This window comes from Talpa europaea (assembly GCF_964194135.1).
Source record: "Talpa europaea genome assembly, chromosome: 4".
NCBI lineage: Eukaryota > Metazoa > Chordata > Mammalia > Eulipotyphla > Talpidae > Talpa > Talpa europaea.
In genome coordinates, this window is record NC_140070.1 from 111,213,279 (window position 1) to 111,285,367 (window position 72,089).

The following is a 72,089-nucleotide window of genomic DNA, read 5'->3' on the forward strand; positions in this document are numbered from 1 at the left end:
TGAACTGAATGAAAGGAATAATGGCTGGATGAACTAAGGAACCAAGACATTTCTCCTTAGAACAACCCTCTAGTTTCCAAAGAGGAAATGACTATCATCATGTCACAAGTTGGACCCACTCTGAATTCATTGAAATATGCCAGGTTCAGTGAGAGTATATAGTGGTAGAGGGTTGCTAAGGAATCCAGATTGCTACTAGTCAATCTTGCTGAGTTCTTTTGAGTTCTTTCTCCCTTCCCGGGACGTGAGCAGAACTCTTTTTTTTTTTTTTTCTACATATTTTTTTTTAAATTTTTTATTTGTTTATACAAGCACTGGGTACAGTCAGAAGCGCGGGAGGGTGAGAATTCACCAGAGCCAGAGAGGAGAGAAGAGCAGGCAGAGTGAGGAAGTACACTGCAGAGGGGAGCAGCAGGTGAGATAGGAGAGGTCTGTGCCCCATGTGGGACCCTCCCCAGTATCCAGGGATCGAACCAGCGCTGCAGAGGCTGTGGGCAGCTTCACAACCCAGCGCTCAACCGCCGCGCCACTGGGGAGGCCCGAGAAGAACTCTTAACATGACTGCATGCCCCTTAACACCTCCTCTGCTTCTTCTGGTGTCAGGTTCTTGCTACTAATTTGCATGGTGGCTCTCCTTTTTGGACTATTTCTCTTCTGCCTTCAGTGCTGGCTGAGACCCCAAATTGATTCCCCAAGACACACTATGGCTGTTTTTGCAGTTGGAGACTTGGACCCTGTTTATGGTAAGCTGTCTGCACACTTCTGGATTTCTCCTTTGAAACCTTATGTTTTTGTGGTGAATTGAAAAATGAACCTCTGAGAAGAATATTTCCGGCTGCAGATTAACGCATAATTTATTGGAGACTCAAAGGCATGTATTGAGTATCTGAGAAAAATTCAGAAGACTCCAAAAGAAGAAAAAAATGTGTCTTGGGAAAGTGACTCAGATGGCTGTGGGAATGAAACTAAACGTATCATTCAGTAAACAAGCAGAAGAGAAGAGATGCACAGGGCAGGTCCTTCCATGTAGGTGGTAAGGTTTAAGGTGCAGAAAAGCCTCTCAGCTTTTAGTGTCTACCCTTTGTTTAGTGTTTCACGTATCTGCAGTAACATTAAACCACACTTCCCAGATTACTGCCAATGCAGAGTCCTAAATAATTGAGCTGGTTACTGGAGTGTCAGTACTCATATCCTTTCTCCCCAACCACACAAGTAGCATCTTGCTCCTGCCTGATCCCAAACCCCAGCCCCCCCACCTCCACCCCAATCATACTCTTCCCGTTATTTTCCATTCTGCATTGGGAGGTAGGGAATGGCGGAAATTGAGGTCTTCGTTACTTGTAATTTTGAGCCTTAACTATAAGTGGAAAAGCAATCACATTGATTTCTGGGACTTCACTATTGATAGTTCACTTCTTGGTAAGCACTGTCCCCATGCAGACCATCTGTTAGGAAACACTCCTTTTAAGGTACTGTGCAGCGTACCGCATTTTCCTCAAGGGAACATGGCAGAGATTGTCAACTGCACTTCAGAAACTTAGACCAGGAAAATATTTCAATCTATGAACTGAGCTTGTTCTGCAGAAACTCACGGTTAGAGAAAATGAAGGGCAAAAATAAACTAAAATGTTTGAAACTCAAAACTCAGTACTCAAAGACTTAGTGATAATTTTCACTATTGGCTTTTTGTAAGTCACTATTTAACAAGGGAAAGACATTGTTTATTTGAGAAATGTTTTATGGGGGACAGATAACTAAAAACTCCAGTGAAGATTGTTATTTGTCCTAAAATTCAAGAACACTTTCCATTTAGCACAGAGGGAAATAGGTTATTGACCCTCTAAAATATTTATAAACCCAAGGGGCTAACATGGTTGCAAGTGGTCTACTTTTTCTTTATTTAACTAGAGGTATTAATAAATAAATGCAATTATGTTTCTTCAGGCATCATTTGAGTTTCTAAAGGCAAGAACGCAATCTGATCTTAGCCCTTCACTCACTCTTAGGAAGATTCTTTTACTAGCCTACTTTGCATTTTAAAAAAAAATCTGTTTTTAATTTTGAGTAAGAAAGCTACCCGGTTATACTGTTAAAATTTTAAGTTAGTTTATGTGCCACAGTTATATTACTATGTGCCACAGTTATATTTATCTAATGTTTTTACATTTCCTTGACGGTAGTTTACATATTTGCTTTGGAATTTTCCTGAACTTACCAAAACAGGTATGACCATGAGTGAAAGGCATCAAGGCTGACCTATTATTTCAATAAACTGCATGTAATAATGAGTACAGAGCATAAGAATCACATTTTCAGGCCTCCCTGGTAGCACAGGGATGAAGTCTTAGTCCTATCACCACCGTACCCTAAGTTCTATCCCTGGCCAGGTTGCTAACCCACATATAGTGGAGCAAACCTCTCTTATCTCCCCACTGCTCCTCTTAGCAGTGTATTTCAGTAGATCCATCTGCTCTGCTTCCCACTCTGACTCTGGTGAATCCTCTCAACACCAGCACCTCTGGCCTACACCCCAGTTCTCCTATGCATAAATAAATAAAAACAAATCACATTCTCTATACCCTGAAGTCAGTATGACAAGAAAAGAAAATACTTGGGAAGAAATAGATTTTTAACAAAATAATATAGTCACTATTTTATTTCATGTATGCCAAGTGTTAATTTTAATTTTTAAACAAAATAATAACAATTTATCTCATATCTACTATGTACAGTAGGTCAGGGGCTTCTAAAATACTATCTCTACTTCTTAAATACCAGTTCAGAAAAGTGACTATTATTTCTCATAGACGATGTTGTCCACTTTTTTCATTCTACTGGATTTATATAGTATATGTCAACAACATCCAGAATTGAGTTTAGGGAGTCAATAAAAATTTGGGTTGGACACTTATGGTTAAGTCACCTCATCTCTAGACATAGGTACAGCCTCTATACTGAACTTTCAGACATTCCCATAAAGTGATTCATCAAAGGTAGGATTTGCTCTCCAGAATCCTCATTTCCTTTCTCATTCTATCTTTTCCTCCATAATCCCACTGGTATTATTCTGGATCTTATTTTGCTTAAGAAGCATTTAAACTTTCCTTCACTGAAGTTGTATTACAAAATTTTCTTCTACTGATTTCTGTCTCGGAGATCATAGGCTCAGTTACCCCTTCCTAATTTTTTTCTTTCTCTCCTACACTGAGTTTAATATTAGTTTATTCCACCTACTGCACATCTCCTATCTCGTCCCAGGGCAGTTCAGGATGGTTGGACAGGAAATGAATATAGTCTTTGATGTGGAGGTGGTCCCCAGAGTTGTATTTCTTGTTTTTCCTGCTACTTCTTTCTGAAAAAATTCAGAGTCAGTAGGAAGTGGTATTCTCTGTGATCTCTGGTAACCTTTTCTTAACTAGTCATTTCTGGATGCAAATTCCAGAGAGTAATATTTTAAGACAGTCTGAAATCAGACCCATAGTAGATTCCCTTTCCCCATTGGATCTCCATTATATTTTTACTTCTCCTAACAAATGTTTTTTATTCTCCCTAATATTTGCATAAAATGAGCTGTTTTCCAAAAGGGAAGTGAAAAATTCATAGGATATTTTTCTGTTGAGTGGGAGGTAAGGATGAAAAACACAGATTCTACTTTCACAACCCCACAAAGCATGTGCTCACAGCAGAGAGTCGAGTCCAGCTACTTGCAGGTCTAATGTGTCTACATACAAGATTATGGGTTTGCATTTCTGAGTCTTCCTTCTAGGCACTATTCAGAGGGGGAGAGGAAAATGAGCCCTCACTTGAAAGACTTTGGTGATATATGTGGAGATACTGTAAAATGTTCTGGGAGTGAACCCTCCCTTCTCTAACGGATAAGAGAGCAATGTCATCTGCATAGAGGTGGAAGTCTGAGAAGTATTTATACAAAATCTACTGTCTGTGGGTAAAGCGTCTTTTCAACTTCCACTAATGACCATGGAGCCAGTTAAAGAAGATTTAATCAATGAGACCTCAGCCTCTGCATCCCCACAGTGCATTCTTCAAAAAGGAAAAGTTTAAATTCTAGCATTGCCTTTCTCTGCACGTAGATAGCATGCACATATCTTTAGGTCAAAATAACTTGGAACCAGAGGCTCCCTTGTCAAGAATAATTATAATTTATATGTCAATGATTTACTGTTCCTACTTATATAAAATAAATTCAAATTCATATTTGTTGGAAGAATTCTCACAAAGTATAGTCTGTCACACAGCTTTCTGGGTTCAATTCCTTATTTTGATTCTGACAAATTAGTCTAGCTATACTTGAGAATTTTATTCCATATTAGAATATGAAATAGGTTTTCTAGACTCCTGGCCACCTTATGTGTACAAAGGGGAAGATATGATTTCTCATCCTGAATTCAGAATGTAAGAAATGGGTCATTAAAACACTTAAAAGGAGAGATGAGATTGGATATATTAACCTTTACTTCTTCCTCATGCTTCATTTTATTTCTTCAGAAATTACTTCACATTATTACCACTATTTGGAGAATAACTTAGTTGAAATTGTTCTGCTCTTCTGGTCTGTGGGTCTGAGATTTTACTCTGTGGACCTCATAGAAACTGCCTTCAGCTGAAAAGAACTAAGAGAGGAATTGTGACTGAATATCAGATGCTAGAATGGATTGAACTTTATTAATGTTATAATATATGAAAACAGGAAATTTCTCTAACAGTTCCTGACAAGATTACTTAACTCAGATTGCTGATTATCTTGATTAGAAATATTAAAGATAGAAAGAACACTTGCCTTGAGGTCATCATAAAAGGAATTTAAGGAAGGTCTTTCCAGCCCAATGCATTGCAGTGTCTGATGTGATTTTTATTTGGGAAAGGCTGTTGAGAATCACAGACAAAAGCCCAGGGCCCAGTTGCATCTTTTGAGTCATTCATTTTACAGTTTTTACAGTTTTTACAGTTCTTGGCTCACCCAGTGTTTGTATTTCTCAATTTTTCTCCCCTCTCATAAAATATATGTTTTCCTGTCCATAATACATTAGGGTGACACACTTTACTTACCAAAACTGGAGAAATAATCCCTACAAGCCCTTTTGGAAGAAAAAGAGGAAGGAGAGGTATTATAGAGAAAGAGAAAAGAAAACAAGGAAAAAGGCAAGAAGGTGGACGAGCAGGGAAAGGAAGAAGAACAAGAAGAGAATGAACTTACAGTTTGAAGTTGGAGATATTCTAAGGACTGAAATTAAAACATACTTACTTTACAGAAGCCGTAAAATCAATTTTTTTCCTGGATCCAGCCCCAGGGGTGTCCTGTATAATCCTTTTTTACTTAATTATTCTGACCCAATTCTGATTCATTTCTGGATCCAGTTTTCTTTTACCATCTCTGCTATATGGATGCCAGAAAATGTTACCAAACTAAGTGGGTGGTATCACTTGAGTTCAGAAAGCCAGATTCTGAACCACAAGGTTGTTTCCATTAAGGAAATCCTTTATTAATGTGTGATGCCACCACAGGAGAATGACAGTATTTTAAAGAAAACTTTAAGTGGTGAGTGAAGGAAGATTGTATAGGAAAGAAATAAACTTGAGGATGTGCCAGCACGGGGAAGATTTCTTCATTCTTGCGTCTGGGAGGTAGGCAGTTTAGATGCATTTAGTCACAGTATTATCAATGACTTTCCTGAAATAGTTTGTCTTCTCTGTTACCAGTTTAAAATGATTTGAGGGTGTTCATCAGGCACTGATGTTATCTGCATTCTCAGAATGAACAACATATCTCTTTAAGCATTAAGCAACCTCTAACCATAACCCAACAAGGAATGTGGCACATTCTAAGCATAATACAAGGAGGTGTTTTCAGCACCTATGCTAGAGGTAAAAAAATATTTTGTGTCAACATTTTCTTACCAAATTTTCTATTTTAATGGACTATTTTCTCTCTAATCATCCAACTCTAAATGACGGAAATTTGCAACCAGATTTGTTTTTTTTTTTTTTCCTTCCTCAAGTGTATAAACAGTGAGAACATTCATTGGACCACATGAAGTGATTTTGAAAAAGATTATATGCAAATTTTCAGTAAGGGTGGAAAAAGAAGAAGGAAACAAAATCATTAAAACTCTCCAAATCCATCTATATTTCAAATAGAAATCAGTTCTCTCTCTCTCTTTACAAGTCCAAGGACTTAAAAGATAGTGTGAATAAGTAGAAGTGTAAGTGATTTAAAAAAGAAGAAAACGTTTTATATTTGTTTGGTTAATTGTTTTATTTCTTAATTTGTATTTGAAAAATAAGTGATGTCACTGGAGTTTTGAATTTTATTATTAAAAATATTTTTAAAAACTAAATGAAAATAAATTTTCATTGAAAAGAAAGTTGTGAAGCTAAGTAAAATTCCTTATTCATGAGTAAGACAGACATTTAGAGGTAATAAAGAGAAAGACATTTGGAAATTAGGAGGTGAGAGGGGGGTCAAGTGCTTAAGGTAGAAAAAGAATGTCTTGCTTATTAGGAAAGAGAATTTGAGATCATAGGAAAGGGACTGCCATTTTATCTGTCCATATTATTAACAAAATAGTACATTACAATAAAATCTATGTTGAATCTTTTTCTTTCCAACTCATGTGAATCCAAGCTGGGTCCCCTCAGCACTGATAAGACAGAAAGCAAGTCAGTGCTTTTCCAGGGATGACAGGGAGGTGAGAGTCCATAGGGACACCCCTGCTGGGGACATTCCTTCATCTTGGCTTAACTTCTCCTCAGATCTCATCTCCCCTATATTGTTGCCTTTCAACCATCCCATCACTCGAACCTTGTTTCTTCCACAATTTCAGAGATAATCTTTCCTTTTTCTTATTTCAAGGCAAGTAGAAAAGCTAGTCTTCCAGCAGTGATTAAATGTGAGTGATTTGATTTGAGGCGAGGAAAGAACTGGACGGAGAATAACAAGGAGCTGCCCTTGCAAGCTCTCCTTCTAGCTCTCCCAGGATCCTGCTCATTTTAGGATACTTTTGAAATGCTATTTCCCAAAACTTTGGGTTCTGCATGTAAATGTCCTGTGACTTATTTTAGATTAGGAAAGTGAATGCATTTCACTTACATAATTTTTTGGAAGGGCATGATAATAATGATGGCTTGTACCTACTGAGCATTTGACATGTGCCATGCTCCGTGCTAACACTTGACATCTCTACTCTCATTAATCCGTCCATGAAACTCTAAGAGGGGTTCACTATCTTTTTTTTAAAGATTTATTTATTTATTTATACAAGCACTGGGTACAGTCAGAAGCGCGGGAGGGTGAGAGAATTCACCAGAGCCAGAGCAGGGAGCAGAGCAGGCAGAAGGACCGAAGTACACTGCTGAGGGGAGCAGCGGGCTGCAGGAGAGGTCTGTGCGCCATGCGGGACCCTCCTCCTGTGGCTGGGGAGCAGCCGGGGATCGAACCGTGCCGCAGAGGCCGCGTGCAGCTTTGCAACCCAGCGCTCAACAGCTGAGCCACTGGGGAGGCCCGGTTCACTATCATTCTTAACACTAAAGATAAGGAAATAAAGGCACCTATAGGTTAAGAAACACGAGTAATAGATACTAGCTCTGTGACTCAAATTCAGGCTTTCTTAACCACTCCCATATAAGAGAAAGGGATGAGATAGAGAAGGGAGAAAAGCAGAAAGAAGTATAATGTTAAAATAAACCAAGCCACTGATTGGAGTGATTCTTAATGTGGGAAATAATATGGCTATAAAATCTCAGTAGTAATTATATTGGCTTTACAAAATTAAATAAAAACCTTGATGTTTTCACTGAGAAGTCCGTCAAAATTATAAATTTTTGCCAGGCATTTTTAATTATGTTCTTTTGGAGCTCTTAATGTATCAGAAAACAAAATAATTCCTGCTCATCTTGCCATCACATGATATTGTATATAAATATGCTTTGAAAAAATTGATAACTGATATTATGTATCTTCAATTTAAAAAAGCTCCTGAAACCACTGACTTCATTATGCTTATTAAATAAATACTTTGTGAATTTCATAACAAGTTTAAGAGCAATGGCTAAATTTGTAGTAAGGCAATAGTAAAATGTTCCTACCACAGAGAGCAGTTGTCAATATCCTATTGCCTGAAGCACAACATTGATAATGGTCGTGGCAGAACTAAATTTGAGTTAATAATTGTGTCAAGTCAATTTGGTGCAGCACCCCATGAAGAATAATAGCTAAGTTACCATTGACTGTGTATTCTACACACCAGGAGCAGCTCACCTAGAAAATGGACAGTGCTTAGTAGAAGTGTCTATTATGGAGGAAAAGGTACAGGTTATAGGTATGTATGAGGCAGGTACAAATTGCCAGTGTTAACTCTCACTAATTAAGCCTCCTACAGGCTTAACTTATGTCATCTTAAACTTCCTAACTGCAAAAGACCTTAATGCTTGTAATATTAATAATGATAATTAAGTTATTGCTTGACCATTGAAATAAAGTAGATTGGGAAATGCTACTAGAAATAAAAGAAGGGGAAAGAAAAAAAAAGTAAAATAAAATGAATGCATATTCCTAGAGTAATACAATTCTTGTTATGTATTAATGTTAACAATGATAAAATGATAATAAACCTTTAATGAGTAATTTTTGTGTGTCTGGCCTTGTTTTAAGCACTTTATAATAATTTTGCTGCTTTCATAGATGTTTACACTATCATTATCCTTTTATTGTAAAAGAGAAAAGTAACAAAGAGAAACCTTAATAAATTAGAAGATTATTTAATTAATTAACCACTTAAGAAAAATGTTGAAATATGTGAGACATAATTTAAACACAATTCTATCCTTCAATTATTATATCAGCATTTGAATTACTATGTTTTGCAAACCAGTGAGGTAAAAAAAAGAAAAATACAAATGTACAAATATCTATGATTCTAAAAACATGGTAATTACTCCAAAGTTATACATTAGAATGATATATATAGGTGGATTCCAGTGATACATTTATTGCTTAATATGTAAGTATTTTTTGTCTTGATAATTGTGGCAAGTTCTTTGGAATCCATGATGGTATCAAATCTTAATCTTTAAAGAAGAGGGCAGCAAACATTTTATACTAAGGCCATGTAGGACATATATTTGGCTTTGCAGACCAGCAGGTCTGCAAATGGGGTTACTCATTGTGTGATTGTAACACAAAACAGAGAGACACTATGTAAATGAATGGGTATGACTAATTTCCAATTAAATTTAACACACAAAAAGAGTTAAAGGGCCTGGTTACTTCAAGAGTCTAGTTTCTTCTTTAAAGATGATTTTATCATTGTTACTATTGTTTTGGGTGAAAGCAATCAAATCATTCCAAAACAGCTAAAGAACTAGGTTAAATAAAGAAAAAATGAAACGATATTGCTATAAAAAATTACTGCTTATTTCCTCTATGACTCAAAAAATAGTATTTCAAAATACTAAAAGAAGATTTTCAAAAAAGCTATTGGAATAAGTTCAAGGTCTTTCAAAGTGTTCAATTTGAAGAAGTGCTTTTAAAAAATATTTAATGGGTAGTGAAGTGCATAGTCTAAAAGCTAAGAACTTTGATTTCAAAGCATTATTTTAAATTTGAGAAAGGTTTTTCTTATTATGTATGTGTAATTTAAATGCAAACGTCACAACTTAGCATTTTTGCTACTCATCTTAAAGAAAGGTTTAAAATAATTCATTGTGTTAGGTATGGTTTGCAAGCATAAATATAAAATAATGAAGTTAAGAAGTAGTATTTCAATGATTCTAGTGAGACTTGCATTTCCCATGATGGAAACATTATTTAAAATGTCTTCAGTATTTACAGGAATCTTGTCTTCTGATCTACCAAAAAGTGTATTTCTTCTCATTTCAGCTACTAAATTGTAAATGTTTCTTGATGGATTCATCAGTGATATAATCAGTTCCTAAGAGCAAATTTTTTCTCAGTAGAGACTAAACTATCACTGCAGACAGCAAGTTGGTTGTAAATTTTTTTCAAGGGTACAAATAATGTTTTTGCTGCTCCAGTGATTCAATAAATGACTGATTTTATTAGGCAGTTCATGTATTTCTGTTTTATGCTGACTAGAAAGATTACAAGTCTCCATCTTTCTCTTTCCAGGGATGGAAGCAGCTATGAGTTCAACTGTTGGAATGCACCTTCAAACTCAAAACCCTGAACACTTTCATGCCCCAAGTCATGGAACTTTAGGTCCCCCACCTCCATATGAGGAAACTATAAAATCAAATCAATTTTAGATCTTGAATTATCAATTGGAAAATATTAGAAATACTCTAAATAAAACAACATTAAATTTAAAAACAAGTATTTCATTCAGTAGAAAATTCCAGAGATCAACTAATATAGTCAAAAAATGAGAAATTGACACAATAATGTGTGTAGAAAATAATTTTGGTCATAAAAAGCAGGCATAGTAAGTAGTGAACTCATTATTTTGGCTGTGTTATATTTTTATGCAAAATAAATAAATTTTTCTCCACGAGAGGTAGTTCCTATTAAATTTAGGATTCTACCCCACTACACATCACACATCTCTCTGCCTCAATATCTCTGCTTTAATCTCCTCCATTATAGAGTCAATAAAAAGTATCATAATTTTATAGTGGCTGAAACACTTTCAAACATGTCTAGAACCTGACCAGGGAGAGAATATTTGAATTTTGGTGACAGGAAAGAGTAGGAAGAAAGAGCATTTGGAGTTAAAGCATAATGAAAGAACTAAAGGGGCCTCCCTGGTGGAGCAAGGGGTTAAGATGAAACCTATGAAGCTGTCCACAGCCACTGCAGCATGAATTCCGTCCCTGGCCAGGGAGCTACCCACATAGTGCAGCAGACCTCTCCTGACTTCCCTTGTCCTCCCCTCAGCAGTATTTCAGTTAATCTTCCTGTTTTGTTCCCCACTCTGTCTCCAGTGAATCTTTTCACCTTCCCCGCACCCCCCATTCCTCTGGCCTACACCTTAGTTCCTGTATGCATAAATAAATAAATCTTTTAAAAAAATAAATAAATAAAAGAACAAAGAAGAAGATAAGAAATCTCAGTCCTCACACTGATATGTCTCAATCTGAGGAGAGAGAAGTATAAACAGAAGCTAAAGGAGATTACTCAAAATGTAGGACACAGATGGTGCCACAATGTGGAGAACAAGGTGAAGGCTCTCATTTGATGTGGGTGAATGTGGACTCCAGAGTCTACAGACCTTCTCTGGTGCCTCAGACTTGGTATTTCTTGGAGAACCATGATAAGAATGCTTGGCTTAGATATAATTGATCTCATTGATAACTCTGATTATAGCAGTAGTCGTGAAACATTAACTATCAAATGCCATTTTTTAGTGACCATGAAAAAACAGAGCAGGAAAAGGGACCTAGGACTGTGTGTTAATGTGCTCTACCAATCCCTGATATGTGCAGAGGGCTTCCAGGTACATAAGCTGCTGTTGGGTTTTGTTCTCATAGCAATTTTGTAACCTGCTTATTCCTATATTCGAGATATACACATTACATAATCAAACATATCCACCCTTTTCTGAAACCCTTTAATATTAAAGAAAAGGAATAAAAGTGTTTTTAGGTCACAAGAACCAAAAGAATGACAGGAATCTGACATGATGATGAGAATCAAGGTTGTAATACATGGAAAGATGGTATAGATGGATAATAGTAAATTTTTTTTGAGTAAGGTTTCAAGTTTCTCCACTTTGTTAAAGTGTCATTAAAAGAAACTTAGATGAAGCAAATTCATGTGTTAGCAATTCAGAAATGTCCCAAGAATTATGGCAGGAGAGGTGAGAAATGGTGGATATGTCCATGAACTTGTTCTATAGGAAAATAGTGTTAAAATAACCCAGAGAAAAGCCAGTTCTAATCAGAACATGACAAAACTAGACACTAGGTATGGTGACCTTTTAATTCCTATTCCAGGTATTTTTCCATTGTGATGTTCTATCTTCAAAAGTGGCTATGAAAATAAACATCTGTGAATGTAGGTTATAATTACATTGATCTCAAGTGTGTAACTGCAAGAAAAGAGTTTTTTTCATAACTTATAAACAATGCGTGCTAAAATCCACTCCAATTGCAGAACAGGCAGTACTTATAATTAACACCTAAAAAAGTGTAAGCACATCTGGAGACAGGGTAATGTTTCAGCAGCTGGAGTTTGCCAAAGACATTAATGCAATTCAGTATAGAAGAGATTGGAATTTATTTTTAAGTGACTTGTATTTAGTGACAGTGCAAACCTAACCACAGTACGCTTGTGTGTGGTTGGTTGATTTATTTTGGAGGCTAGAGAAGGAAGTGTGAGAATAAGATGTAGGCAGGTGGGTAGATATGGTAGAAAAAGTTTATTTTCATAGAAACTTTTCTAATAAAATCTCTTAAATTGTCATTTGATGTCTAAAATATATTGAATTATTTGAATTAATTAAATTGAATGTTAATATAACTATTGTACAAGTTCCTGGATATATTTCTCCAACACATGCTATTAGTATTATTATTAATGATATGATATTAGAGTTTCACCAGATTTTCATTTGAATGATAAATGCTTAATGGAAAATTGTTCTGACCTTCAGACATTTGAAAGTTTTGTGGCAGTGCTTTTTAATGTCCATTGAAAACTACTGCAAAAAAAAACCAAAATAATAAAACTAGATTGGATTATATTATTATGACATTTTGAAAATTAAAAAGAGAAACCAATATTTCTTTTCTGTCTTCTCGTCTTTGAGTACTTGCATCTTAGTTCACTAAGTCATTATGACTCTATTTAATCCGGTATCTCAGATTTTATTTTATTTTTTTGGTTGCATCTAATAGACTTTCTAATTGTCTTAATCCAACGACAGGAAAAAGGGACTTGCAAGCTCTAACTTTTGTCACCACAGCCTAAAGCAAGATGCAGATTTTAACTTTGACATGAATGGATTTGTTCTGTTCTCACATTAAAGAACATTCACTTAAAAAAAGAAAAAAATTGAGGTAACAAAATTTGCATCATAGTTTGTGTATTAGAAACATAGGATCTCCCTCCTCAGGTATTACCATACTACTCACATCACTGACACACTTTAATACATCGCCAAAGTCCATTGTACTCCCACCCAACCTTGCCCTCATTTTTAAATGAGGTTTTTCTTACTGCTAAAAGGTGTAGATTGTTCTTTGAACATCCAGCAGAGGGCATGAAAGCCTATCTATGACTCCAACCCATTAGATTTGACTTAATGGCAAAATAAAACCATGAGCTTGGTTGCTATTGATACCAGGTTTTTGAGACCTTAGCAGAATGGAATAATAATGAGGCTCAAATTTGCAAAGAGAAGCCTGATACTTCAGTTCATATTTCTCACAAAGAAGCTGAGCATCGGATAAGATGCCTGTCATGGGGAGAGTACATTTGTAATGTACTCCCATTTCTGAGGATGAGACCTGTGAGTTTGAGTTGCCTGCAAAGGCAGGCAAATTTGTGTGTATGCTGCTCACGTGGTAGGTAACATCTAAAGTGCTGACCCTGTAGGTCTAGCCTATTTCTTTTTTAGCTAACCACAAGTTCCCCTTTAATTTTCAGTATTGTAGCTTCAAATTTGTTTCATATGTGTTAGAAGTACAACTTTTATAAAAGACAACTTTAAAATTCAATATCTTTCACAGAAATGAAATAGAACTGAGATAGAACTGAACAGCATCATGTGGACAATGAAATGAAACCAATGAGAATATTATATTTAAGGCAAAATGTGAAATACTTCAGAACTGTATAAGAGAAAATGAGACAATGAAAATGTGTTGGCTATAAGACCCCACATTTGATAGAAAATGGTTATTTTAAAATCACAACAAAGAAGTGAAATAGAATGTTCTTTCCAAAGGAATCTTTTAAACTCATTTTGCTTTGTGATTTTATACAAAATAACTACATACAGACCTCTTTTTCTTAGTTAATACTATACCCTAAAAAAGTGGGTTTTTTATTATTTCACCAACTGTAGTTCTAGGAAAATGAAATAAAAGTAATGTCCCTTTATATAATGGAATAGTTTGATGATTAAAAAAGTAATATATATTTGTACATTTGGAAAATAGTTACTTTTTTCCTTTTAAAATTTTATGACTGCACCTACTGTCTGACTGATGAAGCAAATAATATTTATCAATCAAGATATATTTTTACATTAAGAAGATAAAAAAGTTTTGCTTAGAAGCACTGAAATTTTTGATAAATGAACATTGTTTGATTTTTATTATTTGTTGGGGGAAAGTTTCCTCTTGGAAAATTCTGTTTGGGGGATGCAATGAGCAGAACTAATATAATTTCCTTTTCTAGTAACTAATATGTTTTTGTCTTTCTTTACATTAATTTTAGTTCCTAAATCAGATATGAAAACTGAAGTCATGTATCAATTCAGATTATATTCTCTTTATTGTATGCAAATTTGTGTAAATGAATAATGTTAAAAAGTCTTTGATATTACTGATTAATTGCCGTCTAGATTTAGAAGGACTGGAGTCATTATTTTTAGCTGGAAGAATACCGAGAGACACAAACTAAGAAAGCCTATAGATTTATTAGAAGCAATCAATGGACAATTGCATGTTTACCTGACATCTGGTGGAATGCATTCAAAGAGAGGGCCAGCAAAATACATCAATGCTCTCTGAGGAGATTTGGATGAAGGACTGAGATGTCAGTCTCCAAAAGTTGTCAAGACATTACTAGGGGCTAAGGGATTTCTGCTAATGTAAGACTTCTGTTTAAAGGGGAGTTAGATAGATGAAAGGAATGCTTGCATTAATTACTAAAGAAAGAGGCAGCCATCTAAAGAATAGACTCAAGTAACAACAGATACTGACTGAAATGAGTGAGTCTGTGTAGCTGTTAGGGTTTCTGTTTTGCTGTTTGAGGTACACAGATCAGAATTAAGTTGTGTAAAACTGGAGAAAAAGTTTATTTACTTTGTATATATAGATTTTTTAACTATAATTTTATTTGTAGAGGAGAGGATTCCATTAAGAAGGTGACAAAAAGGCCTCCCCTGGTGGCGCAACAGTTGAGCGCTGGGCTGCAAAGCTGCCCGTAGCCTCTGCAGCGCTGGTTCGATCCCTGGCCACCGGCAAGGGTCCCACATGGCATGCAGAACTCTCCTGCCGCGCCCACTGCACCCCTCAGCAGTGTATTTCGTCACTCTGCCTGTTCTGTTCCCCGTTCTGGCTCTGGTGAATTATCTAACCCTCCCCCACTTCTGACTGTACCCAGTGCTTGTATAAATAAACAAATAAATATATCTTAAAAAAAAAAAAGGTGACTAGAATGGCTACACACTCAACATAACAGCCATTTCTGGAAGATTACCCTCCCCCATCAAGCCTCCACTGTATATTTAGCTCCCCATTTTTATTCTTCAATAATACATTAATTGATGTTTTTTTTCTCATCTTTATTTTGTTGATTTTGACAAGGTCTTCCTACTATTTGTCCTTAACTAAGGGAAAATATTTTTTTTTGGTTTGTTTCTATTTACTGAACTTGAAGCCTTCCCCTTCTTTAAATTGGAGCCCCCTGTCTGATTTCCTGCTACAAGCAATACTTCCCATTCAATAGCATTAATGACAAAGGTATTGCATGATGTTTCTTTTAATTTATGTTTTATTAATATATTAATATAGTAAAAGGAAAATGGACACTTTAAACTAGAGCATCCTTTCCATGATCCCATAAGCATGGCTTTCTATACAAAATCTTAAATAACAAAAAAGTGTGATTTCAACAACCCTCCCCATATTTCCTTTTATAACCAGCCCTTCATTTATGGGGCCAGGTCTGCTTGGTTTCATCTTCCCAAAGATTTCATCAAAAAGGCATCCCCTTTCCCTATTTAAAAACTTCCATTTTCCTTTTCAAATCCAGTTTTGCTTCTTTCCAGACAATTATTATGAACAAACATTTAATCTGTCAGTTTTATGGGAGCACTCAAACTTTTGTAAGGGAAATTTTATATACTTTGAGTTTTTCAAAAGTCTCCTAAAAGGTATTGAAATAGAGATTATAGAAATTAAAATTACAGTATTTTACTTAAAATTCATTTCAATGTATTATTGTAGACCATTTTAGATCTTGAATTTTGGATCCAAATTTAGACAATTAGAGCAAAGAAAACATTAGGAAAATTGGCATTGAAGAATTGTTAACTGCTGATGTTATTGACTTTGATAGTGATGACATAGTAATATTATTAAAATGTCCTCTGCTTTACATTTATAATGAAATATTTATGATTAAAATTTATATTCTGAGGTTCATTTTAAATAACCAAGTAAAAAAATGAATGGGGAAATATTATATATGTTATATGCATTTTTTTTCTTACTATATTAACAGATTATCTGCATGTGGGAATAATTGTTTTCTTTTTTCCTTTTTCTGTTTGACACAAATACATGTTATTTCAAAAAAAATTACTAAATCAGTAGCATTTATGTATGAATGGAAAAGTAGAGGACTAGTATTGGATTGTGCATTTTATTGATTTCCACATAATTTCAGCATATCAAGGTCCAACATTAGTCACCTGAGAACAATTATTTCTGAGCTCAAAAACTGCAGAAATTGCTGTAAAAATGATTTTTCTACCTAATTCCCACCTTATCCCTTAAAGTGAGATAGGGTCTATTCTCTCCAGTTTGACAATGTTGAGATAGAACCAAAAAGGTAAAAGAATTGATTTGAAAGAAGATTAAATTGTAAAGGAAAGGAGAACATATTGGGGAAAGATTAAATTGGGACTCAGAATTATCTCCATGATGGCAAAGACTGGCTTAACAAGATTTTTTCTAGGAAGATGATACCTCTAAGAAACTGACTGTAGGAGGGAAACCAAGATGGTTACCTGGCATAAAAAACAAACAAACAAACTTGCAATTGAAATTTTGAAATTGGATTTTATTTCTAATGATGATGTCGAGGGCTTTTTAACAAATCTCCTTATCTCAATTTTCCTATCTTGAAAAGGCACGAGTTCTATCCTCTCCTGGTTTTCACCGTCATTTGTGTATGCCAAACCTCCTCTGACTGCTTATGCTCTGTGTACACAGAACTGCTTGTGATTTTTAAGCACCTAGTTGCCCTCCCTTGATTCTATTTCTTCGTGCATGCTGTTCTCTTTACGCAGAATTCTTTCCCCAAATTGCTCTCTTTGAACACGTTTATAATTTTTCTTTACTCACCTGAAAATCTCCCTCCTCTGTGAAGTCTTCCTGACTCCACAGACAGATGCAGGGAGAGCTTTTCCTATGGCATTTTGTACACACATGTGTTAAGATATTATTTTATTGTTCTCTAGCTTGTGTGTTTTATGCCTCTGAACCCTCTATGCCTTAGGTTGCTTGAAAACACAGAGGTGACTTTTTCAATAAAACTGTACAAAAGTAAAGATGAATAAAGGAAGGAATAATCCAATGAAAAAATCAGTTGCATGCAGTGGATGCTTGTTTAGTTTTTCCAGGCAAGGGATTTATTATCATGTATGTATAATCTATCTATCTATCTATGTTTATATAATCTAACTATTAATATATTAATTAAATCAATATCTATTAATTATATTAATATCATATAGAGATGCATGAGGCACCATTCCTTATACTGAGACTAAAACTATATACAAAGTAGAAAATGTTTTTCCCTCTTAGAGTTTGCACTTTTATAGGTAACTGAGATATGGAACAAGAAAGCACATTCAAAAGTGAAGTGAAATGGGTACTCTCATACATTGTCATTGAGTTTTAACACCAGTATATCTGAAAATTTTTTAATTTGCAGTACTATGAACAAGAAAATAAGATGACGGTTATAGTTTGGAGAGCATAATAGTGTGTTATGCAGTCCTGTATGGAAATCATCTTTACCCAGATGTTTTTCTAAAAGGGATTTTTAAACTTGGATCAGGTAAGTGAGGCTATGCAATCTGCCAGAGAATCATCTAGGAAGTGTGCTGAAAATAGCTCTGGACTGCCATTGTAGCAATGTTTTCTAATCTGGGTGATGTTCACAAAGTGTAGTCAGTTTGTAAAAAATTATCAAATTATACATGTATGAGTTGTGTATAGATGTTATACTTTATAAAGTTTGCATAAAATTTTATTAAAATACTTTAGAGGAAAACAGAGATGAATATCATCATATTTCTGGGTGAAGAAAAATTTCTTAATCAGTACACATAAAATAATAAAGGGAAAAAATGGAAAAATTGGACTACATAAAAAATAATATCTCTTCATCAGAAAATATCTTTAAAATAGTGAAACTGCAACACACAAGTTAGGAGAAGATATTTATAATACATATATCAAGAATATATAGAAGATGCTGACAAATCAATGACGAAAGACAGGTAAAACAAAAGAAAAATTGGTCAAAGATTGAACATAAAATTCATTAAATCAAATATCCAAATGGTTAATAAATGTGTAAACATAATCATTATTTCACTAGTTATTAGGAAGATAACAGTTAAAAAATACACTTTTTTACTTTTTGATACCACTCAACACTGGCTAACAGAAAGATAATACTAGGTGTTGACAAGAATGTGGAATATTGTGTTCTGCTGTGGAAGTGTTAATTGATTGAAGCAATTTGGAAAACTGACAATATCCTCTTTATCTGAACTTACACACACCTGTGGTAGAATAATTCCACCTCCAGGTGTCAAAGAATGAGGTGCATATGTCTCCAAAAATCATATATAAGAATATTGCATCATTTGTAATAAGTAAAAATTGGAAACACACCAAATATTTATCACCAGTACTACCATGAGATACCATCTTACACCAGTGAGAATGGCACATATTAAAAAAACTAGCAACAACAAATGTTGGCGAGGTTGTGGAGAAAAAGGAACTCTCCTGCACTGTTGGTAGGAGTGCAAACTGGTCCAACCACTATGGAGAGCTGTGTGGAGATTTCTGGACCTACTAAACATAGAGCTTCCATATGATCCAGCAATTCCACTCCTAGGTATTTACCCAAAGGACACAGAAACATCAATTCCAAAGAGCACCTGCACCCCTATGTTTATAGCAGCACTGTTTACAATAGCTAAGCTTTGGAAACAGCCCAAATGCCCAAAAATAGATGACTGGATCAAGAAGATGTGGTACATATATACCATGGGATATTACTCAGCATTCAAAAAAAGATAAACACATGCAATTTGCAGCAACATGGATGGCACTGGAAGGGATCATGCTCAGTGAAATAAGCCAAAAAGAAAAAGAAAAATACCGGATGGTCTCACTCATAGCAGGAATCTAGAAAACTTAAATAAGGGACCAGGAAAATGAATAACTATAAGAAAGTGAAAATCAAAATCAACAAAAAACTATGAACCAGAGACACTTTTTGGGGGGTGGGGGCAGGAGGGGAGGGATTGGGGTCAGAATGGGGGGGTTGCAATTGTATGGGGAATATAAAAATAAAATTTATTATAAAAAAAATGTTGGGTATATTTGGGGCCTCCCTGGTGGTCCAAAGGTTTAAACACAGCACTGTGAAGCTATCCACTGCTTCTGCAGAACAAGTTTGATCCCTGGCCAGCCAGGGAGCTACCCACCTGTGCAGCAGACCTCTCCTGTCTCACTTGCTGCTCCCCTCAGTGGTGTATTTCAGTTAGTCTGCCTGTTCTGTTCCCTACTCTGTCTCTGGTGATTCTCACCCCTGGCAACTCTTGCCTGTTCCCCATATCTTGTATGCATAAATAAATAAATCTTTAAAAAAATGACTGGATCAAGAAGATGTGGTACATATACACAGTGGAATATTACTCAGCAATCAGAAAAGATAAACAAGTGCAGTTTGCAGCAATATGGATGGAGCTAGAAGGGATCATGCTCAGCAAAATAAGAAAGAAAAAGAAAAACACTGGATGGTCTCACTCATAGCAGGAATTTAGAAAACCTAAATAAGGGACCAGGAAAAATACTAATTAATACAAAGTAAAAATCAAAATCAACAAGCAACTATAAACCACAGATACACTATGGGGGGGAGGGGCAAGGACAGGAAGGACTAGGGTCAAAATAAGGGGGGTGCAATTGTATGGGGAATATAACCAAAATGAAAATGCATACATTGTGCAAAAAATGAAAAATGATGTAAGAATTATATAAAATAAAATATTTTTAAAAATTGGGGTATATTTATACACTAGAATACTATATGCCAAGGAAAACAAGCAAACTAAATTACACAATGACAAACTAAATGACAATAAAGATGAATCTTGACTCTCACCATTGTAATTTTGAGTGAAAAAAATTTTGACACAAAAAAGTTAAATGTACTATAATTCAGAAAAAGACCAAGCTCATCTGTCGGGGTAGTGGTTACCCATAGGATAGTGAAGACAGCTGCTGGAAGGTGGGATAGAGTAGCTCCTGAGAAGGGATAGGTTTCTACTTCTTGATCTGTATTCTGATTATATAAGTAGATTCACTTTGTGAAATTCATCTAGCTATAAACTTGCACTTTTCTGTCTGTATTATTTAGATCACTAAAACAACAACAAATAACTCTCAAAGGCTACATCAAAAAACATAGAAGATAGTTTAAGAAAGTGGTTACTAACCAAGGATTAACTAATAAAGTATCAAAATGATAATAGTGGTTTAAATCACTAAAATGGTAAAAATCTGTATCCAAATTAAAACTCAAAAAAATAAAAATACTGAAAATCACATGTTTCTTAGTTTCTCTCTTTAAACTAAGAGAAACCATAACGTTTGCTTGATTAAAAGAAACTTAAGGGGCATAACAAACAAATGAAATGTACATCTGGATTTTGATAAACCAGCTAAATAGTACACTTTGAGAAACTTTGGGGAGTTTAAATATAGATTGGGTATTATATGAGAAGAAAATTTATTGCTTTGAAAAGGCAGAGATAGTTGATGAAGGGAACAAGTAGTTTACAAAGAAACATATGAAATAATCTCTTTGTAGAAATCTGTATATAGTGTGACTGTCTTTGGGTATGTATATGTGGAAGATGTACAGATTGAATAAGGGTTAGGAGTAGCAAGTTTCCAGGTGGAGAAAACATGGTTCCATGATATTTAAATAAGTTACCTTTTTGGTTGTATTTGTTTTTCCAAATTTCTACAGTATATACATACAACATTTATGACAAAAGGCTAATTTCAATTTAAATGTGATTAAAAAAATAGTTATAAAGTATAATATTAACAATCTTATTTTTTCTTCTGTAATGAACAGGGCATGACTAAATTATAATCCCCAGAATTTAGAAGGTCATTATAATGTTTCAACCTAATAGCCTTATTGTGCATATTTTGGGCTTACATTATTCTTTGTTGGCATGTTGAGCTACCACCAAGTCAGTTATTACTTCTTCACTGTTTACTATTTATTTTGTTATTAACTAGGCACTATACAAATATATATTCTTTGTCATGCTTTTATTATGGGTTGCTTAATTATAGTGGCATAGGATTAAACATTCCAAGGAAAATTTAAAAAAACTAATATTTCTGTGAGGATATGTAAAACATTTTTATTGAGAAAAAGTCAAAGCAGTAATAGAGATAGTTATCACCATAATCTTCAAAATATTTTTTCATATAAATAAAATCTTTAAAGAGGGAAAATGTATCTCTAAAATCTATTGAACTACGTATTTTTTTAAAGATTTATTTATTTATGCATACAAGAACTGGGGTACAGGCCAGAGGTGTGGGGAGTGAAAGGAGTCACCAGAGACAGAGTGGGGAACAGAACCTGCAGACTGACTGAAATACACTGCTGAGGGGAGCAGTGGGTGAGTCAGGAGAGGGCTGCTATGCCACATGGGTATCTCCCTAGCCGGAAATTGAACTCATGCTGTAGTAGCTGCGGATAGCTTCATAGGTTGTGTCTTAACCCCTTGCATGACCAGGAAGGCCCTATTGAACTACTTAATTAATTTTTACCCTGTCTTTCCCCAGAAGGATTTCAAGAGACTTATTATAATATATAAAATATGCTAAGCTATATATCATAAATTTAAATTGGGAATAAAAATTTTAAAAACCAAAGTTGAAAAAAAAACACAAAATAAGTTTTCAAATGAATAGAAAATACCCATATAACTAGTAAACATGATCAACAAATAATTTTTAAATGTCAAATGCATAGTTAGTAATATTCATGAAATAAAAGGAATAAATTGCCCTAAATTCTAAAATTATATTGGAAATTTTCCTGCATTTAATAGTACAGAAATACTGCATAAAGACATGACATGAACACCATTCTCAACATTTTATATTATATTTACACAACGCATATGAACACTGAGTTTTAACCATCTCATTTTTACATTATTTCTAGCTTTTTAAATTTGAAACACTCCTTTGAGGGTCTTTAGAAATTCACAATTCAGTTTCCTTTCCTCCAAAGAACTAATTTCTAATTCAGTTGATAGTCTGTTAAGTTACTGCAAGGGTATTAATGTTATTCATATAAATGATAGGGAATCAGAAAACCTGAGATTAAATTTTGTAACCTTTTTAAGTCTCTACCATTTAAAAATCTCAGCTTGATTACTTTATGAATATGACTAAAATCCCATTAGCAATCATTCGCTGATTTCTTTAAGTGAGTATATTTCTCTTTCTTTCCAAAAAGCACATAAATTATAAGCAAATCAATTTTTTTTCAATATAGAGCTGTGAACTGTTATTTCAATTTTTCGATCAATAAACATTTGTTAAACTATATCATATATTAGATATTTTTGCAGGGTGCTGTATACCTTGATAAGCAGATGCCAAAGCTGGCTAACTCTGGCATAATGCATTCATGAAACATATTTGGATATCCAATCAATAAAGAGTGCATTCCCGGGTTTATCTCTGTCTAATAATTTGGTAACTTATAAGCAAACTTGGAGAAGTGATAAAATAATACACAAATTTTTGTTGCTAATGAGGGAGAAAGTTACCACTGGTTTCTGTGTTAATTTTGTACTTGCCTATGACATTTAGAGTGCAGGAGAGAAATTTCTTATCTTAAACTCCACTGGTAGCTGGCCCATGAATCTGTGATTTTCTTTTTCTATGTTAAAGAATCACAGCATTGGTAAGCTTTTGTATACTTGTTTGAATTTGGAAGAATCATCTTCAAAGTTATCAAATAACTCATTCAGTTGAGAATACAAAATGTGAACCAAAAGCCACAAACGGGCTATGAGCTTGTCAATCTCTTCAAAGATTAGAATCTCTAGTCTCTTTTGAAGGTGGCTTTCTGTACTTAAAGTGTCATTTTATTTTAATATCATCATGTCACAATTTCTAATAGAAATATACAAATCACAAGAAAAAAAATTATACCCTAGTGTTGTCTTTAAATAAAGGGAATTGTGTGTGTGTGTGTGTGTGTGTGTGTGAGAAAGGAGAGTAGAAAGAATAAGAGAATGGAGGAGGAAAATGAAAATTTTTGATTAAACTGAGTCATTAATTTAACTGAGCATGAAGTCTAAAGTTCCTACATTGATAGACTATTTTATTAACCTTAACACAATGATTAATTAAAGAACACAAACACAGACTGATCTGTGGACACAGACTTTACACCCTTGTATCAACAGCATACATTTTGGCGGTCTCTGTTCTATGGGTCTTATATGATTTGGCCATGGAAACAGCAGCAGTTGAAGCCCTCCTCATAGAAACAGCAGCAGTTGAAGCCTTCCTCATAGAAATAGCTGCAGTTGAAGCCTTCCTCATAGAATAAGGGTAGTTTCTCTCAGGTCCCACATCTGTTTAAAAGAGATACAGGTAGAGATATAAAAACAATTATGGCTCAGTAAACATTGGAAACTTAAAAAATGTCATTTTATATATTCTTTGTAAAAGGCAAGAATGTATTATAAAAAAGAAATCATCTAAGAAGAAACCTAGGAGAAAATCTAAGATTTGTATTCTGAAATTTGTTTTATATTTAAAATTTAATCAAGTAACTTCCTTCTTTTATCCTTTCTGGTGAAGAAAGGAATCCCCCTAGTTTGTTTTCTTTTTTAAAAAGATTTATTTACTTTTATACAAGAACCGGGGTACAGGCCAGATGTGCGGGAGGGTGAGAGGATTCACCAGAGACAGAGCGGGGAACAGAACAGGCAGACTGAAGAAACACACTGCTGAGGGGAGCAGCAGGTGAGACAGGAGAGGTTGCTTCACTAGTGGGATTCTTGCCTGCCGGCAGGGAAACCCATGGTGCAGAGGCTGTGGACAGCTTCACAGTGTGGCGCTCAACCACCTGCACCACCAGGGAGAGCCCCCCTGCCCGCCCCACCCTGCCCCACCCCCCTAGTTTTTAAAGTCCTATTTTTGAAACCTAACAGTAACACATTAAGTTCTTTAACAGCAAATATTTGACTTAGTTCTCAATTACTTCTTTGCTTAACTTGGATATAAATAGTAGATTGGGTAAAGACATGTAAGATTATAATACATTAAATAATTACTATATATTTGAATACTGAACACAGTTCTAGATATTTTTTTCATTAAAAATGCCACTAGTTGAATAATAATAATATTGTGTGCTAGGGTAATATGCTTCCATTGGGTTGGAGGCAAGGAAGTTTTCTATAGCATTGATGCCTACCTTTGAAGAGGTATAAGCAGCATGTGAGGACAGCTCCAGCCACAAAGCAACCCAGAGACCCAGCCATTCCAAGCCAACAGGACCAACCAAATTTATATTGGATGCCGAGAAATATATTATGCAAAACTAGGGAAGAACGTTCTACATAAACATCAACAGCATACCACACAGATCCAATGATTCCTGGAGCACCTGTAAAAGAGAGATGTTAAGAAAAATCCAAGTTTTTTTTTTTTTCCCAATTTTAAATCCAAGATCTGCCTATTACCCCAAATAGATATTATTTAAATGGATAATAATAATAATAATAATATAGATTCATGGCCAACTCAAATTTGGACACCTTATCTATATCTTCTTTTCCTCTTCCATCTTGCATTTCTTCAAAATATATTTCCATTTATACATAAAAATACATACAAAAATGTAATAGTGCAATGTACACCTGTTTGTGTAAACCTAAGATGATCATTATGGTTTTCTTTAATTTTCCAATAATTCCAGTGCTATTTTAATGTTGCATAAAGGAAAACATTGAAAACAAGGAAAGAAGAGTAAGGACACAAAATTGAGGACAAATAATACAGAACATATGTTTATCGATACTGATTTTTCTTTATTTAAAGGGTGCATCTTTAAGAGTATCCTGTTGCTTCTTGACCCCCACCTCTCCATGATTGAAATTATGCCACTCACTCAATCAGCACCCATAAAGAAACTATATTTTTAAAATCATTCACTTCAGTGTATTGGGATTAAAAACAAATTTATCTGAAGTAACAGTTTACCGTATTTTAAAATAAATCCTTATCTATCAATCCCACACCACATAAGAATGCACTAGGAAATTTACTCACTTTATAAAATTTAATTCCTGCAGATTAGTTTATCTGAAGACTGACTGGTTTAAAATGATGCCACTAGGGCCCTTTAACTTTAAAGGTGTAAGTTGCAAGTCAAGCATTAGATGTAATAAAAATAGGTAGGGAGTTGCGGGACAAAAAGCTATGTGTAATAATGTTTCTCAAATCTTTATTCTTAAAGTTTCACATTTTTTCCTAGGGAGTCTGTGTTATCTATTTCAGACACCATTTAATTGCATTCTTCTTCCAATTACTTAACACAAAATTTTAGGAAAGACCAGATCATGAATATATAACCTTTAGATAACAGGGTATAAATTGCCATACCTTTCGCTAATACTGTAACTAATAGGTTGAGAATGGGAATATCTTTTTTGAAACTTTGAAATAGATTATGACTATATATGTGATATACGGATGTATAGATATGCAATAGCTATATAATCTACTTTGCTACTGCCATACAAGGTATTGGATCTATACAACATATCTATATATCATACTAATTTCTAATGATGGCATCAAGGCTTTCGCCAATGTTGGTTATTTAATTTAGCCATTTCTTCAGCCATGCCTGCAGCAATTTTTTCATTGACATGTCTCCTAAAAATTTAGTTTGCTTTTTTGTTTAAAAAAATAAAAGTGGGGGACTCCCTGGTGGCGCAGGCGGTTGAGCGCCACACTGTGAAGCTGTCCGCAGCCTCTGCAGCACGGGTTCCATCCTGGCCGGCCGGTGAGAATCCCACATGGCGCAGCAGACCTCTCCTGTCTCGCCTGCTGCTCCCCTCAGCAGTGTATATCTTCAGTCTGCCTGTTCTGTTCCCCACTCTGTCTCTGGTGAATCCTTTCACCCTCCCGCACATCTGGCCTGTACCCTGGTTCTTGTATGGAAAAATATTAATAAATAAATAAATAAATAAATGTGGACTCTAATGATGCCTCAAAAAGTATTCTGAAGAAAAAACTGTACAGTATTAAGTGTTTAAATTTGTTAAATAGATTGCCACATACAACAGCTTTATCACCAGACTGGATGTGAGAATACATGTCTTAAAAAAAGAAATATCATTAAATACTTGTGATTTTTGATACAATCTAAGGATCACAGGGTCTTGACTCAGTGTTTGTATGGGAAATCTTAGGGGGACCCCAATTTTGAATGTGTGATGTGTTAAACCCTCTGCTATGAACTCATTTTGGATTTTCACAATAACAATCAAAGTATAAATTAATACCTAGGCTGCATCCTATTGTGCAGATTAGGAAACAATGGCGACTACTGAAGTAACTGGCCTAAAGTCTCATGTCATATGCAGATAGATGGAAAATGAGGGCATGAGTTTACAGCATACAGAAAAAGGTAACATTGAACTCACAGAGGTAACCAAAAAACACAACACACATTAACATAGGCTCCTGAAAAAATAAGATTTTAAATCTGTATGAACTAAGAATTAAATACACTTTTTTTTAATAAAACTCAAAAACATTATGAATAGACATTATATGTGTGTGTGTGTATATGTTGTGTGATCTTGGGCTAGATAAACATACTCAGTTTCATGTATATGTTCTTTATTGTGTTTTATATATATGATTTATATCTTTAGTATCATATATCTTTTTACATATATGTATTTACATCTAAAATGCCTATCTATTTACTACCCTACACTGCTCCCTGGTCAGTTTTGCAATTTTACATTTGTTTTGCTAGCTTTTTCCACTGCCATAAACAGAGATGTGAAGGTGTGCCCATTGGATTCAAACTTCATGCACTTTGATTTCTGTGACATTATGCTTCCTTCCAACGTGCATCAAGATCTAAAGAGGATATCATGCTGTCTATAGGAAGACTAAGTTTTGAAGTTGATGGCAAATTCAAGTAAGATGCTAATATTTTATTGTTTCACTAATAAACATGTGTAAAGTGTTTCTTAACCCATGTTTATTAGGCATACTTCATATAAGTCTTCATAATTCCATTTCTTCATCTCCTTCCTAAGTGAAGATAATATTATAATCTGTTTATTGCTACATTTATGATCAAATGGGCTGGTGCATGAGAAAAGCCTAACATAGGTCCTGACACAATTTAATTCACTGCCAAAAAGACTTGGTGGATTTAGTACAAGTAGAGAGGTGGTGGCTTAGGTCTTACTTTAAAATTTAACTGCAGGAAAATCACAAAGGAAATTATTTTAACAATTTAAGGAATTATATAGCTTTTGTAATGACTAAAAAAAGTTTGAGAACTTTGATCTGGGGTAACTAACAAGAGATTGATGAATTGATTCCAAAGCCAAAGAAATGAAGCTGGTAAAAAAAAAAAAAAAGAAATGAAGCTGGATAACATGTTCTTAATTCATCCAATCTACAAAAGCAAATCACATATGATTCTAAAATCACTTGCTTCAGAACACATCCTCTCCTTCACCTTTTAAGCCCTTAGAGGTAGTACATTAGTCCAGACTAGTACCTGCTATTAGCAATGTAGTTCCAGCAACATAGCAGATGCGGACTTTGATGGATGGTTCATCAGGAAGGAATTTCACACAGTTAAGACCCAGGAGCAGAGTAATAAATCCAAACCCAGCTAGAATGTCTGCAGTGATCATCAATGCTCGAGTTACCACCAACTTCACTGGAAGATGAGAGCATGTGGTTATGGTAAACTGAGGAAGGAAACATTAACTTACAGAGGTAGACAAAAATCATAACCACATATGTTAACACACCTTGCTGAAAAAGTTTTAATTTGCATGAGCTTGGAAATGAACACCCTTAATGTTTTCAAAAATCTCAAAATTGTTATGAAAGACTAACATTATTATTTGTTTAAATATTTATTGTTTCTTAGTTTTGCCAGCTCCTAGCAAAATGCCTGGCATAGACTAGGGACTAAATGTCTCTTTTTGACTTAATCTGAAATGAGTCTTGTTCACATGTATTATAGCTAAGCTGAACTGAAAGTAGAGTATTCATTCTGCAGAGGTTACCCAATAAATATTCAATGAATAAATGATAAGTGCATTTGTGAGACTTAAAAAGAAGAATTAAAAATAACTTCAAAATTTGATACAGGGGAGCAGAATCAAATACTTCCAAGATGTCTCTTGCCAATTCAGGCTGATGGGAGCAATGAGCAGAATTGTAGAAAAAGAAGAAATTTTGCTATTAAGTAAAAGATAACTTCTGGAAGCAAGCTCATATTTTCTCTCTTGCAACACTGCAGCCTTGCACTGTCAATTGAGGATATTTCAAAGCTATAGTCAATGAGCATGTGTGGTAGAAGGCTCAGGGAAGGGAAAGTCAGATAAAGAGAATTGGAATAATGATAGTCCTCTTCTGCAATATACACAATTTTAACTGAGAAAGACTCCTGAACTGTGAGTCCCACTGATGCTAAATTAAATATAGGGAAATTTTGTCACAAATAGAGTTAATTACCTGAAGTCAGTACAACCACATTTTAGCTGGCTAATGGAGAGAAGTAATAAAATGTATTCCTTTGTTAGTACTATAATTATATTTTACTTTCATAATGATTTGGGGATTCTTTGCATTTTTTAATAAGTTCTCTCAATAGTAATAGGTTACTTAGAAGAATATGGCCAATTTTCCTTATTTGAAATAAAAAAGAATATTTTGTGAACCATCTAAGGTGGAAATCAATGCATAAAATTAGCTCCTACCTTATTAATAGATGATATTTAATATATAATTATGTTATTAATATGTGAGTATAGTTGCTTCTAGAATGGAATTTTTTTTTTTTTTTGTGGGACCCTCACGGGTGGCCTGGGAATGAACTGGCACTGCAGAGGCTGCGGGCAGTGCTCAACCCAGTGCTCAACAGCTGCGCAATGAGGAGAGGCCCTAGAATGGAATTTTTAAGGCCACTAAATTTGACAATCTTTAAAAAAAAAAAAGGTTCAAGTTTCAAATATAAGCCAAGTCTAAGGCTCATTTTTCTAAAAATGGAGAAAAGAGAAATGTAACTCATTGTGTCATATTAGCTTTTACATTTCATCATAGCCTCTTGATCCCAACTGGTCTATACAAGTGAATCTCCTAGTCAGCATTCCAGGTCAGGTAGTCCCAATACTTTGAAGTGACTCCATTGAATTTGTTTAAGTTCCTTTTTACAACCTGGGACCACCCAGGGCCAGAAAAGCCATCTGTGTGGGGTGCTCTAAAATCACTGTGTGCCCTGGTCTTCCCCTTCCCTTGGGCACTCTCTGACCCATGATCTCACAGAGAAACTGTGAAACACAGGACTAATATTTAGGGGGTACTCGAAGGGCCTCATGGCTAACCCTGTTCCAAAGGCAGCTCTGCAAGCAGGCTGCTATGCTGGCCAGCCAGGCATTGCTGATTGAGATTTAGCAGCTGGTACTATTAATATTTCAAGTTAGTGGAAACTCAAATTAACTATTTCAGCAGGAACCTTTAAAAAATATTTAGCTGGGTCTGTATAGCTTAGATATCCAGGGTAATGGAGGTAGTTATTTAATTGTGACTGTAGGAAATATATCAAAGGCTAAAACTAAAATCCTACTCACATGAGTAATAGTTTAGGGGGTACAGATATATTATTTCCTTAGAATGCATTTTCATCCCTATTGTCTTAATAGTTAATACCTCATACTAAAGTATGAGGTAGAATTTTTAAAAGAAAAATAATGAATCTTTAGCATATTATTTGAAATTAATAGTTAAAAATATATCAAAAGAAAAATGTAAGCTAGAATAAGCAAAAAATAAAAAAGGGATATTTTCAATATAAACAGTATTTTTTCTGTGCAGTAGGCTTATGAGTGATTTTATTTTGCTCTTGCATAAATGTACATGACAGTATTTAAAAGTCTGAAAGATTTGATCTTTGTTTTTCTTTTCAGTTCTCACGATTGCATTTCTAGAACACCTTGTGTCCACATGAGTTTCCATTTTATTTATTAATTTACATATACTTTACATCATTCTTCATTTTTGTACAATGTATGCTTTCTTCTCTCAGCTATAGTCCCCCTTTCTCTTATAGGAGTTTCCATTCTTATGACCAAAGCATGCTTCTTTATAGACAGAAGTAGGTTAGCGCAGGGAGGGGAAAAGAGAGAGAATTAAGGAGACTTTTTTTTTTAAAAAATGAAATATATTACTTGGGAATTATGCTAAAATATGTTTTCGATTCTTAAGTCCTAAATAGCAGAAGAATGTATTTTAGAGTACTACTTCTTTTAAGTGATTTTTCTGGGACAGAAATAGCTGTTCAGGGGAAAAGTCACATTCCAAGGGTTTACGTTTCATTTATCTTGAAAAAAGGAGTTTCCATTTGGTGATAGCACCCATTATTTGCTTTGAAAGGGAGTAAAACTGAATTATTTTAATAAACAGCACCAGTATTTCTTGGCATTATTTGATGTTCCAAAAATTAAAAATAAATGTTATAGGGTAGAATTGAGAGAATTAAAAATAAGATTTTTAATTATAAAATATTTTATGCATAAAAATAGGGTCCTTGCTAACACTTAGTTATAATTTAAAGCTAAAGGTAAAGAAGATAAAGGAGTTGGGTTTTCTTGTTATAATGTATGTAGATATTTTTCATTCATTGATCCTTAATCTGTGTCTCTCTTTGCCTGTCTCTGTTTTCTCCTATCTGCCCCTCTACCTCTACCTCTATCTTCCTTATCAAATCTTCAAATGAAATACTGTAAACCTTGTAACTGAGCTAAATCAAAGCTAAAAGATCCCTCCAAAATGCTTTACATCTAACCCATCAATTCTAATCATAAAATCACAGCACCCTGAAGAATTTATTTCAGCTTTAACAGTATTTTCTATAAGCTGATTCTGTATAAGGCACTATGCCAGAATATATAAATACATGGAAAAAGATAAACTATGCTAAAATATGTTCAAATTCACATTTCAAAAATGAACTAAATTCTCAATCAAAACATTTAAAACTGAACAGAACTTTAATATATTTTTGGAGAAAAATACACACACGTATCAGAAACCTAAGTTCAATTTTCTAAGTCATTTTCTTCCTGGCAGTCAGGAGTCTGAAGTATACATACACGGGTGTTCTGCAAAAATAGAATCGTATTCATCACAGGTCCGAATTCCATCAAAAACATTTGTGACACACTCCCACCAGAGGCCTCGGCATTTTGTGCTCACCTAGATGTTGAAGAAGACACTGGGTGAAATAAGCGCACGCAGACACATTTTAGTTCCCCTTGATCAAAGGGAGAACTTGACTGTTGTGAATTTGAGAGCATAGTACAGTGGTTACAAGTATCATCAGAATTCCATTTCCAACAAACACAATGCATTTTAGAACATTTTCCCTTACAGACTGAAAATTATAAGCTTTCCTTGCCAGAACTGAATTTGTTTCCTGATTTGATGGAGAGAAATCATGTCAAAGATGGATAAAATCAGAATTAATTATATTCAAATGCCTATGGCTGGTTCTATCATAGTCATAGTGGAATACAGAGATAATTAATTTCATTTCCCTGTGCTGACATTTACTCATCAAAAAAATTAATATAACAATAGATGATAAATGTTGACTTCTTGAGTCTATTAGGGATGTACATTAATTTTTCTTCATCATGAACACTGTGTTCTATGAAAAAAGGTGTTATTATATATGAGGCTCATAAATTTAAAATAATTATCGAAGAAAGCTATACATTGACACCAACAAATGAATTATGAAGGTCCCAAGACTTCTCTTCCTTGTTGCACTGACAGATACAAATACCTATGCTATGTTATGGATGTAAACTTAGCATTAATTTCATACAATCTGATAACTATAAACCACTTTGAGTTTAAAATGCTGTGCAGATGATTCTGCCCACTTAGAGCTAAAAGGTAGCAGTGCCCTGAGTTCCCATACTTCATCTACAAACTGTAAGTCACAATAGATTTCTCAAAATGGTTAACATGCCAACAGAAAGTAGTTTCAAGTATTCTTAACAGAGCTCATGCATATGGAACAGAACTAATATGATTTTTTTTCTTTTGACTCAATTATGGATTTGCATTACCTTGGAAATCTTAGAGTAGTGCAGTAAGATTTAAGTAAGAATTATCTCGGAAAATGAAAACTTTCCCTAAAATATATATACATATATTAACAGAGCAAGGTAGGTAAAGAAACACAAAAGCAGGAGGTTATAATTGGTGTAGAGGAGAAAAGAAGGAATTTAATCTCTTTGGCTTATAAAAGGAAATCCTATCAAGGAATAAAAACACTAGAAAATGCTGACCCATGTTCTGATTTAAAGCTTTATTGGCAAAAAAAGCTTTACGTGGCAAATAATATCTGTTATGCATAAAATACTTACAATTGGTGTGAAGATATGATTTATAAGAAATATGTGTTTTGGTCATTCAGATGACAAAAAAATATATTTTTCGAAATTTGGTCTTCATCCACAGTCCTGGCTCACAGCTTCCAAAAGCCTTGGAATTTCCTAAGCGTTAAATGTTAAGATTGGCTTTTGCTATGTTTATGGGGTAAACTTTTGAAAACCCTTCAAGACATGAGCTGGTTACGAAGGAAATCAACCTGAGGATTAGGACTTTTAGTCTCCCCCTTAAATTTGGGAGGGGAGAGGAGATGGAGGTTGACATCAGTCTTAATGACCAGTAATTTAATCGATCATACCTGTGTAATGAAGCCTTCATAAAAGCCTAAGAGGAGCGCCTTCAGATCAGGTAGGGCTGGTGAGCATGTAGAGATTTGGGATAATGACACACTTGGAGAGCCCATGGAAGCTCTGGGCATTTTCCTCCATACCTCACCCTATGCACCTCATTCATCTCACTGTTGATTTTTACCTTTTAATGTCCTTTGCAATAAACTGTGGTCTAGTAAGTAAATGGGTTTCCTGAGTTCTGTGAGAAATCTTTAGCAAATTAATTGAATCTGGGCCTCCCTGGTGGCGCAGTGGTTGAGTGCTGGGCTGCGAAGCTGCCTGCAGTCTCTGCAGTGCCGGTTCTATCCCTGGCCTCCGGGCGAGGGTCCCACATGGCGTGACAGACCTCTCCTGCTATGCGTGCTGCTCCTCTCAGCAGTGTATTTCTTCATCAGTCTGCCTGTTCTGTTCCCCGCTCTGTCTCTGGTGAATTCTCTCACCCTCCCGTGCTTCTGACTGTACCCAGTTCTTGTATAAATAAATAAATAAATCTTAAAAAAATTGAATCTAAGAAGGGTGTCCTTGGAATCTCTGATTTATATACAGTCAGTCAGATGCATACGTGATAATCTGGTTTGACAACAGGCTCCTGAATTCCGAAGAAGGGGCATTGGGGACCTCCCTTCTGTATTCAGTCGATCAGTTGATCAGTTGACTAGGTGGCAGCCTGAGGCCTGTGTAGAACTTTCACCCAGCATCTGAAATGGAAGGCAGTCTCGAGGGCCTGAGCCCTTTAATTGTGGAATCGGATACAATATCTGAGTAGATAGCGTCACAATTGAGTTGAATTCTCAGATACTCTGCTAGTGTCTGAGAACCGTTATTGGAATGGGGCTGTCTAGTTACACCCTGGTTGGAAATTGGGTCCAGGAACCAAGTAATGCAATTGGTAATGATGAATAATTCTATATTAAACCTATACTAGGAAACAGTTGCTCTTTAAACATGCCATTATCTCATTCTTTGAAGGATTCTGTAAAATATCATTATTACTGTTTATTTTATAAATAAATAGGAGGCCTAGAAAGTCAAGTAATAATCCCAAGAAAGTATAACAAGTAAATGGGGAGACAGGACATAAGAATAACCATCTGTGTATATGCTCTTAAATATTGCATTACACTAAAATTTTTTTTTAATCCAAATCCATTTCAGGCTAACATACTCTAAAATGGAAAATTGGAAGGTAGCTTTATGTGAAACAGTAAATTTAACTTTAATGTCTTCCTATGGCCATTGTTCTACAAAACCTCACTTTAGCTTGCTCTTCCCAAGGTTAAAAATTGAAGTGATGTTCTGGAATTCATGGAATATTATCTGACCTGAAGAATGACAGAGACCAAAAATGTAATAAAGAAAATCCATCTTATTAAATTTAACACAATTTTTAAAGAAGGATGTGCATTTACATATGCATAAAATGTAATCAACAGTTGAAAAGATATGTATTTTAAGTATAAATTGTGTTGTTGGCCACATACTTCTCAATTTATCTGAATAAAGAAGATAATGACAGAGTAGTTATAAGAATATTATAATCACACATATAAATTTTTTGCTCAATAAATATTAGATGCCATAGGTGCTTAAACATTATATTAACCTGAATAGTGACTAGCTAACTACAATGAAAGTGGAGAAAGTTATGTATCATGAATGTGGCCTCCCCAAGCATATGTTCTTGTCCTATCCCCCAGAACTTAATGGCTGTGATCTCATTTAAATGGAAAAAGCAACTCTGCCTATGTAATTAAGGATCTTGAGATAAGACAATCATCTTGGATCACCAGACTAGGCCCTAAATTGAATGACAAGTGTTGTTATAAAGAACCAAGTATGGAGAGACAGCTACAGAAGAGAGGGAGGCCACATGACCACAAGTAGCTGATACTTAGTGATGTAGCCACAAATCAAAGAATGCCCAACTTCTTCCAGGAACCAGAGAGGCCAAAAACCGGTTCTCCCCTAGAGTCTTCAGGAGAGGCTGCACTGCCAACACCTTGCATTCCAACTGCTGGCTTATAGAGCTGCAAGAGTACACATTTCGGGCCTCCCTGGTGGCGCGGCAGTTGAGCACTGGTTTGTGAAACTGCCCGCAGCCTCTGCAGCGCCGGTTCGATCCCCGGCTGCTCCCCGGCCACCGGAGGAGGGTCCCACATGGCGCGCAGACCTCTCCTGCCGCCCGCTGCTCCCCTCAGCAGTGTACTTCGGTCCTTCTGCCTTTCTGCTCCCCGCTCTGGCTCTGGTGAATTCTCTCACCCTCCCGCGCTTCTGACTGTACCCAGTGCTTATATAAATATATAAATAAATCTTTAAAAAAAAAAAAAAAACCCTTTAAAAAAAAAAGAGTACACATTTCTCTGGTTTTAAGCCACTAAGTTGTGTTCATTTGTTATGGAAGCCATACGATTCTAATACAGTAGAGGCAATTGGTACTGAACTATTATAGCATAGCAGAAAACAGACTTTCTCATAGCCTACTGCCCTTCAGTCTCTCACTTAACAGGAACACACAGAATCCAGTTTATTCCAACTTGAGCTAGGTTATGCGGATTTTAAGTCACTGCTCTATAATATTGTCCTTAATTTCTTGCTAACTCATTCATTAAAATTAACAAACCTACTACAGACAATCTTGCTATATGTGAAGCTATTCAGAAATGTGCTGAGATATAGATGAATACTTATTTTACACTGAAAGGAATATTTATTTTTTGCCAAAATAATCCAGCAATGGTGTCATTTTCAAGGCTATTGATCATTTACTTGCAATGACCATATTTAGAAAAACAATGAGCTCATTAGAGGAAACAAGGAATCCAATTTCATTAGATATTAATGCTCTGGGGCACACTGTTAGATTGCTTGGTATTCACACTCAGTTAAGGTACGTGAGAATAGTGGCTGTAATTAACTAAACTTCTGTGTTAATATAGCACTTACTGGAGACACCCTTTAAGGTGCCTTTGTGCACAAAAGACAAGGTTAAAAGATTCTATGTTATTTATCATATTTAGGAAAATCCTCCCCTCTGTAATACATAGTCTTTTCTAAAATTGTTGTAAAATGGCTTGTTAAAAACTCTTTAAAAGGCATGCAAATCTAAGTTCTTGAAAGTTTTAAGACAAGGTTCTTAAAAAAGCAGACCAATGCTTAAAATATTATGGTTAACCTTTCTTAAAGGGCAAGAAATGCAAAATGTTAGCTAATAATTTTTATCTCATAGTGTCGTACAAAAGAAGAGTCTAAATTTAAGCTTTCTCTTTTTTAATGTGTGATTTATGTATTAATAAATGACAGGAAATAATGCAAGAGGAATATTTACATTACTTCAGTGAATATTTGTTGATACTGAAGTGAGGAGGGGAATATTCTCTCTTAGATGGGGACACATCAAGAGTCATTTTTATTTCCCATGTGGAATGGGAAGTGTCCCAGGAAAGGTGATATGCCCAATAAAATGTGTGTTATTTAACACCTTATTCCTCTAGGTAAAGTGGAAAAATCTAAGAGCCAGAACAATGCCATCCTTAGAATTAGCCCATTCAGGGAGAAACTATTATTAAAACCACAGGGTTTATAGTGATTTGGTGTCAGCCTGGACCCTATTTACTATACTGACTCTAGAAAGTCTGTACCTTTAATACTCAGGAGGAGCAAGAAGGATGTCACTTGGGAAAAGTTTTAGGACACCATGGTGATGACTCTTTTCAGTTGAGTTTATAGAGGCATAAATTAGTTCTTTAATCTTGGAATTTCTTATTCTGAACTATTTATCAGTCTCTCCTTAATTTTCTCTATTTAAGTCTTTGTCAGTTTCTCTTCTCTGTCATTCCAGAAATATTTATAAGTAGCCACACACAATTTTTATCTGCATTGTCATGTTTACTACAGTTTTGGGGGTGCACCTCCATATATTTTATATATTTTTTGAGAATTAAAGAAACTTAAAAATACTTTAATTAAATGGCATTTGTTCCTTCTCCAGTCATGTATATGTATATATACATACACATATATATACATATATATTCTGTACACATACAGTAAACATAGTAAATATTTACACATTGTTAGTTGAATTACCAAACAACATCTTTATTTGTCAATATGCATTACAAATGCATATGCTTTGGGATTTATATGTAAATACATGTGCAGTTATATGAAGAATGCATAGAGCAAAAGAAAAAGAGAACAAGCCATGAGGACATTATTTTTGTAACCACCTTATATGCATATTATAGGAATTATAGTTTTCACACCCCTTTACCATCCTTGTGCTAATATACTTTAACACCAAAGGTGTAACTTACCTTTTCCATTATTTATTTAAACACATTTGTTAATATGCAAAAGTTATAATAATGCCATGTTTTACTACTAAAGCTTGAAACATCTTCAATATTAACACAAAATGCAACTGAATATTTCTATACAAGGATTCTAAACTTTCAACATATTTTAATTTTTTACTATCTCAACTTGTAAAAGAACTTAACTCAGGCATTTTTAATGATAACAAAGCAAGATTTAAATCAGCATAATAGAATGCCATCTTTCCTTTTATTCTTTTTTGTGGCTCTGCCTGCTTATTCGTGAAGCTCTCACAAAGGTACAAGTGGCAAGAATGGGATAATGTAGGTCAAATATAATTTTGTGACCTTTGTCATAAGTTACCTAATTTTAGTGTCCAATCTAAATGTTTCAATTTTACCATTTAATTTATTTAAGCCACAATTAATCATTTTAGAGTGTGTTTCCTATGGTAGCACAACTTCGTAGTGATTACTACCCACTGACAGAGAACACAATTTATATTGAGTGAAATGATTATAAAATACTCATTTCTACTTTCCCTCTCCCTTTATTTCTTTCTCTTTTGAAGTACCAGAGAGAAAAGCTATATTCTCCAGACCAGTATACACTCTTCACCAACTTTATTATACATCCCAGGAGATGAGATCCTTATTCCTCTCTTATTAAAAAGAGAAATGAAATTCATATCTTGAAAGGATTTAAATTGTAGCAAGATAAAACATCGTGCCTAAAAAAAAAAAAAAAAAAAAAAAACGGTGCTTCTCATCTAAGGTTCAAGCCAGAATTCAAAAGACAGATTACATTATATTGCATTCATTTATTCATTATTTTAATAATTATGCCAAGTATCTTAATAGATGTCTCCATCGTTTCATGTTAACAAATGCTCATGACTTCCCATTATGTGAATGTCAGTGCTAAGTGCTGAAGGAGATCACGAGATGAATGAAAGAGTATCTGTAGCCTCGAATATATGCTGGGGTTTGAAATCAATTGTCAAGTAAAACTAGAATATAAAAAATCAGAGATCTTGCTAGATATAATCATTTTAATATTTACTTTATGTCTGAAAGAATTGTATCACTAATGCAAATAAAAATCCTAGGGGAGAACCTGGTTATGGAGATAAAACTAATTCAAATGTGGGACACTTTCATTTGAGGTAACAAAATTTTAAATTATGACAGTGTTTGGTGTATAGAAAGTTTTTAGTAAATAATTAACAAAAGATTAACTGAAATATGGAACAATCTTGTGAAAACATTTTTCCTTCTGGTAATTAAGAGACTAGTAACTTTAAGAAGAAATTACTTTTCTATTACAGTGTCAGTAATTTAAACTTACATATCTTATGATGTAGTTAACATTAATAGTGTCATTAATTCATAATTTCCTTCTAAAGTGTATTTTAATAGATAACTTACACTATTTGTCTCTATTGTGTGAGTTATTCCTTAGGTTAGATGAAAAGAAATCAGTTACAAGTATAAAAATAGACAAAGCACAGTTCAGAGAAGTAAACAAAATTTCTCCAAAAGAATCAATAGCAAAAATAGGAACAGAACTTAGAGTTCATATCTCTCTCCAGTAAACATTATACAAAATGCCATCTCCTCTTCCAGAATAAAAACAAAACAATAAACTGTAAGTAGACAGTAATATATCTAACATTTATTGACTGATTTGTATTTGGCTGGTACTGTGGTAAATGTTTTCAATACACAAACTTGTTTAATTCTTGCAAGACATTTATGATACACATATTATTATTCTTTCTGTATAGAAGAGGAAATGTGGTTTATAGGAGTTTGAACATCTGTCTCAATTCATTCTGCTAACTACTATCTGAAAGGTGGGATTTCATCTTTTCATTTTCATCTCTGACATCAGTCCAACATGACAACTTCTCCACAATAAAGCACTGTGGTTCTGGTCCCTCCAGGGGCTGCATTATAAATTATGTGAGAAGAAATGAGTTGGATGGTTCAGAGATGTGGCTCCTTGATGACTTGTGTACAGAAACTATACTTTTTTTCTTCCATTTACAGTTTAGATAAATGATTCCACCATTCCTCCAGTTGGCTCAACCTTGACTTTTCTTCCTCAGCCTTATTTCCCTGCATACAATCAATGATCAATCTTATCAATTCAAATTCTTTAGTTTCCCATAGCCACACATATCTCTATGTTTGCTGCCATCTTAATGCAGAACACCTTTATTTCCTGTCTATGGCAAACCTCCTAATAGGTCTCTATTTCATTTTACTGTTTCTGAACATTCCCCACAAGTAACCAGAATAATTGACCTTTCTAAAATACATATATATGTTTCCATGTAGTGAAGCACACTTGTCAAGATAAGATCTATATTTTACATGACACACGAAATCACTTTATGTTGGAAAATCTTATCATAATGAAATATGTACAAAGCCACATGCACACACAGCTAATGTACCTGGATCTTTACCTATACCATTTCTTCTGCTTGGAATACTCTCTACTTTTGCCTTTTTCACCTGTCCTTCAATCCTAGTTAAGATATTTTGTCTTTGTTGATTATCCAAAATTAAGTGTGCTGCCCACTTGGAGTTATTTGTCATATTGTACTCTAACTGTGGTTCACCTGTCTCCCCAGGACATGAGGAGAAACTTAAGGAAGATCCACAACGTGTTCTCCTTCATAAACCTACATCCACCACAGTACTAGGGAGACAGTAGGTGTCAAGCACATTGGTGTAATGAAGGAAGATAGAAAAGAAAAATGAAAAGAGAAAGGGATAGATATAAAAAGGTGAATTATAAAAGGAGGGGGACAAAGAAGAATGGAGAAAAAGAACAGAGAGGACAGAAAAAGGAAGAAAGAGAGAGAGGTGAGAATGGAGAGAAAAAAAAGGAAAAAAGAGAGGAAGGAGGAGAGAAAGCAAGAAGGAAAACGTAAAGAGGAAAGGAAAATAGAAAAAATCATTGGGAATTACAGAGAAGTGGAGAACATTCTATTTGAAATATCTGGGAGGCCCTAGACATGCTCAGTACCTCAGTGACTGGCCATCCTTTGGAAATGCAGACTATGCAGTAGTCAAGGAGTCTTGGTGTAAAAAAAAAAAAAATTAATGTAAACTAAAAAGAATCATAATAATTGAGCTCAGCTTCCTCTTATAATTGAGAAAACTGGGTCAAGGACATGAGGATGTAACTTGTTCAACAAAAGGAGCCTAAGAGACAAACACAGCCTAGGATGATCTCAAAATCCAGTGTTCACACCAGCCTTCCCAGAGACACAAATGAGTCAGTGATGACAGGAGCAGGCTGGGGGCCTAGGGCTCTTGGTTCCTGATTTGGGGCTGTGCATACTGCAATTCTGTGTACTTTTTTTCTTTTTTCCTAACATACTTAATGCAATGAAATTCACTGTTCAGGCAGGTATAAACAAGGCAACAAGGGACCTCCCTGGTGGCTCAAGGGATTAAGCACAGCACTATGAAGCTCTCCGCTACCTCTGCAGTACAAGTTCGATCCCCAGCGTAGGCAGGGAGCTAACCCACATGGCACAGCAGACCTCTATTGTCTCGCTCGCTGCTCCCCTCAGCAGTGTACTTCAGTCAGTCTGCCTGTTCTGTTCCCCACTCTGTCTCCGGTGAATCCTCTCAACCCCCACACCTCTGGCCTGTACCCCAGTTCTTGAATGCATAAATAAGTAAATCTAAAAAAAAAATAGGCAACAAAATAATTTGTAGTATCTGAGTAATTTGTAGTAAGACAAAAGAATACTTGAGTTCCTTGTTACTGAAGTTAATCTTCTAAGAAGCTCTAAACATTTCCTCACTGTACATTGGCCACATGTCCTCTCTTTTGGAAAGGTCCTGCTGCCCATTTCTATTTTTTTAAATGCTTTGCATCTTTTTGAGGTTTTGTTCAAATACTTTTTTCCTCTCCAAGACCTGCTTCAATGTCCATGACAGGAAATAATCGTTCTCTCTTCTTTGCCCTAATGGTACTTGGTTCATTTCATTCTGACATATGAATCAGCCTTTTTCAGAGCTTCATGTGTATATCTCTTCCTCACTAAATGTACACTTGAGGAGGGTAGAACCCATTCTTGCTGCATCTTTGCCTCCTCTGGCAGGATTAGTACAGCACTTTTATATGTCACACATTTCATGTATGTTGTGTGTTGAACAACAAAATCTATTTTCCAACTCTCAAGCCTACATCATTCTAAAAAGCCAACAAAGCTAGAAATTCATAATAGTTGTTTGTTAAAATTGTCCATAGCTATGTTTTTTTAAAGCACTTTTATTGTGCCAACTTTTATCTAACAGTTGGTTAAAATGAGCTAAAATAAATGACCAAAGGTGATAAATGAAAGAGGAAGGAAGCAAGGAAGGAGAGCAATGTAATTAATTTGGGAGTATTGGAACCTTCAAATTTATGATAAAGTATGATTTCACATGCTGGTCAATTGAAGAAGCAATTATTGTGAGAGATCACTATCCCTTTAAACATTGGCAAGTTAAGAGATTGTTGAAAGAGAAGGGGGTCTCATTTGTTAAAGGGCTTTTCTTTTCATTGGAGACTTCTTCAGGAATATTTATAGCAAAACTAACCAAGTATGAAAATAAGAAAGAACCTTAGAGATACTCAGTAAGTCTTGACCAAGGTTAGCAAGGATTTACAGAGCTAAATAACCCAAACTGCTCATTCCATTCATTTTAACTAGAAGTGTTCTTGCACAGAGCAGATGTTAAATTGGTCTGATGGACTGAAATGAAAGCAAGAAGCCACTATAAATTCTGGGACTCCCAATCTCTCTCAGCAAGGTTTGGCCCTTTCTAAGCTTCCATTTCTTATCAAGTCAAGTCAGCAATTCCATCAGTGTAAGCAGAAAGATTTTCAAATTGTTTTATAAAGTCTCTTAACAATGTTTTTTGATGAGATTTTGCATATTTTAAAGACATAGTTTTAAGTGGGCTCAAGTTCTAGCTATTTCTGTAGTAATCATCTAATACTCGCAATCTAGACCTTGACAGGCTAGTGGCAGCGGACTGCTATTTACTACACTTTTCCCTAAGTGCTGTTTAAAGGGCATTTTTTTCATTCACCACTTATGTATATGGCCAAATAAAATGCATCGCTGGCCTCACATATAACAGATATTCCTTACAATAGTTCAATCCTATCACAATTTTCAGAAATATAATTTTCTAGCATGAAGAACTATTTATAACTCCATTGATTTTGAAATGTCATGTAGAAATCAAAAGAAAATTAAAAATAAGAAAAACACAGCAAAAATAATGCACATAAACAGCAAAATGCAAAGATTATTACTTTCTATTTCTAACTCCAAATTGAGAGACTAATAAATAAAACAGGGAGAAAAATAAACACACTTGCTCTCGGTTATCTTCCCTAAACTTCATAAAGGTGACATTATAATATTTATTAGGGTAAATTGTTCCCTTCAGGACAAACATCATAGAACAAATTGGGTTGCAATATACTCTTTATTTGAGTTCCTGATATATTGTTTCTTTTCCTTACCTAAACTTTCCTAAACCTTACTAATGAATAGTAGCTGATTCCCAAGATTTGATTTTTACTCTCTGATTCCTTTAGCTATGGGGAAGGCTTTTAGCCTTCAAAATTACTTTTTTCTAACTTTCTCTAGTGAGAAAAATAAAATCCTCAAATTTAAACCATTCACCCATCTCTTGTATAACAAAAAACTAAACCATCTCAAGGACAGCTCATTCCTAATAGTGAGGTTCTTAAAATCCATATCTGACCTATGGAACACAGTGAACAAATATTTCTCCTTTGGAGTCTTTTCTCCTCCTTGGAAATGCCTTAAGACAATATGTTTCTACTGAATACCCAATTGTGTGTATGTATGTGTATATGCCTGTGTGCCTTGTGTTTGATTACGAAATGTCTTAGATCATCACCCTTCTTTAAGAAAGTCTGTCAGGCTTCTCTTTGCAATTTGTCTTTAAGAGAAATGATGTTACTGGAACACTATTCAATTTGTAAATGCAGAAAAGACAGATGTGACTTTTTGAACAGCTCAGTAACAGTAATTATGTAATTCCCTTTGTGTGAATATACCTATATAATTAAAGAGGGATTAGTCCGCTAACTCATCTGTAAAATGGGATGGTAACTATACCCACCTGCTAGGTTAGCTATGAGGATTAAGTGAGGGAATAACACCTAGATGCAGTAAGCAGTATGTAAGAAGTAAGACCATACATGTGGGCAATTATTTCTGTCACTAGTCCTAATAAAAGAACTGAGGCAGTGAGGCTTATTAATTGAGGTGGGCTTGGGTCAGAAAAAGAACTTGCTGACCTCTTACCTCCAGAGAATCGTCGGCATTTACCATCCAACAGTCTGTCCAGGTGGCCACAACCAAGAAGCCAGTAGAAAAAAGGGCAAAGAAGCAGGCGACGTACTGAAGAAGATCCCTCATCTTAGCGAGCAGCCTGCCTGGAAGGGGCACGCGGGCAGCCGAGGTCCCAGGCCCACTCAGGTATCTGGAATGCCGTCAATCTTCTGTGCTTCTGGAAAGTGGGGGTGCGGGAATGCTACTTCTTTACTTTTCCCCACAACCCGCTGCAGGCGTCTTAAAATGCGGTAAGAGTCATAGGCACAGGCTGTTACCCACGAAGGGGTCCTGGAGGTCATTATCCGAAGCAACCAGCCTCCAATCAGAAGCCAGGGCAGGGAAAGGATTGAGTATGTTTGGGTGGGGGAGAAAGCAGCCCTGGTAACGTTTTCGGCCCAGACTGTGGGTTTATGAGAGATGATGGTCTCCGAGGCACGTGCCAGTACCAAGATGGAGAGAAGTAAGAAGGGCGACTCCGCATGTTGACGCTGTAAACTGATCTTTCTCAGGCCCTCCAGGGAAAGTGAGCTATTTGCCTCCCCCTCAGTAAGGAGGCTACACGGTTGACTGAGTGCTATTTTATTATTGGGACTATTTTAATATTCCATGACTACCTTAGACAGACAGGCCACTGGTGAAACTATGCTAAACAAGTGCTTGCTCAAGGGAGTTTGCATTCCAAAGTGTTGGACAGAACAGCCTCATGAAGGGTTTCCTGCACCTGGGCCCCAGCTAGAGCCAGGACACCTAACCTTTTGACACTAAAGAGTGGGGGAAAGTGTGCATTTTAATCTGCACAACTGTGGGTATAAATCCCTGCTCTGAAACTTATAGGCCGAGGGCACTTGGGTTCTAGTTTTTGTAAAATACGAGTGTTAATACCTTCTTACTAAGATGTTTATAAGAACTGAGTAGTATGGTGTCTGTAAATCATTTAGTTTGGTGTCTGAAAAAAAATTTTAAAAGCTAAATGGTTAATATTAACATCCAAGAGTTCCCTATGTAAAATTACTTTTCCCTCAAGGACCAATATTTGAAAATATGTCTCAAAAATACTGGGTATGTTTTTTTAAAAGGATATTTATTTTCAAAAGGTTTGTGATATAGCAGGGACAATTGTTATTTTGCCCATAAGTAAATAGTAGCTTTATTGTGTATAAATATTCCATAGCCAGTAGCTTTTAAAAATACTTAAAAGAAGATATATACCACCATCTTGTCATCATTAGAGTTTTCTCTACTAACATGCAAATTATAATTGACAATAATAAACAGTATTTACAAAGTTTTTAATACAAGAGAGTGAAAAAGGTGTAAAGAGAGAGGAGGGAAAGGGTTAGAAATAGGTCATTATTCTGGGAAGAATCAACTACTAAGATAGTTATTTTAGTAACAGTTAATGAGAAATTACTTTTGATTTAATTATGATTAGATTTAGGGTATGAGGCTAAAATCAATATACATAAAAAATCCTTCAAGAATATATTAAAATAAAAACGATTTGTGACGAAAATTTCTTCTTTTTGAATTTTAATTGTAGTCAAAAATATAAAATGTAAATGAAAACATAAAAGCTGCATATAAAACTGTTTGTGGACTATAAGTCCAATTATGTCATAAATAAGGATATACATATATATGCACACACATATATCATCTCCTTTGTGGGGTTCTTTTCAACTTATTTTATTTCACTTAACAACTGGGAATTTTTTTTTAAAGCGCTCATTCAAAGAATGGAATTACCTATTAGTATAAGGCAGTGTGAATGCATGCATGCTGCTTTGGTGAGTCACAAGTGAATCTTTCCCTGTTCTCTGAAATCTAAAATACTCATGCTCTATTGACCTGGGAGAGGAAACCAATTCCAAAAGCACATGCCCATTACAGGAAAAGTCCCAAACTTAACTGCTAGTTTTCCACTCAGGGAGACCTTTCACAAAGTAATTTTCCTGCTAAAAGTGCACACCTGGGCAATAGCTCTTAAACTTGAATGCACAGTGCACTTACCAAAGCCACTTGCTATAAATGCAAATCTTGGAACTCCACCCTCAGATCTGCATTAAGGAAATTGGGAATGGGTGCCATTAGTACACATTTCATATATGTCTTATATGAAATTCTAATTCAGAAACAAATGACCATGCTTGGAGAAACTAGGAAGAAGAGAAGTCAGCATTGAAACCAGCATATTGTTTTTCAGCTACTGCAGAAAAGCTGTGGGAAGGCAGATACTAGGATTCCATCTTTGGTACAAACGCTTCCCTAACCAGTACCAATAGCAGGTCCCAAATGCAAATATCAGTACTTAACAGAGGGGATTAAGGAGGGAAAAAGAAAAATGAGCTCACATGCAAACATACACACAATCTGAGACTCTTCCACAAGAAAAGATTAGACTGTGACTTAATTTATATTATTCCCCAATTTATACTACTGCACATGTTTGAGGGTTGGGTCACTACAGAACTGTTCCTGATCAAAGTTTACTTCTTTTAGAGAATAACATAAGACAGTCGTGCTTACCTATTCATTTTTGTCCTTGGAGCCATGGTGAGTTAAGCTATTGTAGGGGCAGGAAGGGCACAGGGCAGGATCTCTATGATCCCATGCAGTAGGGTGAAGGAGAGAGTTCTGGAGCCCTCGGTGGTCTTTTCAGGCTTTTATTGGGATTTACCAGGTACAGGGCAGGCAGGGGTGTTGGGGAGCCAGGAGGCTGGCAGGCCTCCCAGACCCCAGCAAATCTTCACTCTTTCTGGGCTCTCCAGCAATCTCTTGTGGTCTCCACTTCTTTGCTGGTTCTCTTACGGTCTCTCGCTTATTCTCCTTCTGGTGTTCTGCTGGTTCTCCATGACGCCACTCTTATAAGCTCCCTCTCAGCCCAGGTGAACCCACCTACATATACCCACATCCTACTCCAGGTGCCCGCCATCAGGCATGCATTCAAGACTGCAGGGATCCATCATCAATCCTAATAGCGAGAGGGCAGAAAAGCCTGACAATTATTTACCCTACAGTGATCCAAGAAAGGAGAACCCTGAAGACTAACAGAGTAGAAGAACTGTATGAGGAGGACCTTAGTACCTTTGAAGAAAGGTAAACTTGTGGGTAGCTGTGAGGATGCAAGGGTGCTATGCTCCAATATTTAGCTTCATCAACTCAGTTTAGTTCTAGTCCATGCAGCAGACATTTACGGACAGGCTACTCTGACTCCAATACGATGCTGGGTTCCTAAACAGAGAGAAAATAGAAGATGGAAGACATGGTGGCTATTGAGATGCTGCTGTGAGTGAGCCAGAGACAGGCATTTGCTAGGAAGTAAAGACCTCCATTTGGATACCTTAAGTGGTGCCACTCCTAATATTAGTGCTGGAGCACATTAGTTAGAAATATGCAAGGTTCCCGAAGCAGCATAAACACAGAGGACAATTACTATTCAGTGTACAGCTCAGTAGTATTTGCAAAACATTTTCAAGTACATTATCTCATCTAAGCTCTCTGAAGACAGACAGCTTTGTTACGTTCACGAATGAATCTCAAGTACCTAAATTCCAGCTGGCATATCATAGGCTCTCAATAAATATATGTTGAATTTAGTTGAATCCTTATGGTCTCCACATTTTATAAAAGAGGAAGTCATGGTGGACTTGCTCTTTTTGAGCCAAGATCCCCCTGGATAGACACGAGGCTAATAGATGTGACTGATTTGTGCAGTTTCATATCTCTTGTTTTGCACAATCCCTAAGACAATCATTTCAGTCCATTCATGTACACTGTGCTCCAACCGGCCCAGGGCTTGTGCTGTGTCTGGCTGAAGCTTTAGAGACACCTGGTGATGAGAAGAGTGGTGCCCTCAACCTGGCAGTCTGGCAACAACTGTGTGAAAGGATTTAAAAACTGGAAATACTGCTATTGTTCATTTGACCTGTAGGTGGCATCAGCTCTGCATTTTCAGTTGAGCACAACTGCAGATTGTTTTTGTGTTAACTGCTCTTTCTGTTAATGTCACAAACTGTTACCCTTTATATTCATTACAATATTACAAGTACTTAGATGGAATAAGAGAGTTCATACCATTTCTTATGAATGATTTTCTCCCTCTTAATTTCTCAGTGCTTAGTGGAAAAACCTACACAATAAAATTAACTGCTGTTGTCAAAGGCCATACTGGCTATAACTGACGGCAAAATAAATCAGTGGTTGAAAGCTCAGACTTCAGAATCAGAGAGACTTGAGTTCAGGCTAATCAACCAAACATATTGAGATCTTGGGCAAGCTACATAAGTGTTTACTTGATAAAATGAGAGTTATGTATTGTCTATGGTGGCTATAAAATTCTTGTAGCCCCTGGAATATAATAAACAATCAATAAATTAAAGTTCTTTTTTTTAAAGATTTATTTTTTTATTTATACAATAGCTGGGGTTCAGGCCAGAGGCATGGGAGGGTGAGAGGATTCACCAGAGACAGAGCGTGGAGCAGAACAAGCAAACAGACTGAAAGCATTGCTGAGGGGAGCAGTGGGTGTGACAGGAGAGGTCTGCTGCACCATGTGGGAATCTCCCTGGCTGGCTGGGAATTAAACCCACTCTGCAGAGGCTGTGGACAGCTTCACATTGCTGTGCTCAACCCACTACACCACTGGGGAAGCCCAAAGTTCTTATTATTTTTATGTTACAACATTGCTTTTCTACATATGTGCTCTATATACATGTGTTATGTGTGCATACACATATACATCGATGTGTAAATGCTTATAAACATATGTTGTGTCTGTGTCTATGATATATGCATGTATACATAAAACAATTTAGTCAATTAAACATACAGGAAATAAAAGATCTAATCAGAAGCAATTTTTATTTGTCTTCTGTGATTCTTTTAGAGTCATCTGACTGAGTCAATTCCTCCCCGGTCCTTTGGATAAAATCTAAGGTGAATTCTAAGACATTTCTGTCATGCCTAGGTATTATAAATGCTTCCAGTCATTTTGAACACAATGATATAGCCTCATTCCAGGGATGCCAATATTTGTACTTTGTAGAGAGTCCAGTCCTATTGTAGCCACTTCATCATCACATGGGACTCAGAGCAGTGCCCCTGCCAGTCTCTGCCTGTAGGTTTCTTAGGCCAAGATGTCCCACAGTCTATTGTGTCTCTTAGAACCAGGAACCAAACACCGGGCAGATGAGTTGAAATTCCTTTCCTCAAGCTTAAAGTGAAGTACAAACCTCTCACCCCTCCTCTATGGTAACAAGAAGGGAGATTCAATACATACTCAATACTAAAAGCTCTGCTAATATTTATTTCCTTTTTTGGAGTTACTCTTATGGGGAAGGGGGAAGGGCAGAGATAGCTGAATTGTAAAACTGACTGTAAGACAACTTTTGCCACTCCTGCTGCAGAGCTCATTTTGGAATAGGGCAGTCTTGAGAATTCCCACCACCAGGTGCAGCAGACCTCTCCTGTCTTACCCACTGCTCCCCTCAGCAGTGTATTTCAGTCACTGCCTGTTCTATTTTCCACTCTCTCTGGTGAATCCTCTCACCCTCCGCATTTCTGGCCTGTACCCCAGTTCTTATATGCATAAATAAGTAAATCTTAAAAAAAAAAAAAAGAATTCCCACCACCAGTTCACCAGTGCACCATCATTATAGTCGCTTGTTTTGATCCCTCTCCTTTCCCCTCCCCCTTCAGAATGTCTCTGATTTATAGTTGCCTATGAATTTTGTCTTGTTTTTATTATTATTATTATTTTCCCCTGATCCCTTATTTGGTTCCCCTATATTCCTCCTATAAGTGAAGCCATCCGATATTTTTCATTTTCTTTCTGACTTATTTCACTGAGCATAATCCCTTCTAGCTCCATCCATGTTGCTGCAAATGGCATTAGTTTATCTTTTTTGATTACTGAATAGTATTCCATTGTGTATATATTTCACATCTTGTAGAAGACATTCTTATATACAGTCGGATTGTGTCTTTATCACTGTCCCTGTGCTCACTTCTCCAATTCAATTGTTTAGTTGAAATATTCTTAACTCAGTTTGCCAGGAAGGAAAGTGCACAGAGACAACCCTATGTTAAACAGTAGATTACTTCAAGTTACATTCAGTACACTAGTGCTAAATAATGTTAGCAAGGGCCTAAAGGCAGGATAACAAATCTGAGATAAAGAAATATGTGTTCTGTTATATTCATAGTTTAATATATCTTTGTATTTTATTCCATCATGGTTCACCCAAAGCATGTTTGATGGTTTAATTGTATTGTTCCATGAGTGGAAAATGAAGGTGGAGTGGCAAGTTATGATCACATCACAGAAGATCGTCAATTCCAAATTGAGGATATGAATTAACTTGCCATTCATTGAGAGTCCTGAAAGTTTTTCTACACCTACACATCCAGCAGTATTTTCATGATCAATCTTGAGCTGGAAAAGCAGTAGGAAATGAGAAGAAAACAGGAATTCAAAAGAAAGGTGGTTTAGAAGGGGCACTTCACCACTACGTGTCCATATTCTGTGCTGTGATCCAAGAAGATGATCATTGCTAGAAGCACAAATACTGGTCCTTTCCTGACCTATACCCTTGCTAATGAATCAGGAATAACCCACACACAAACTCTTAAATCCATTTATCCCAAAGCACATAGCCTTCAGGATGCCTTTTTTCAGAAATCATTTTGCTAGTAATGCTGGATGAATTTTATCTTTCCTAATGTTTTCTCTATACACCTTGTGATGGCAATTTGATTGGATTCCAGGATGCCCAAATATTTGCTCAAACATTACTCTGGATGTTTCTGTGAGGGCAGTTTTGGTGAGATTAATTAAATAAGTGAATTGAATAAAGTAGATTACCCTCCCTAATATGCATGGACCCCATTCATTCCTCAAAAGCCTGAATTCCTACTACCAGGACTGCCCTTGAACTAGGACATTGCCTTTGTTCTTCCCTTCACAGTTGAACTGAAACATTTCTTCTTTTTGGGTTTGGAGCCCCCGAGTCATCAGATGAGAACTACATCATTGGCTCTCCTTGATCTCACACCATTGAACTGTGAACCTAGTTCTCCTTGGTCACCAGCTAACCTAACTCTCCCTATAAACCTTAGGAAGTGACTTGCCAACCTTCAGAATCCAGTGAGCCAATTACTTGGAATGCATGAATGAATCCCTCATCCTTTAACTCCTGACTAATATATATCTTATAAGACAATAATATGTCATCCATTCTTTGCTCATCCAATTCTTTTCAGTAGAACTCCTATGCTAGTCATTATGTCATTTCTTTCTTAATCTTCAGATGCTTCTGTCTTTGAACATATGATTATGTCATTTCTTCTAACTAGAATGTTTTTATTTTTCTTGTCATTTGTTAAAATTCAAAACATCAACCAAAAAGTGAACATTAGCTTCATGAAGCTGAGTTGATTAATTTACTTTCTCTGTCTATTGACATGTAATCAACAACGACATAGTTTAGCATTTCATCATTTCAAATTTTCTAAGTGTTTGCTTGATATCTCCAGATGTTTCTATTAGTCAATAACAACAAAAACAGATTCACCAATAGAATGTGTCAGGCACAGGGTCAGGCACTTAACATCCAAATTTTAGTAAGATAGGATTCAACAAATTTGTTAAGTTAAGTTAAGTAAGAGGATAGATAGATAGATAGATAGATAGATAGATAGATAGATAGATAGAATGATGAATAGATACTGCGATGAAATATATGCTTCTGAAAAAATACTTTAGAAGTGTAAATGATACAGTGATTAATATCTCTGGGAAATAATTACAAAAAGATTCATGGAAGAGATTATGCTTGATTTGGCTTTAATTGATAAGAATTTGCTAATCAGACAGGAGTGTTCCTGACTAGGGAAACATCTTGAGTCAAGGAGTGTGAATGGTGTATCACTTCACTGAGTACCAAATGTGTGACAAGCATCATATAACTTGGAAACAACTTGGGAGCAGGGATACTATTTTTCAAATTTTATTTTATGATATGTTCTGCTTGTACTTTAAATACCCAGCAACACTAACTATTGTGATTGTGTCCTTGCAGAAGCCTGTGTGCTAAGTGATTTGTTTGCTTAAGAATTCAAACCCCATGGATATAGGGACTGTGCAGTTAGCTTTATTAAATGCTCGTCTTCAATAAATCTCTATGTTGAGTAAAGAAATAAATGAATGACTTAGTTCTATGTGCCATTCAGTGTTCTAGGCACTAGAATCCTATCAAAGAACAAAATATTCTGGTGGGGGAAGAATATTTAATATTTAGGTTATTAATCAATACTTGTCATCTCTGTGTTAGATATTTAGGTAACTGTGAGTATACTAAAGAAGTTCTGCTAAGGTGGCCCGCTGGTAGTATAACTTATTTGTATATATTTTATTTTTAAAAGTCAGGACATTTTAATAAAAATTCTGGGTTAGTATTGTACATGTTTGGTTTCAGTCCAAGGCACACTTTAGCTTTTCTAGATTGTATATTATAATAATGGAGTCAGAAGTTAAGTAACCAGCAAATTTTATAATTGTAGATAACCAATCTTTATAACTGTGACTTTAAAACAAAAAAGGCAAGTAAGGGCCTCCCTGGTGGTGCAGCAGGTTGAGCACAGAGCTGTGAAACTATCTGCAGCCTCTGCAGTGCAGCTTCGATTCCTGGCTGGCCAGGGAGATTCCCACATGGCAAGGCAGACCTCTCCTGTCATGCCTGCTGCTCCCCTCAGCAGTGTATTTCGGTTGTCTGCCTGTTCTGCTCCCCTCTCTGTCTCTGGTGAATCCTCTCACCCCCTACCCCCCGCACCTCTGGCCTGTTCCCAGCTTTTGTATAAAAATAAATAAATCTTTGAAAAGAAAAAAGAACAGTTCAGTTTAAAAAAAAAAAAGGCAAGTAAGTTCCTTTACTTATGCTTCAAATGAATAAAAGATCTACATAGCAGTGTTTGAAGACTTAGGGAAATTTTTCTTAAACAATATTCCCTATTTTAGTCATATTCAATTGGATTGCATAGACATTTGACTTATATTATTTGCATTAAAAACATAATTGGATAGCTATAGCACCATTTTACAAATGAGGAAATGAGGCTGTCAGGTGATTTACTCAACCTGACAGATCTCTAAGGTGTCTGATACACAGTTTGATCTAAGACAAAGTAGAACATGGGCATGCACCCAGTGGAAACTAGGAACAGTAGATGAAGCAGGGAATTGGAAGTCCTGAGGAGAGCAAGGACTGCTCAAGCCTGGCAAATATCTAGGACAGACTTCTATTCCACCTGGTACCTGTCCAAAATCTCGATGTTTTAAGATCTGAAATAGGATTCAGAGGAGATTCTCAGCACTACTGAATAGAATGGAATCAGGGCCTGGCACTCGTGTTATCCTAGTACTTAAAAAAAAAAAAAGTTCTCTGTTGAAACTATGAAGTAAGTCACTTTACACCTTGGAGTTTATCAGTGAAATAGTTTCAACCAATCTGCCCTCAGGTAGGCAGGGAAATGTAATGACATCACTCATGAAAGGTGAAAGACTCTATTATATTTATACCATTTCATACATATGTAGAAATGTTGCGATGGTCTACCCTTCATCAGAAAGAACTTCTCCTCCCACTCTTGTCTCTCTCTCATCTCATGTTGTATGTGTATGAGAGGATAATGATCCTGACGGATTCAGAAATGGGTATGATTGAAATGGAGTGACTTATGCTAACAATTTAAAATGAAAGTGACCACTTGTTTGTGAGGACATGGGTAAACAGACACACGAGGAAAGTGGCCAAGCTTAATATACTAGCAGGTGATGCTGATAATTCGCTTCTGATAAGTATAAATATAGGAACTGAAAAACCAATCTGAGATGCTTTGGACACCACATCTTGGGCTATCTATCAACTCTGCCCAAAAAACAGCACTAACCTCCCTTATGAGCTGATGGCCACAAGCAAAGTTCTGGGAACTGAAAGCCTTCATTTCTGCACTGTTCTCACAAACCTCCTCTTAGCAGTTTGTATCTCCCCATTTTACTACTAAGTGAATTGTATGTTTATATTGTTTTAGTGTTAATTTCCTCCAGTTAACCATACTGTAATTACATGTGATTGTCTTGAGTGTCTAAGTGAAACCTCTCCACCTAGATGAGAGTTAGTGCATGGAGACTGAACCTTATATCACAACTCCCAAACCCAGCAGATGAGATCTTTTTCTATCTTCAACAGTTTTCTTCTGAAAGTTTATCTTTTATAAGTGCATTATGAGGTCTCCACTTGTATGGAAACTCCCCTTTGAATTAATTTTAACTCTTTGCTTGTTATAACAAAAATAATGGTTACAATTATAAACATTTATTGAGGACTTACAGGCCATTGACTACAATAATTGTTTGTTGAGCATTATCTCTTTTTGTTCTCCCAACAATCATAAGAGGTGGTTACTATTATAACCACACACCATTTATGGATGATGAAACAGATGATTAGATGAAACAGAGTGATAGTTTAACTTGTCCCAGTTTGCACATCCAGGAAATAAATAACCAGCCTCTAAACCCGAGTCTCACTAACTTCAGAGAATATAGTCCTCCAATTTGCATTATAAACATGCTTCTTCCTACTAGATTACTGGAAACCCATGGTTAAATCTAGAAGACTACCTTGGAAATAATCTTGTCTGGCCATCTCATCTTACAAATGAAGAAACTGAGACACCAGAAAAGTGTTTTGGTCAAGGTAACATAACTGTTAATGAGACAGATAAGAACCAAACTTCTACTTTTCATATTGCTTATAAGATTCAAAAAGGCAGGAGGCTACCTTATCATCCTTTTTTCACCAGCAGCACTCAACACACATCTTGCTTATAACAAATGCTTAAGCATTAAATTTTATTGAAAAATTTTGTGATCAGAGATCACTAACTACAGTATGCAGGCATACTGATCATATCATGTTTTTTTTTTTAAAGATTTATTTATTTATGCATACAAGAGCTGGGGTACAGGCCAGAGGTATGGTGGGGTGAGAGGATTCACCAAAGACAGAGCAGGGAACAGAACAGTCAGAGGGGCTGAAATACACTGCTGAGGGGAGCAGCGGGCGAGCCAGAAGAGGTCTGCCATGACATGTGGGCAGCTCCCTGGCCAGTGGGGATCAAACCAGCACTGCAGAGGTTGCGGACAGCTTCACAGTGCTGTGCTCAACCACCTGTGCTACTGGGGAGGCCCCATATCATGGTTATTAATGCTATACATAATAGTGTAATTTGCCACTACTCACATATCTAAGGGGACTTTCAACACATGATCAAAACTTGTTTTTTAGTAATTTTTTTAAACCAGCAACCAACTAAGAGCTTCTGAGTAAAACTGATTACAGAGATAGAATTAAATGAGATAAAGCCCAAAATGAAGTCTAAGAGTGAAAACTCTTACATTAGAAGGAAACGTAATAATGTGTCCTCTCCATTTTAGTGAAATATTCTAACCACATAATTCAGACATCAGTGAAAAATATCTCCTTGGAGATTAAATGTGTTAGTGGCAATTTATTGGTGCCTTCTTTACCACATTGCTCTCCAATACCTTTTTAAGATTCCCATCACTATCAGGAGAAACGACACAGAATATTTAACACGGTATGCAAGGTCCTTTCCAATTTGATCCTTCTATTTCCCCAGATGTACTGCTTATGAGTCTATAATGTGTATTTTGGTTCCTTTTGGAGGCTCAGTTTCCCCAAAAGAGTTAGATATGTTTTTCTCAATATGACCAGAATAGGCCTCTTGTGAGCTTGGTATGGAAACTAAAGGTCGATCAAGGCCCTATGAGCCTTGGGTGGTCTAATATATGAAGACTATTTTGAGTTGAGAACATTGGAGGACTGGAAACCTGGGAGAAACTTCTGTGCTTAACTAAGTTCTTTGCCCTTCCCCAATTGAAGAAAAATTCTTCATGTCCTAAGCTTTTGACACTTTTCCTATTGGAAGAAGAAGCAAACGTTGCTCCTGTTTTTAGGTTGGAGGTCTTTTTCTATCTAAGAATCTTTACTTTCAAAGTAAAGATGAGGTCACCCCTTGTTTGTCTCCTCCTCTCTGTTCTTGATAGCCCAGATTTCAAAATGCAGGATAAATTCTCCCAGTCCACTCCATTATGCTCTAGAATTTTTAAGCATTTAAATTCTCCTTATGTTTGTTATTGTTTTTCCTTTGCTTAGTGGTCTGATGCTTTTTTAATTATTCATCTGGCCCTAGAAGAGCCTAGAGAGACACACAGGATGATTTCTTTGGGCTCCAAAACTTATACCATTCTGGCTTCTAGAAAAAGAGCTTCCCTTCACAGGGAAGAACACTGCCTTTACTTTCTTCTCACTAATTAACTAACTCATCTGCTTCCTTCTAAACTTTGGTTTCATTACCTCATAGCTGATCAATACTAAAACCTGACTAACCATCTGAATCATCTGAGGAGTTAATATAAAAAACAACGGTTACAACAGAGATTATGATTTGTAGGCATCATGATTTCTTAGAAGATTTCTGAGTGATTCTGGTAAATTACATCCTTAGAAAAATGTTTCTAAACATATACTTCCCCATTACATCATTTATTAAACTCTAATTGTTGTGTTTCTCCTCCCTACCAGATCAGAAACCCCTTATTGGAAGAGAGATACATCTTCCATTTCTCTAACACTAGCTAACATTAGGACAGTAACAAAGGTTGGATGAAAGAAATAATAAATGAAATTGTCATCAGCTTCTTTCTCAAACTATTTCTCTGCTTACAATATGATCATATCTACTCCATTGCTTTTAATAACCTTTTCACATCCTCTTGAATCTCCACTTGCCATATATTACCAAGGTAGATATTTTTGTTTATTTTTTCTACTAACATCTTGTAGCTTAACAGATTATTTGTCTACCTCTCCCACTGAGTTCTGAGCCCCTGAAGTCATGATCAAAGTCTTTTTCAATTTTGTAATTCAGAAATCATCAATACCTCCCTTCCATACTTGTTGAATTAAACTTAAAATCTGTATTTCTTTAATTTCCTAATCTTTCATTACTGAAGTTCCCAGAATAAAATCTTTCTGACTGCCTAACACATAACATTTCACAGAAATACATTCAGTAATCTTGAGTTAATTTCAGATGCAAAAGTTCCTAAGGAAAAAATTAGGTCAACACTCACACTCATAAAGTGTGTGGGGGGTATGTGTGTGTGTGTATCCAATAAAAGAGTGATGAAGTTTCATGACTTTGGAGGGGGGCATAATTGGGACAAGGAGATTTATACTTGATGGTTTCAGCAGAAATTATTCAGAAGGTATTGGTATGGATTATAAATGCTCCTTAATGTGTAATGATATTACATCCCAATGAATATATCCTTAGTTGAAAATGTTACCAGGTAAAAATATGTTTAATACACCCAACCTACCAAACACCACAGCTTAGCCCAGCCTATCTTAAACAATCTGAGAACATTTACCTTTGCCTACAATTAGGCAGTTATCTTGAATTTTATCTAAAGAGCCATTGTCCTCTTCTTAACCAAAGCTTCAGACAATAGATGGGTATTTTTGTAGAGGTGATGGTATGTAAAAACACAGAACACAATATACAAAAATAATGTTAGCAACACAGGACACTGTAGAGTACTGTTTGTTTACCTTTGTGAATGTGTGGCTCCCTGGTCAGCTTGCTGCTGTTGCATGCATCATGAGTCTATGAGACTGCGTATTGCTACCCTGCAAAAGAACAGAATTCCAGATTGGTTTCTACTGAATACATGTTGCTTTCATTTCATCATAAAGTCACAAAATGATAAGCAAAACTATCTTCAGCTGGGCCTATACTCAGAAAATTATACCTTAGCCATATGACTCTAATGTTCATTCATTTCCAAGCTACTACTCTCCTAGGACACAGCAATAAAAGTATTACATGAGACTGGCTGTTATGCTTGGCAAAGTGAGAGAGGTGGTTACTGACATTACTGTCCCAGAGAGAATCTGAAATCAAGATACTGGGACAACAGAGACTTAAATTTAGAGCTAGGTCACTACTCAGTTATATAAAGAAAATAGAAGTACTGAGCCAAGGTAAGGGTGAAGAAATGAACAAGAATTAGAGAAAAAAGGTGACTGGACGAAGGCTATAATTGAGTTGGAGAAGCTGAATCTTCTCAAAATGTTAAACCTACAGGGCACTTATTTTGGATTAACCCATAAATATTTTGTTGGATAGAGAGAAGACTCTAGAGGGAATAAACTGGAATCAACTGTAAATGTTGAACAAACAGGTAAAGGAAGAATGAATAAATGCATGAAAGAATATCTGGGTCAGTATCCATAATGTCAAGTAGTATGAACATATGCTATTCTATATACCTCCATCATTCTCTTTGGGCAGAAATAGCTGAATCTCTCAATTGGAACTGGGCTCCAGCACTAAACAAATTAGTTTTCTCCTTCATGGACCATTTTCATGTCTGAATTATTTCCTCTTACTCCCCTAATATATGTCTCCTTTCCTCTGAGTTCCTGGAATGGCCAATGACTTCCTCTTGAATAGCCCAACCTGATCTATAATGAGGTTACACTCAGAACTCTGACATTCAAAAAAACCCAGGGGTTGAAGCAAAATTAAATGCCAAGTCTGCAAAACAAAATGCAATAGCCTAAATCCCTTTGGTCAGTTAACATTTGCAAAAACACTGTCAGTGAGTTATTAAGCAAACACAATTTATTTGACCTTCAGGTATTATATCTGAAAGAAAAAGGTAGGGGTGCTTATCATTTATCCAAAAGTGCATCTCACTAACTGAAGTTTGAACATTCCTTCCAAATATATAAAAATGACAGGGGTAAGTGTAGCGGGGAGAGAAACGAAAATATAGAACTTCACAATAACTCACAAGCTATTTTTGAAAATTTTGTGAGTATATACCCTTTTTATCAAGAAATATAGTGTAGCTATAAATCCAAAGACCTGTAAATCTAGTGCTATTCAAACTTATGTAACTGTTTCCTACTATACCTTTAATTTAAAGATGCCCAATATAATGATAGACCTAATTATTATTTGCTTATAACCTTATTAATACTACTTAAAATCAGACCAAATATAGAATTAAGAATCAGCATACAGTATGCATAAAAATGTTTAATTTTCTTTTCAATAGTTTCACTTTCAATCTTGTTTTTAGAACAGAAAGGCTCCTTTCTGTTTATTTGAACAACTGGCATTGCTGTCTTATTTTGAAAAAAAAAAGAAAAAGGAGTTCCAATCGAAAAATTAGGTCTAATAAATTATGTACTTGGGTCTAGCTAAAAAGTTGGGGTCTCGATGTGGGAGAGAACTCACAAATCTTACATATTGAACTCCATGTGCCGCATATATTAGGTTTAACCACAGGAAAATGGTTTTCCAAACAGATGGCCACCAGCAAGTCCAGTCCTGCAGAGTGATAAACAATGGAGTATTTCAGGGTGATAGAAAGGACAGGAGAAGAGGGAGAGAAACAGTCAACTAGCCACTCCTTTTGATGGCGTTCCTCATAAACTGTAAACTTTTACTGACCTAGATTAATTCATGGAACTTGCTGATGACTTATATGTTTAATCATATATATATTAAGGACCTCCTACTGTACCTCGGGAAAAACACACACACACACCCCAAATAATGTCAGTGTTGGAGGGAAAATAGAAACCCCTAGAGTTGTCTCCAATGATTTATGAGCCCGTTTCTCATGTGATAGACCAGTCTGCGTTCTTAGTACCTGGGTTTTTCCTTTTACCTGGCTTATGGATCTCTCCAAAACCTTTCTATGTCTGAGTTTTGTGGTTATATAAGATGTAAACTAATAAGCTCAAATTCTGCTGCCTAAAATCTCTACTCTTATTTTCACCACCCATAAAGGAAAATAAACATCAAAGACAGCACATCAGAAATTTCTCCTTGCAGAAAGGAAAGGAGAGGCGGAGTCAGAAATTTCCTAACAAGTAAGATGAGCTTTTTTTAATTGAAGGAGAACTGTGTAAGGAACTCTCAGATCCCTTACCAGTCTACCAAAGCAATGCTAGACCTCTCATAGCTTTTAAATTATGAGAACACATAATTGTGATTTGTCATGCTTTCTATGTCATTAATGGGTCCTGAAGACCAGTCATTTATTTACTGCTCCACTGAAAGCCTCTGAAAAATTCATTCATATAGAAAAAATGTTGCCTGAGCACAATACTAGATATTGGGCAATCAAAGGAGACTTAGACATTCAAAGATGTTTTCTAGGAGCTCACAAGCTACTTTGAATGCGATAGGGTTACTTAGAATAATGTCAATTACTTAAGTAACATGGAGTGCATCCATATTGGAGACATCTACTCAAGTTCACAAAATGGGCCTTTCAGAAATTATATATTAAAAAACAGAATTAAGTCAGAGTTTCTCTGTTTAAGCTTGCCAAGCATATTAGGAATCAGGGAACACTTTTATTTTCATAAATCAGTAATTCCTTAAAATATAACATGTGTTCAGCCTGTATGCTTTATGGAATCATTCCTAGAATGCTTCTAATGTCATAGATATAAAGTAAGGATTTAAAGCTAATAGTTTCTGGGACACCATGGAGATGGTCTTCCACAACAGGTGAGCAAATCAATGGACTCAGATTCTAGAAGACCCAGGTTTCAGTATCAACTAAGACATACATTCATCATATTAGGAAAAAATATTTCATTACTTTTAGTAGTATTTTCAAAGCAAAGAGAAGAAACAAAATGACTTTCCAGCTCTTCAAAAGTCTTATTCCTACATTATATTTCCTAAGCCCCACTATATCCAACAAAGTTCACTGAGGGACAGAGAGAGTCAGGCTAGTTCTTTCAGGGATTGGAAGGAAGAACAACGAATCTTGATTTTTAGATTCAGGCATATATTAGCATGTCCACTACAGACTGAGACACAGATAGAAATACCAGGGGTAAGTGGACAAAGCCCAAAGCCAATAGCCAAGAAATAGGAGGTGAAGAGGCAGGCCCTAAAAAGCAAGCAGATCAGAGACAAGTCACCTGCATTAGGAAGACTTGCTACCTAAAATAGGTATCCAGCAATGCCAGCCTTTGCATTTCTTTTTAAGGGAAGGAATGAAGGAAAGCTAATTTGCCATATTATGCACTTTACAAATGCTAGCTCTTTAATTACATTTTAAATTTGAGGAAATGGAGGTTCAAAGAATGTTAGTGACTTGCTCAAGATTCAGGAGATATGAGGGAACTAAGAGGCTATCCTAAAAGGTCTCATAATGAGCCCTTTGGTTGAGTCTTGTCTCTTTTGTAAAGCCTTTCACTTTTGGGGAGGTTATAAAAAATTAATCTCCAAAAGCTGTCCAAATGGAAGAACTATTTTTTTTAAAGATTTATTTATTCATTCATATAAGAACTGGGGTATAGGCCAGAGGTGTGGGGGGTGAGAGGATTCACCAGAGCCTGAGCGGGTAACAGAACAAGCAGAGGGGCTGAAATACACTGCTGAGGGGAGCAGCGGGTGAGACAGGAGAGGTCTGCCTCGCGATGTGGGTTGCTCCCTGGCCAGGGATTGAACTCGTGCTGCAGTGGCTACGGACAGCCTCACAGGCTGTGTCTTAACCCCTTGTGCCACCAGGGAGGCCCTGGAAGATCTATTGTTAACCAGACTTTAGGTACACTGATTTCTGCCAGGATGTGCACTAAGTGGATACTGAGAATGGCTGGGACCTAGAGACAAGACATATTTCACAGTGGGGCAGGTACTCAGAGCCAGACTAAGACCTCTAAAGATATGAGAGCAAACACCACAGGAGATAGAACACAGAAACAAAAGATAATAGTGGCCATGGACAAGCAGCATCCCAGCAAGGCAGACGTTCGTTTCCGAACAGCAGACACCAGATACATGTGCTCTAGTGTCACAGTCTGGGGCCTGGCAAAATACCGAATCAAGGAGAATGGTAAGGTTTCTGGACACATGCCTAGGGTCCTGCTTGGAATTGGGATTTAGGAGTGCACAAAATCCCAGCTGTCAGTTGAATTGGATAGGACAGCACCCTATCATTTAATTAATAAATCAACAGTGACTAATTTTGCACCTGCTGAATTCAGGGTCTTGTTCTAGGCAGGGATCAATGAGCAAAGCAGACCAAAATGCCTACCTCAGGGGAATGTGGAGGAGTAAAACAAAGTGGGGAGGGAGAAAAGTAGTCTATGGGTGTTTGGTGGGTATGCTAAGGTAAGAACACCTGAAAGGGTTGGGACCCTGTACTTCTATAACATAAACAAGGATATAAACCAGCATTGCCTCTATAAAGAAATATCAAAAAATCAATGAAACATTAACCTGCATAAAAAATGCCCAACTTCATAGAATTTCCTTTTTACTGGAAGAAGGAACCCAGCAAATATATCAGGTACCAAAGAATAAAGCAAGAACATACATGAGAACAATCATGAGAACATCAGAGATCTGACTTAATTTTCTCTGACTAAATTATTAGTATCTGATTAAAAAGCTCCTTCTTAATAGGAATACAGTGGGCCTTCAAGTGTGGAGGGGGATTGAACCTACAGAGTATAAAATTTGGAGGGGTAGGACAGCAGGAAAGCCACTACTGGGGTCAAAGAATACATTCAAAGGAAATGGTCAGGGACTAATTTAACCCTCTTTTATGTATAACTTACTCATATTTTCCTTATCATTTGGATGAAAAGGTCAAGAATTATGGATTCATTTATGGTCACAACAGAGACGTATGCAGGTGACATTACACAAGCCGGGTTCATCATTCACATCACAGTCTGTGAAGTACATCCCTGCAGAAATGCAGTGCACAATTAAATGGTTGTATCTAGCAGCCCTAAACCTTTACCAAGACCTATAATATAATGACAGATATCATCTCAGCAGTGGTATTCACCGTGCTCTATGACACTAAGATTAGTTTGCCAAATACTGAGCGAAATTAACCCATTTAAAATAACCAGTATAGGGCCTCCCCGGTGGCCCAGCAGTTGAGCACTGGTTTGCGAAGCTGCCCGCAGCCTCTGCAGCACCGGTTCAATCCCTGGCTGCTCCCCCGCCACCGGAGGAGGGTCCCACATGGCGCGCAGACCCCTCCTGCCGCCCGCTGCTCCCCTCAGCAGTGTACTTTGGTCCTTCTGCCTGCTGTGCTCCCCGCTCTGGCTCTGGTGAATTCTCTCACCCTCCCGCGCTTCTGACTGTACCCAGTGCATGTATAAACAAACAAACAAATAAATAAAACATGCCTCAAAAAAAAATAAAAAATAAAATAAAATAAAATAACCAGTATATTCAAAAATAGAAAGGTTAAGACATACAATAATTTGAGATTTCCTATCATTCTGTCTTCTTTCTTATAGCCCAAAGAGAAACATTCAAATGGAAAAAAAAAAAATAGCAAATCTACACAACACTGATGCTCTATGTGTTTTTTTTAAACATTCCTTCAATTGAATTTTAAAGACTCATAAAACAGCATAGCTAAGATACTTCTAAGAGACTTCTTAAAGGGAAAGAGACCCTCCCCAAATTACTTAAATGCATGTGACAGTCTTAAATTTGGAGCCAGTTCTCCTGAGGGACCCTTTAGTGCTTGGTCTGCCTTACCCACACAACCCCAGCATTCATATAGAAAATTGGCAGCTATTTAGCATGAGAAGAAATGTCTCTGTTTGTCTCAGGATTTCTCAGAATATAAAGTTTGCTTTGAAACTTTATACTAATTCTGACTCAGGCCACAGAACTTTCACAGGTTTCATCTACCCACACCTACTTTTGTTTGAGCAAGCGAAAATAACATTTAGTTCTTCCCTCCAACAAACAAGTCTCGACAAAGCCAAAGCTGGTTTAGTCATTTTTCCAGTCTTTCTTTTGTAACACCTTATTTATCATAATGAACCTGAGTCACTGTTTTCCTAAAAGTGGACAGGAGGAAATAAACGATAGAGTGACTTTTCTGACATAGAACTGAACAAATTAACCTATTTGTGTTTATTGACATGGAAAGATCTTTATAATAAGTTTTTCAATGATAAAAAGTTAATTCATAAAGGGCTAGAGCTCCTAATTTAAGATGCATAAATAGTTTTTATTAGCAAAAGTTTAAAATAATTTGTCAAATTTTAAACAGTCAAAAATTTCCTCTGGTGGGTATATTTTATATTTTAATCAAGAGAGTAGTAGTTTGTCTAGATTTCCTACATTTTCTAAAATGAATATTTATTGCCTAATAAAAATGATGGACTGCACAAATCATGCCAGTATTTCATTTCATGTTCCTTTAGAGACATTTAAAATTCACTTAAGGAGCATGTTTATGCATCAAACATATGTTTTCTGATCAACTCCTATAACTCACACCTGTACACGATTTCATTTAATCTCATAATAGCTTGAAATATATGCTATAACTAGGACCTCATTGGTAATCACCAGAGAGACAGGAAAAGACAGGGTTAGGTAGAAGGAACCAATAAAACTGACCTGACTTTAGGAGAGGCCACTCAAAGGCATTGAGATATGGAGATGGGGTCTGAATCCAGGAATGGCATGTGGGGGTGGCATTTGCTGCTGAGGAGAGACACTCTAAATGAGGTGAACAATGGTGTTATGTGGGAGGGAATTCACCTGTCTCAAAGAAAGTTTCAAGACAATCTAGAGAAAGAGAAAGAAGAATTAATCAGGTAGTCAAGATCTATTACCAGGTGTTTGAGATCCAGACAATCAGGGATATTTTACAAGATCATTCTTTCCGCTGTAATAATACAGTGTAATAATACAATATAAGCTATGATACTGGTTAAAGTTCAAAGGTTTGCTTTCTACCTATTTATGCATTGGGATTTTCGGGGGTTAGTAAGTGTCAGAAACAAAATCGATCTAATTTAAGCGAAAAAGGTTTGGTTGTTTGCGTAAGAGAAAATACTTAGGGGAAAGATGGAATATCAAGTTTTTCTTTATCAGAGTTCTTGCTCTGTCTCCACAATTCTTTATGTTCTACCCTCTTCAGCATGACAGCTTTGTCCTCCAACTGGATTTCTTTATCTTGGCAGAAGAGCTCCAACATTCACATACACACATTTCACCATCTAGAAGACAGGCGATCATCCATTTACTAGAATTCCCATTAAAAGTCCAAGAAGTCACTCTGAATGGACCAACTTAGGTGAATGTCTACCTCTGTTCCTACTGTTATGCAAGAGGTCTACAATGCACTGATGGCATTAGTTCAAATTGTTGTATTAGGTATTTACTTTTGTGTAAAAAATGATTTGCAAACATAGCAGCTTGAAACAATAAAAATTTGTTGCCATGTGTCAGGAACACATGGTCTGCTTAGCTGGGAGATTCTGATTCAGGAGGCCTCATGAGGTCTAACTTTTGGTCAGGACTGCTGTCTTAGCTGAAGCTACATCTTGAGCAGTTTCTTCACTGGTTATTGACTACTCATTTCAGATCTTTTTTTTTTAAATAGCGGCATGTTTTATTTATTTATTTGTTTGTTTGTTTGTTTGTTTATACATGCACTGGGTACAGTCAGAAGCGCGGGAGGGTGAGAGAATTCACCAGAGCCAGAGCCGGGAGCAGAGCAGGCAGAAGGACCGAAGTACACTGCTGAGGGGAGCAGCGGGCAGCAGGAGAGGTCTGCGTGCCATGTGGGACCCTCCTCTGGTGGCCGGGGAACAGCCGGGGATCGAACCGGCGCCACAGAGGCCGCAGGCAGCTTTGCAACCCAGCGCTCAACCGCTGCGTCACCGGGGAGGCCCTCATTTCAGATCTTAATCACATAGATCTACCGATTGTCTGAGTGTGCTCATGACATGGCAGTTGGCTTGCCAAAGAGTGAGCAGAGAGAGACAGAGTATTCTCCCAATAAGGAACCCACTGTCATTTTATAATCTAATCTTAGAAGTAATGTACCATCAATTCTCCCAAATTCTGTTGGTCACACATACCAACACCAGTAAAATAGAAGAGGGGACTACACAAGATGTGAATACCTGGAAGAGAGAAATTACTGGAAGCTATTTTGTACCAGTCTAAGCCAGGAACATTACCAGCTTCCCTAGCATAAGACGGGACTCCAATAGAAATTACATTCCGCTGTGCCCCCATGGAATACTAATAATAATGAGTTATAAGGAGTGTCACAAAATGTGGGCTCTATGGCCAGAAAAGTTCAGTTAACAAAATTCAACAGATTTCTTTTGGGATAATAAAACCCTTCTAAAACAAAGCATTTTTATGTTCTCTTTTCTAACACACTCTGGCAAATAACTACTTGGACATTTGAAGAAGAATTTTACCTCACTCTTATAAACCTACTATATGCTCCTTGTTTTGTCTACAAGTACATATTAAATACCCCACTGGAAGAAATTAACAAAAAGGTAGTCATTTTTGAGTCTTTAATTCACAGACCAAATTTCACTATTTGATAGACTTCATCAAGTATATGAGTAAATTCCAAAGGGAGGATAATTTATGCCTATAATTTTGAGTAGTAAGCATCAATTTCCAAAGGTCACAGGACAGAAAGATTATTTCATAGAAGTAATAATGATATATATTATCTTGCTTTCTATCACACTCTATATTTTCAATATGCACTTTTATATTCATCATCAAATACAAACCTTTGTAGTTATCAAGACAGAAAGGAATATCTTATCATAAAATAAAGAAGAAAAAAAACTTTTCTTTCAGAATGACAAATGAATCTCCCTACTCAAAAGGAAGCAGGATATGAAAGATAGTCTTACTGAAGATAAGAAGGATTTCAAAATAACCCAAGATTTCAAATGCTGTGTTTAAAAGAAAGTTTTGGATGTTTGTGTTTTTCTTGAACCCTCCCACATCCTGCCCTGGAGCAATTTTAGGCCTTTGTAGTCTTTAGATGTGCCTATTTTTGAGGCCTCAGGCCACATCACAGTGCAATATAGTGGAAGCTATGCTATGCTGCCTAAACCCCCCAAAGGAGTAAAGGCACTGTTTCCCCCAACTTCCTGAGAATATTGGATGCTGGTGCATCACTGCTGAGATTCTCCTCCAGATATTGTTCTCAGTTATAGGGAACTTCTCATCCATTTATATACACTTCCTCCTGGGAAGCAGCACACACCCCAGGAGGAAGGATCATCCTAAATCAAGAGTTCCCTGCAGTACTGGCCCAAACTTGTTGCAACTACATCAAAGTGTAACCGCTTCCCCATCCTATCTTATCCCCTAGTACTCTTACAAGTATTTCAGTGAGCAAATCTCAGTTTTTCTGCTGCCAAGTCTCCATCTCAGAGTTGTTTTCCCAAGAAAACTGACTTAAGACTCTTGTTATCTAGAGTGGGCATAAGAAACAGATTTTAAAATAAGATTTTTGAAGCTGGTTACCTGTTGGTGGAGTAGTTATGGTCATTTGCATACTATATAAGTAAAATTGTTAAATTTCACTCACAACTAACTTGGATGGGATAATGTTGTAATGGAATGTCCTGATAGGATAATATACCATACATTTAAGGAAAGACAATGAAAGGCTAAAGCAGATAACTTATCTATTTAAATGTCCACCTTAGAAGTGGTCACCGTAAGTGACCACCGTAAAAGTCAGAACAACATTTAACATATAATCTCCATTATCTAGAAGGCCAATAAGAGCATAACTACAGCTCATGAACTGCAAAGAGTGTGGATTTGCTTTCTAGAAAGTCTGTTGTCCCAAGGTCAGAGCCCCAATTGGGAAGAAGTTGGATCCTCATACTTGGGAAAGGAAGTAGTTAAGTTGATGCACTGAAAACCTCCACTTTCCAACCAAAACTCTAAAGGAACATAAAAGTTCCATATTCCTCTGGATTAAAGGCAAGTATTCTTGAGACTTATGTAGAGGCCTCTGCCTTACAAGGAAACCTCTTCCCTCCCCAAACTGTTGAATATGTCGACGCTTCTCTTCTAGACAAATAGTTAAGATTAAGAAAAGTATAATTTAGCTGGCATGTACTGGGCCTGTAAGTGAGGAACGGGACAATGTGCTGAAGAAATTACTAGGCACAAACCACGAGAGTGTATAAGGGACTAATCTCCAAGTGTGTAAATGAAAGGAATGGCAGAACATACACCTGAATAAGGGAGAATTGTTTGATATGGGATTGTTCTTCTGTGACATAAGATTTAATTGTTGGCCACGGAGTTTGGGGACAGTTTTACTAAGCTTCTAGAATGAATCTTGGAAGCTTAGGGATGGATCACTCATATTATGTGAAGTAGAAATGTTGGAGGAACAGTTTGTCCTGAACATAAGCTAAGAGTGGTGATAAGCTATCTAAAAGAAGAATATTTAATGACTGTAGAGATCAGAGTGGCAGCCCAGGAACATGAGAGATGTGCAGATCTAAGGATATAGTTAACAGATTATAGTGTGCTCAAGCATAAACTGGACAGCCCAAAAGAATGTCACTTAATTTATATAAATCAAGGATTCAACAACAGAAAGCAGAGGGCTACCGTCCCCAGAAAAGTTCTAGTTTACAGATCTTAGCCTCTTTTTTTTTTTTTATAGAGGCATGTTATATTTATTTATTTGTTTGTTTTTGTTTATACATGGACTGGGTACAGTCAGAAGTGCGGGAGGGTGAGAGAATTCACCAGAGCCAGAGCAGGGAGCAGGGCAGACAGAAGGACCAAAGTACACTGCTGAGGGGAGCAGCGGGCGGCAGGAGAGGTCTGCGCGCCATGTGGGACCCTCCTCTGGTGGCTGGGGAGCAGCCGGGGATCGAACCGCGCTGCAGAGGCCGCGGGCAGCTTTGCAACCCAGCGCTCAACTGCTGCGCCACCGGGGAGGCCCCTCAGCCTCTTTTCAAAATCACAAGGAGCAACAAGATCTGAAAGAGGAGGAAAAAAAAAAAATATTTAGGGAGTCCACCACATCAGCGAGATTTTTGTGAATTTTGTATATGAGATGCTGTGATACCCTCCAAAAAACAAAATCCTTGATAGTACTCTTTGGAGGCAGTATATTCCACATTTGGGATTACATCTTTCACTCATTTGTCAAATGATAAGCAAGACTGTTAACTTTGAATGGGCACACCCAGAAAAATAAAGAGCAACATAGCAGATATTGACTGCTGAACATGGAACCTTGCCACTTGAGTTATATGACCAGTGGATCCTAATGTCACTGTAAGTATGGTAACTCCTAGTTGGAGAATCACAATACAAATTCTTGGGATTCTAGAACAAGACCTTATATGTCATCTGAAGAAAAAAGCAAACACAGTTTTGAGTCTCCCTGGTGGCACAAGAGGTTAAGCACAGCACCATGAAGCTTCTGCAGCCTCTGCAGCATGAGTTTGATCTCTGGCTGGCCAGGGAGCTACCCACATGGCACAGCAGACCTCTCCTGACCTGCCCACTGCTCCCCTCAGCAGTGTTTTCAGTCATTCTGCCTGCAATGTTCCCCGCTCTGGTTCTGGTGTGTCATCTCACCCCCCACACCTCTGACCTGTACCCCAGTTCTTGTATGAATAAATAAACCTTTAAAAATAAAAGATAAATGCAGTTTGGAAAACAAGCATGCTTCTAGAACCTGGTTAAGGTAGAGAATCTATCCATGTACCAAAAGAAACATTTGACTAAGGCAACCCAGAGTGAGCTTCATTTTATCAGAAAAACAAAGACAAAACATGTCCACTGAAATGTATTGTGAATCAAAAGACATATATCCAGGATGGCATAGGCAGGTCAGAGCTATATGAATAGGTCATCTAGACTCCCAAAACATACACCACTGTTTAACTAGCTCTTGTCTCTCAACCAAAACTGTTTTCACATAGGGATTTTCTTACATCTGGTTAGATTAAAGAGGAGAAAAAGAAGATATGCTTGATTCACAAATCCGTACCAGTTCCTTTCCCGTTTAGATGTGACGATATATCTCATCTATTAAAAAAAAAAAATCATCTAAAGGTGAGTATAGGAATCTGAACAAATGTCTTCATTTTCCTCTCTGGAAGTAGCCTTCAACTTTTTAGAAAACTTTGAGACCCTCTTCCTTGGGCTAGATTTCTAATTCTCCTCTAGTTTGCAGAGCATCTATATTTAGTTTGCAAAGTTTTTTTCTTGTTTTTCCTATTTTTTTATAAAAGATTTATCTTTATACAAGAACTGGGGTATAGGTCAGAGATGCAGGAGGGCGAGAGGACTCACCAGAGACAGATCAGGGAACAGAACAGGCAGAGGGACAGAAGTACATGGCTGAGGAGAGCAGCAGGCAAGACAGGAGAGGTCTGTCCTGCCATATGGGTTTCTCCCTGGCTGGCCGGGAATCGAACCGGTGCTGCAGAGGCTGCAGAGAGCTCTGCAGTGCTGCACTCAACCCGCTGCGCCACCAGGGAGACCCCCATTGTCTTTCCTACTTTGCCATAAATATTATCATCAATGTCTTCTTGATCCACAATTTAGAGGTCAAAGTTCAGTCAACACTCAATTCCAGCTCAGCCCAACCAAACACAGGCAGGGACAGCACCATAAAGAATCCTAGGCTGTATCAGCAACACCTGACTTGGCCATGAAAACCATCCAAATATTTGCACTGTCAAAACTTGAGCATTCAGTTACCTTCACATTAATTTATGGCTCTTCCTTTAGACCTGGTTATTCACAACAAAATTTTACGAATTTCCTGGACATACTTTTTTTCCATCATTTGTTTATATCTTTTTGCTCCCTATTTTTCTCTTTCTCTTCTGAAATACCTTGAGCATTTTCTCTACTTTGGGAACTACCATCCTCTAAAATTTGGCACAGATCTCCTACTTAGTTGTGACAACTTTTACAAACCTACTTAACCTGTCTCCCTCTTCTTCCTCAGTGCATCTGTACCACTTTGGACCAGCACAGGTCACACTGAATTATCCTATCTAATTGTTCTCATCATTAAACTGTAAGAGCAAGATTTTATCTTTCTATCTCCTGTGCATTTAGTACTACTGCAGATTAAAAAGATTTTATTAAGTGATAGTTCACTGAACATATAATTTGTTATAAATGAGAACAAGAAATCTATCAAAAATAATGGAGAGCTATACCCATTATCTGGTTAGTAACAACTGTAGAATTGCAATAAATTAAATTTGATTCATTCATTTAATTCAACCAAAGTTTGCTAAGAATCTCTTAGGGCTTAAAATACATGCAGGGAAACTATGGTTAAAAATATTGAATAGAGACAGTCAAATTTAAATTCCATTATCCAAAGTGTTTAAAGTCTGACCTTAATTTAATGTTGGGTTGTTTGTTTAGGGATGTTGTTGTGAAGCTAATTTTTATTCAGCAAAATTTTTGCCAGCAAAAGGGCAAATTAAAGGACAAATAAGATCATGAGAGGTGCTTAAAATATATCAAAGACCAAATTCTAGTTATTTACAAGTACTCAATAATATAAAGAAAATTGAGACCTTGATTAAAAATCATTCTTATCGAGCATTCAGTTACTAGCATTCTCGGTAGAAGTATACCTCCTGCTTTTTTTGAAAATTTTCCCACTTTTGTGAATTAATTACTCAGTTTTCTATCAGTCCAGACTTAAAAATCATCTTACATTCTTACTAAGATTCAAAATGCTTCTACTCAACAATAATTTATTAATTAATTTGAGTAAATATATACATTAAAACAACAGAATATTAGAAGGCCAAGAATTTGTAAATTTGCATTCTTTAAAAAAACAGCACAAAAATTAGATCTCAGTAGTGTCCTGGGTCATGAATACTTTCCAAAGGAAGGACCAAATGAAGGGATAAATAAAGGACCTCTTTATTTAGGTAAATTTACCTTTTACTTATTAAATTTCAATAAACACTAAGTCCTTCCAAGAATGGTAACTAGAGGAAAGAAATATGATCTGCAGTAGAATTGAATTTAATTAGAAGACTGTGTTCATTGAATTTCAATTTAAGCAGGCCAATACAATTGGCCATCATCTATTTTTTAATATAGTCTTG

General features: G+C 36.3%; 2 protein-coding genes across 2 annotated transcripts in view; one reads left to right on the forward strand and one right to left on the reverse strand.

Moving 5' to 3' along the window:
* Positions 1-10,281, forward strand: part of TMEM207 (transmembrane protein 207) — a gene marked incomplete at both ends in the record, with an annotated part of 18,586 nt that extends 8,305 nt beyond the window's left edge. The window contains 2 exons of the mRNA XM_084231422.1: positions 604-743; positions 10,145-10,281. Coding sequence (XP_084087548.1) covers positions 604-743; positions 10,145-10,281 — 277 coding nt within the window. The remainder of the gene's footprint in view (positions 1-603; positions 744-10,144) is intronic.
* Positions 10,282-23,676: 13,395 nt separating this feature from the next.
* Positions 23,677-44,094, reverse strand: CLDN16 (claudin 16; the record flags this gene model as incomplete). The annotated part of the gene is made up of 5 exons (XM_084232699.1): positions 23,677-23,867; positions 24,716-24,907; positions 28,058-28,222; positions 31,665-31,767; positions 43,981-44,094. The coding sequence occupies 5 exons, from the start codon at positions 44,092-44,094 to the stop codon at positions 23,677-23,679; spliced, it is 765 nt and encodes a 254-aa protein (XP_084088825.1).
* Between the last annotated feature and the right edge of the window lie 27,995 nt (positions 44,095-72,089).